The sequence below is a fragment of the Salmo salar genome, unplaced genomic scaffold (assembly GCF_905237065.1).
Source record: "Salmo salar unplaced genomic scaffold, Ssal_v3.1, whole genome shotgun sequence".
NCBI classification, from domain to species: Eukaryota; Metazoa; Chordata; class Actinopteri; order Salmoniformes; family Salmonidae; genus Salmo; species Salmo salar.
The window spans coordinates 95,254-167,342 of NW_025550115.1; the positions used below are offsets into that span (position 1 = coordinate 95,254).

Consider the following 72,089-nt stretch of genomic DNA (forward strand, 5'->3'; position numbering starts at 1 on the left):
GGTTAGTCATGTCACACAAGTCATGACCTTTCTCCTCACCAACTCAGTCTCTTGTGACATTCTCTGGCAGCTGCTCGTGATGAACTCAATCGGCTGCAGATGTAAGCCATCTTCATTTGGAAGTGTGTGGAGCCATCGGCCAGGCACGTAATAGCCTTCACGCATCATGCCAGGCCATTACAAATCATACTGTTACAAGAACGCTTATAACAAGTCATGTAACACTGTGGAGAGACTCGAGACATACTGACACGGCATGACAGCCATTTCCAAAATCAACAAACAACTCTCACGACAGCTCATAACATCTGCAATGTCACGCTTCATACTTTGTAGGCTGTATGACTGGGAGTTCAAATAAAGTTTTCCTGTAAACAGCAGAAAAGGATCCCCTGCCTTTCCTCTGATCGTGTTCCTCATAGTCAGCAGGCGTTGTGATATCATTGTAATCTAAGTACTGCTTAAACTATCATCAAAGGGAACTTCACGCTCCCTGTTCAAACTGCCAAAGGGGATAATCCGCTGTTTTAAGCAGCGGGATTCTTTGGCCATGTTGGAGACATGGGATCCAAATATACAATAGAAACTTGAAGGTGACATTGAAGACATAAATGGGCCTATGAATCAGAGAGTTGGATTTCACATGGGATGTTTGGAGATGCTAGACGGTTAGTATAGGGCTGTAGGGGAAACTTAACTAAACTGAAGTGTATTATATTGTTATCACCTTGGTTGAGATGTATGCAGGATGGAACTTTGAATGTTTGCAGGTATTGTTTCCAGCAAAGTGCATGCACCTGTATAGCTCTCCCTTTCCTGTTGCTATACCCATACAGCCACACCTACACAGACAATGACAAAATACAGACTAAAGTGGTTCTATCAGTAAACAAATAAACAAGTGAACCATTCTGTTGAGAGTGAGCAGTAGAGCTGTAATGAATTGGGTCTTTCATCTCAGAGACTCTGGTAGGTTGTTATTTCTGACTGTCACTCGTAGCCTGCGGCTGACACTTCAAGACGAGGGGGAGAGGAGAGAACTCACACTGATAAAGCCACTCCGATGAGCAGCCAGCAGGGGGTCTGTGAGTCTAGGCCTACTCTGCGAGATGGGGACAGGGACGGGGGACGGGACGGGGTGAGTTTGGGAGGCAGAGCCGAGAAGTAAACAGTATCTCTTAAAAACAACAACAACAGTCCCTTAATCAAGAAAGCTTAGTTAATAAGATGCAAAGACTAGCTTCTCGGTTTCCCTGACGAAAAAAACGAGCCGATTAAAATGAAAATACATTATACGCACCATTACACAAGCTAAATGACATGTTTAAACACCAGCCAAGATTTTGCAACATTATAAAATTAGGCATTATTAGTGTCATCATGAAATATGAGATAAAGCCACTGAAGCTAGGCGGATGAATTATGTGGAAGTGCACTGTACCGATATGAGGTTTAGGCTACTTGACTTTTTGTATTCCAACCCAAGGTTTGAATACATCACTTTTCTGCCTAATCCAAAACATAGACTAAATTTAAAAGACAGCGACTTGAGGGACTAAATGTGTTTTAGCAGTTAAAGGGTAGAATCCTTAATTGCTACATCTATTTACAAATTGTGCACCGATATTGATTTTTAAAAGCCTGTTATATTCAATTCAGGATTTTGACACGTCCCTTCGTGCACCCTCCGTGACTTCCAGGAAGATTTTAACCCACATCCCTACAATTTCTCCAAGATTTCACCATCATTTTAAAGCCCTAGTTATTTCTTTGCCTTTACAAAGTCATTTGTGAAAATGATTGGGTAGCACTTCATTTTAATGGGACATTGTAACTGCATGTGTAAGTATTGTAGTTAACTGTAACAACTCATAGTTAGTGTAATAACATGTAACTGGTAGTAATTGCGGTATGTAATTACAGAGGTGTAACAATGAATGCTATTTGTAACAAATAGGCAGGTTTCCACGACATTCAACAACTTAGTGTTTCACTTCTTCTCGGCTGCGTACAGTAACAACTGTCACACAGGTTGTGATCCCTTGTGGATGCGCTGAGTGTCTGAGAGATTAGAGCCTATGCTCAATAGGCTCTGATTACTTACCCTTGAATGTGCACTGTTCAAACTATATCTCCACTCAGTGTTGTTGCTAGCGCTTGCCCCCAAAATAAACCTTTGTGATAGTTGTTACTGAATTGGAATGCAGCTGAGAACAAACAAAACACTGTTTGTGAATGTGGTGGGAACCTGTCTATATGCAATAAGCATGATAACAAGCATTCATTGATACACCTCTAATTACAGACTGCAATTACTACCAGTTACATGTTGTTATTACTCTGTAACTATTGGTTGTTACCAGAGGTGTAAAGTACTAAAGTAAAAATACTTTAAACTAAAGTACTACTTAAGTCGTTTTTTGGGGGTATCTGTACTATACTATATATATATATTTTTTTTAAACAAGAAAATGGTGCCATATGGTTTGCTTAACATAAGGAATGTGAAATTATTTATACTTTTACTTTTGATACTTAAGTATATTTTTGCAATTACATTTACTTTAGATACTTAAGTAAAAATCACCCAGTAAAATAATACTGTCTAAAAGTATTTGGTTTTAAATATATTTGAGTAATTTTCTTATATGAAATGGTGTACTTTGTTGTAGTTAAATGCAATACTTGCTACACTGTATTTACACACGCAATTACACTAATAAGACCCTTTAAAATGAAGTGTTACCGATTATTATTTACTTAATGTGATTAGTGATTTATTTTAAAGTTATTTCCCCCCCAATTTTGTGGTATCCAATTGGTAGTTACACTCTTGACACAATGCCCACTTAACCCGGAAGCCAGCCGCACTAATGTGTCGGAGGAAACACCGTACACCTGGCGACAGTCTCAGCGTGCACTGCGCCCGGCCCGCCACAGGAGTCGCTAGTGCACAATGGGACAATGACATCCCTGCCGGCCAAACCGTCCCTTAACCCGGACGATGCTGGGCCAATTGTGCGCCACCCCATGGGTCTCCCGGTCGTGAACCCAGAATCTCTAGTGGCACAGCTAGTACTGCGATGCAGTGCCTTAGACCACTGTGCCACTCGGGAGACCCCCCAGTTTAAAGTTAAAAAAAAAACATGTTCTTCATTTTAAGGTGACCCCTGTAACGTGAACTGAACTTGTTTAAATATAGTGAAACTATTCCTTTATAAATATATATATATTTTTTAATCATTCTAATAGTCAAATCATAGAGTAAAAACAGGTGAGCTGGTTCTACTCTTTTTGGCCATTTTCTGGTGTTTTGTGGTGGATAACTGAGTGGGTTGAGCATAACACATCAACCCTGTTACCCATAGATAGACAGGCTAGACCTTCATTTTAAATGTAATTTGTTTTGTAATGCTTGCATTCAATTGCCCCTCCTGCCTTTATAGGGACTAAGTTGAACATGTGCTCTTTATGACAGCATCTTCAAATGATGAGAATTAACCAAGGTTCACATCTCAAAAAGGCACCGAATTGGTGAAACAACCCAGTTGTTTCCCTCGGTTGAGGCTTTTGAAGCGCTACTTCATGGTTGCCATCATGTGTCGATGAGGTCAGAGGGCCCTGGTTCAAGCCCAGGTTAGGGCAACGAGAGGAAGATCATTTGACAAGGAGAGTAGGTAGGCTGTTGTGAATGACTCATCATAAGACATGGGGAAAAAGACAGAATACAGGCCTATATTGTATTCCACAGAGAAAAATATGTTACCATCAAAATACTTATTTACACACAGAATCTTGATTGAAGCCAAGAGATCCATTTCACGAGCTGACTGGTTTTGTTTTTTTACAGCACCACTGATCAACATCGTCTTGGAGAGGAAGCAGCCTATCATTGTAGCTCCTGATCATGATATGGTGTACAGTATTCCGCCATGGAATGTAAAGCTATTTAATCTAAGCAATAAACATGACCCATCGTCATGGATCATTGCGACGTTGGCAATATTACGACGACTACAGCCTTGGGATATTGAGAATTTCCTTAGAGCTTTTTGCGCTTGTAGCAATACATCTATTGGTACATTTGATTGAAATTTTTCTCAAAGACACTTTGTACAGATCATCCAATGCTCTTGAATATTCGAGGCAAGACATTACACACAACTACTCAATTTGATGTGTGTGTCAAATTAGCTTAAAAAGTTGTGTTGTACGCAGTCGTAAGTCATTGTCTTCGAACAGATGGCATTACTCCTCTGCAACATGGATCCTGAACGCAACCCAAGTGTGTTACTGCTGTGTTGGAACAAAACCCTGCATACCCTATAGTTCTTCAGGAACAAGGTTGTGGGCCACTGATTATCAATACACAGGTGTTAAAGTGCATCCTTCCAAACCAAATGGATAGCCTAGAGAAGAAATATACGTAGTTTCCATCTATAACTTTTGAAGATTTCACCACCTTTCATTGGTTGAACGTGACAGCAAGTAAAAGTTGTTGCCCATGACGTGTGAAACACACACGCGCAGCTTAGCCTTTCCTCATCAGTTTTTTTTTTAGCAGGCATTAAACACAGGGCTGTGGTGGAAAGCTCATCTCAGGCAAGGTCATCAATCTCATTAAAGAGGACCCAAAGGGTCTTTGGGGTTTTGGCTCCAATCAAGCACAAAGTCACGCTCTGAAATGGACATCTCTCCACCCGAGACTTCAGCTTCAATTTGGGAGATTTAGTTCATAAACCAGAGCCCTGGGCCTGGACCCAGGAAAAACACACCAAGGTATTTTGTAATACAATGAAATCCAGTTGAAACGAGGCAATCGTAGCAATCAGCAATTAAATCGAAATTATTAACAGAAACACAATTTAATCAGAAATTGGAGAGGTTGAACAGTTAATCAGTGGAGTCTTATTTACTTGGAGACAGAATAACTAACTCAGTCGTTTTGGAGAATAAACTTAGCCTGGGTCAAAAGTTAAAGCCTGTTAGATTAAATCCAATCAAATTTCGTGGTGGTGGGTGTAGTTGGAACAAGGAGAGTTTGTGTAATGTGATAGTTGGTTATCCATTATATCAGATGAAATAAGACAAGAGTACATTAAGTACAAGAAGAAAATCATTCAAAATTCAGGATCATTCAAGTGTTTGGTCCATAGGTTTTCTGTGAAGGGCTACAGAGTTCCTTGAAGCAACATTCATGGCTGCACACCAAACATTTTGGCCTTGGGGCAACAAAGTGAATTGTAATGATACAGGAAACACTGCATTCAGACATTATTAGCAGATAACAGAGTCCAGCCACAACCCAACCACCCAGTCCAACTAATAACAGAGAAACCACATCCTACGTGAGCTTCATATCAAGTTGTTATGTTTCACTATATTGGATCACTCCAATATATTGGTATCACCCAGCGGCGGAGGGATACATCCGAGGTGAGGATTTACAGATTTACTCCCATGTACACCTGTGTCACGGCTGGGGTCCACCCCTATATATAGACCCCATGGCCGCGACACACGTTCTCTTCCATTTTCATGGCAGACGTCCATATGGTTTGAGGTACAAACTTTCTGAAGTTCGCTTGGTAAGTCAATGGTAATTGTAATATCTTACATGGAAGTATACTCACTGGCTGTTTGCAGCCTAAAGCAGCTGGCCTCATGGCCAGCCCCTCCCTTTGAGTGCTCCACTCGCTGAGAGCAGTTGTTCTGTTATCTTCCGCCCGTGGTATGTCGTACTTGTGTTTTGTTAGTGTTACACTACGACTCCGTGTGCATCCATTAGTATGGTGACTCTTGCTGCCACAAACAGTAATTTACTTTACACAACTCGCCCACTGGCTTGTTCTAAGTGTGTGTTGTGAATTGCTTTAACATGAAGCTTCCCGAACCTATATTCTCTGCTAATTATCCTGCAGGGGTTTTTCTTGTTCTTACCCTTGCAGAGTGTAAGAGTATCGTGGTGGACTTCCACTACGTTGAGACATTAACTTTGGAGTTCTTTAATGGAGTTACGCCATCATATGGAGCTGCTTTTACTGCTTGGATATTAAAGGTAATATTGCAGTAAAAAAATAACAAATAAAAAACATAAATCAAATCCATTACCTGGTTGCTGTTTTTTTTGCTGCCTGTTTTTCCCACACGGGTCTTCCCCGGTTTTTGCAGAGTTACTGGGTAATTTATTCCTCACCGGGTTCCTATTCCTCCAAGCGGGTCACGACATAAGCTCTCCCAGGGCGTCGGACCCCTGCTCCGTGGCTTGGTTGGCTTGGCTGAACTTATGGCTTCCCTTTGACAGGTGTGATGGTGTCAACCGTCACCACCATAGGGACGTGCCTGGGGGACCCAGGCGCTCGGGGCGCCAGAGGAGAGGCGGGCCCTGGCAGGACCCATAACACACCCATCCCCGGCCATTTCTCCCGGTCTCAAAGGGCAAAGTGGGAGGAGGGTGTGGAGTCTCATGGGTGTTGTCCACAATGCTCGAGGGGTACCGACTCCAATTCCGGTGCCAGCCACTGTCCTTCAGGGCCCTTCGTGTCACCACGGTGGCCGACCCCCTGAAGAAAACAGGAGTGAGACATCAGAACGGCTAGGTGGATTCTACTCCACTTATTTTGTCATCCCAAAAAGAGACGGAGGGTTTTGACCGATTCTGGACCTCCGCAACCTCAATGGGTACTTGAAGGTACTGAGGTTCCACATGCTGTCCCCAGCCCGCATGTTGCAAGCCATGTCCAGGAACCAGACGTTTGTGACTCTGGACCTGAGGGATGCGTACTTCCATGTTCCTGTTCACCCAGCTCATTTGCAGGACCTCCGATTTGCGTTCGAAGGGATGGCTTACGAATTCATGGTTCTTCCCTTCGGCTTCTCCTTGGCACCCCACACTTTCACAAAGTGCATGGACACTGTCCTGGCACCTTTCACGTCGCAAGGATTGTTGATCCTCAATTACCTGGACAATTGGCTGATTTGTACCTCGTCCAGGACCAAGGTCCTGTCAGACAGAGACATGCTCCTGACCCACATCGGTGGGCTGGGCATTACTGTAAACGACAAGAAGAGTCATCTGATGCCCACCCAGAGGGTGGCCAAACTGGACTCAGTTCTCATGAGAGCACGCCTGCCCACCAGAAGGGTTCAGGCGATCTTATCTTGCCTCAACCACTTTCGGCAGGGGTGGGTGGTATCCGCCCTGACCTGCCAACGCCTTGTTGCAACGACGGCCTCGTTTCCCCTGGGCCTGCTCCATCTCCGGCCTCTTCAGTGGCGGTTCAACTCCCACCGGCTGCACCTGAAGCGCCACCATCACCGCCAGCTGCGGGTGACCGCACAGTGCCTCAGGGCATTGTTGAGGTGGCGCTGTTGCTCCTTTCTCTCAGGTGGGGTGGAGATGCTGAGGATGTGCTGCTGGGAGCTGGTCAGCACAGACGCCTCCCAGATTGGCTGGGAGGGTGTGACCAAGGGCAGGTCGGCCAGCAGCTGTTGGCTCAGGGACATCTAGCGTCTCTACGCGCAGCACACGTACCTGGCATCCTGAATGTGGCAGCGGATATTCTCTCAAGGGAGGGCCCGCCACCTTGGGGCTGGAGCCTACATCCCCAGGTCGTGCAGCACCTGTGGGACAAGTTTGGGAGGGCGCAGGTGGACCTGTTTGCCTCCCTGGGCAATGCACACTGCCCCCTGTGGTACTCCATGTCAGGTCCATCAGGACCTCTGGGCTTGGATGCTCTGGCTCACGATTGGCCAGGGATGGAGCTTTACGCATTCCTCCCTCTTTTTCCCCTGATCCAGCCTGTGCTGGACAGGACCAGGATGGCGGAGCATCGTCTGGTGCTGGTGGCCTTATACTAGCCAAGACGACCCTGGTTCAGCCTTCTCCTGTCCCTATTGTCTGGGACACCTTGGCAACTGCCCGAGACCTGACCTGCCGGGGAAACTCTGTGGCGTCCAAGACCGCACCGCCTTAGTCTGTGGGCTTGGCCGCTGAACGGCACCAATGGTCCATGTTAGGACTACAGGAGGGTGTAATGAACACCATGCAGAGCGCAAGGGCACAGGCTACAACCGCGGCATACCGATTGTTCTGCTCTTGGTGCACTGGTATTGAGGTTGTGCCCGAGTCATGTGGGGTGCAGTATGTCCTCCAATCCCTACAGTCTCGCTTGGATGAGGGCTTGGCATTCTTTACACTGAGGTGGGTATTTGGCCTCTATATATGCCTGCCATGTGGGGTGGATGGACAGGCTGGTGGGGCGCTATCCCTTGTTCTCCAGGTTTATGAAGGGTGTTCGTCACCTGCGTCCAGCTAGGACCCGCTCAATGGCGAGCCGGGATCTGGATGTGGTCTTGGCAGCTTTGGCAAAGCCGTCTTTCAAAATGTTGGAGTCTGCCTCCCTGAAACACCTCTCAATGAAGGTGGGTTACTTGGTAGCGATTACTTCCACGAAGAGGGTGGGTGAGCTCCATGCTTTTGGTAAGTTCTGAGGGCTACCAGATGGACCCCGGTGGGAGGAGTATATCTCTCTGCCCCAACCCTTCATTCATCCCGAAGGTTCTGCTTACGACCCCCAGGCAGTGGCAGGGGAGTCTGGGCCTCCCTCTGGCATGCTGTGCCCTGTGCGGGCACTGGCTGCCTATGTGGAGCAGACACAGTCAATGAGAACAACAGACAAGCTCTTTGTCTGCTATGGTGAGAGAGTCCTGGGGGCTGGGCTAACAAAGCAGAGGCTCCATCACTGGATCGTGGACACGATTACAACAGCATACCGCCTGGCTGGTAGGCCAGTGCTGGGATCTGTGGTGGCACATTCAACACGAGGTGTGGCTGCGTCCTGGGCAATACTGAGATGAGTGCCACTCGCTGATATCTGTTCTGCGGCCAGCTGGGCATCCTCTTGCACCTTTACTAGGTACTGTCGGGTAAATGTGGCCCCTCCCTCTGCGGTTGGTTCAGCGGTCCTGGGCGTTGCCTCCCCTTCCGGAGACTGTACCGGAACCCCCCTTCCACATTGACGGCCCCTGCATCTCGGTCCCGTGTTGGGACTGTGCCGCTGGCTGGCCAGGTCCCTCTAGCACCGACTAATCTGGTACGGGTATACCAATATATTGGAGTGATCCAATATAGTGAAACATAACGAAGGTTACGTATGTAACCTCGGTTATGTGAGCTATATGGATCACTCCAATCCTCTACGGTGCTAGAGGCGCCTCAAAAAATGTTGAGAACGTGTGTTGCGGCCATGGGGTCTATATATAGGGGCGGACCCCAGCCGTAACACAGGTGTACACGGAAGTAAATCTGTAAATCCTCACTTCGGATGTATCCCTCCGCCACAGGGTGATACCAATATATTGGCGTGATCCATATAGCTCACGTAACCTTCATTTTCTATTATACCTTGTCCCTGGCGATGATGTGCAGACACAAGACAACAACTGGCTGCTTTGGTTTCTCTCAGAGACCTTCCAGACTGGTCATTTTAGAGTAAAGGTAAGTGATGTGGTTTGATCGTCATTATGATTTTTGGATATGAGTATTTAGTATAAATTCAGTATAAGCAAAACAGAGATTGAATTATGAATACTCTGAATGGCCTTATCAACATCCCCATCCCACACTCCTCAAGGATTCAAATTGCCAGTGTGTGGTACCCTTAGTCAATACATACACATGATTTACATTCATTACTGTTTTCCAATATCCATGAGGTTTGGCATTTACAGTCCTTTACTGAGCCAGGCATTTACCATCTCATTCCAAACACTCCCATACTAGCTCTCTCCTAATCGAACAAGACAACATTCTCATTCCTCAGTCAGACATTCCAAGTGTGGCTTTTGTTAGGATTGTGCTGTTATCATAAAAATACATTGGTTCTAGAATGCAGTATACTATAACTACTTGACCAGATGAAAAACAGAGCAAATGCCAGTTGTCCTTGTAATAGGTAGTACTATACATACAGACATACACTGAGTGTACAAAACATTAAGAACAACTTCCTAATATTGAGTTGTTTTGTACACTCAGTGTAGATACTGTATTCCATCCTGATCCAACACTGCTCCCTACTGGCAAGTAAAAACTACAGAAGATGTGTCTCTGAGGTAAGGTATAACAAATGTACATACAGGTAACTGTCAAAATAATGGAAACACTTGAGTGAATTAGGGATACAAAGGGGTTTTCTCGTTTAGGCAAAAGACCGTCCTCTGTAAAAGACCGTCCTCTGTTCTCTCTCCTCCGTGACCCAGAAACCGATAAGAAGTCGAGGAGTGTGTCAATTAATTAGTAGCAGAGAGGAAGATCCATCATCTTTGTTAATAGGCAAACGTACCTAAGAATGTCCTCCCCTCGTCGATAGAAACCTTCCATCAAGGATACTCATGTGTATCCTATCACGGAAGAGTTTTGAAATCTGCCACACCTCCTTTGAATTAGCTTTTGTTTTGTCCCATGAGGAAAAACATGCACACGTTTAAAAACCATATGCTACTTATTGTTTTATCTATAAAATGTATTGTACAACTTCATTTATTTTAGGATCCACCCCTGTAAACGTCACTTGCCTAATGACGTACGAGTGGAGAAGGACCGTCTAAAATTTTAGCAAGCGCATTCCATCCACGTTCACTCTCCACGATTAACATTCATTGACCCTTTTTCTGAAGGAGCCGCGATAGGACGAGGTGAGCAAATCAAATTTATAATAGGCCAATGTATATTGAAAGCCGGTGTTTTCACACGTGTGGTCCTTACAAGCCAAAACCTGCTAACCATGTGTATGTGACCAATCATTTTGGGGGGAGTTAATTAACATCCCATCAGGCTTAGGGTCACGTATAAAAATGATGGGCATGCCATTATTTTTGCTACTATGGCCATGTCCCCATAGGATGACAATGCCCCCACCCACATATGCCCTAGTCGTCTGTCACCGGGGCCGTTTTTCAAAAGTTATCGGATAGGATTAAATGCATAGAAATAATGAATAGAATGGACAAATCATTGATCTGTATGGGGACTCTCGTTCTATTCTATTTATATGCATTTAATCCTGTCAAATAGCCAAAATCGGGATAGATAACTTTAGAAAAAGTGGGACTAGATGCAGATCTCAACCTAATAGAACATTTATGGGAGATTCTGTAGTGGCGCCCGAGACAGCGTTTTTCACCAATAAAACAACAAATTATGTAATTTCTGGTGGAAGAATGGTGTCGCATCCCTCCGATAGAGTTCCAGACACATGTAGAATCTACGCCAAGGTAGATTACAGCTGTTCTGTCGGCTCTTGGTGGCCAAATGTCCTATTAAGACACCAAGACACAAATGGCCACCCGGACTATTTACATTGACCCTCCCCTTTGCTTTTACACTGCTGCTACTCGCTGTGTATTAGCTATGCATAGTCACTTTACAAATTACCTCGACTAACCGGTTGATAAGGGATTTATATGTTTAAATGTAATGATTAAATAATTCTTCCCTGAAACTTAACTATTAGTGATTATTAGTTTATGTAGCATGTATAATGAATAATTAAAGTACTAAATGTAAGTCCCATAAGGCTTAGTAGAGACCTATGAGGAAGAGAAATGTATATGTGTAGTAGAGTGATGTTGTTCCCCTAGATTATGCACAAAATTGCGCACAAGGACAGTTCAAGTAGGCCAGGTCAAGAGGGGATGTTAATAAGTTAATAACAATAATAATAATTCAATGTGTTTTCTTTATTTAATTACAGCAGCATAGTTAATGTTATTTTTCGGTGTACAAACATTTTTTTATATCTATATTGTAAATACACCTAATTGTAAAAGTTTGTATATTTTGGTTTGGTCCATCGCGGGTTATCCGTACTTACTTACCCTTTTATCGTTCTCTTTTGCCGGACCTTCAGCTAGCAAGGTGCCCGAGAGCTGTGACTGCACCGAGGGCTAACATATTGTGTGTTGTCTCTTCGTGTGCAGGTCGAATAAAAATGATTCTACCAACAGAATTCCAGTTGTGGCAGTGTCCTAAATAAAAATACACAACGCAGAACGAACCACGCTACAAACTGGTGCCGTGACCTGCCGACTGGTCAGCTCAAGCCGACCCCCGGGAGCTGTGCATGTGGCTGAGGCGCACGACCTGCGCATGCGCATTTGTTGATGGTTTGCTGTAAGCTAATATATACTGTGAACAGTGAATGTGAGTGTAGCATACTCATTAGATACAGGTATTCGTGCTTATTTGTATGTTTTTGATGAATTTGTTTATTGCATTTTTTTTTTGTATTTGAATGCAGTAAATTACATTGTATTTTAGTGCTCTGTTGAGCCATGGAAGACTCTCAAGTCCACAAATTTAGTTATGCTGGGGATTTTAGTGTGGGTAGAGGGAGGGGTGTCCTTGCATTTACACCACTTGTACAGTCAGCTCCTGGGAGTAGAGCGTTTGCTAGTCCTGAGTTTGCAAGCGCTGGGAGGGGTAGGCTGTTTGTTCCACCTGACCAGGGTATCCCACCTCTGTCTTTTGATGTACCGTCATCCACAGTCCTCAGTGATAATGGGACGCCTCCGAGTCAGCTTAGTGACATTATTAAGCAGATTGGTTCAGAGATAGGTGAATCTATCAGAGCGAGTTTACTGCAGTCTGGGGTTTCAAGTCTTGCTCCTGCCTGTCCCCCTCACCAACCCCAGCAGTTTCCCCTGCCTGAGCAGTGTGGGTCAACCTTTATTGATGCGTCCAAGCTGAATCTGGTTGTGAAGTCCGATGTTAGTCTTCCACCTTTCTTTAGGGGTGATGGCTCAGATAAGTACTCTGTCCTGGAGTGGGAGGAGTTAATGGGAGTCTACTTAGAGAAGAGGGGTTACACTGGGTCTGAGAATGTTGGGGAGGTGATGTCTAGGCTCATGGGGAGGGCACGGGATGTGACCAAAGTCTGGATGCGTAACAACCCTGTTGTCACAGATGTTAAGGCGGTGTTCAGTGTTCTCAAGCAACACTTTGGGGATACTGTCTGCTCAGGTATGCCATTAGCTGATTTCTATTCAATCAAACCATATGCTAATGAGGGTCCAATAGATTTCTGGATTAGGCTTAACAAAGCTGCAGAGGCAGCCAAACAGTACCTTGTGAGTGAGGGCAGGACCCTACCCAATGAGTGCTCAGAGTTGGCAGTCATGTTTGTACGCAACTGTCCTGATAAAGAGTTGGCCCAAGTGTTCAAGAGCAAAGCCCTTCGTGACTGGACAGCCAGTGAGGTACAGAATCAGTTGGATGAACTGTTAAGGGAACGTAAAGCATGTAGAACACAACTTTCACAGCAGGTGGCTGCCGTCTTTGACTCCCCCCAGGAGGGAGTGGGTCCTGTGAACAGACCTAAGGTGTCATCCTTTTCTCAATGTGGCCGTGAACCAGACCAGGCACCATCTATATCTGAGGGTGAGACATTAGAGAAGGTTTTGACTTTGTTAGAGAAGGCTCTGGTCAGCAATACTCAGTCTGTGAACAGAGGGCCCCGTAAACAGTTCCACAAACGTCAGCGTGAGTGCGCCGTCTGTGGAAGCACTAATCACTGGACCAAAGCTCACTGTCAGATGCACCAGCTGTGCTTCAAGTGCTTCTCTCTGGGCCACATGAGCTTTGACTGTAGTGAGGCTGGGCAGCGACAGAGCCCTGGATGTGGACAGACTGGCAGGTCTCAGGAAAACTAGAATGCCTCCATTCTGAGGAGGGCAATGTGGGGCAGTCTTGTTTTTCCTCCACTGATGATGATATCGAATCTGTTTATTCTTACTTTTGTGAGTCAGTACCCAAGAACAACACAGTCATTTTTCAGAACACAATGAGAATTACTCAGAATGACAGTTTGTTTTACACCTCTGTGCTAGTACAGGATAAAGTTGAGCTGAAGGGGATGTTAGATAGTGGGTCCATGGCTACTACTCTGCGCGCAGATATTGTACCTCGGTTGAGGGAGGCAGGAGTGGTAGAGGGGAACTTTCTAGCTCCTTCAGATATCATCCTGGTGGGTTGTGGTGGGAAGCAAACTAGCCCAGTGGGCATGTGTGATTTAAAAATTCAGCTTTATGGCTTCAGCTATGTAGTCCCAGTGCTTATTGTAGATGGGCAGGTTGATGAACTCATTGTGGGCACTAATGTGTTGAAGTCTTTGATTAGACAGTTCAAATCAAATGACAGCTACTGGCGGGTGGTGGGTACACCAGGTTCCTCTAGCCAGTGCGATGACAGCCACTTCCTGCGTCTCCTGTCAAATCTGGAGAGGAGACTCCATCCCAGATAAAGTAGGCACCATTAAGTTGAAGAGAGCAGTAACGCTCCAACCCATGAGTGAGCATCTGGTGTGGGGCCGCCTACCCCCAAAGACAAAACTCTCTGTGGGCAGTACTGTTGTTGTCGAGCCCAGCACATCTCGGTGTGTGAATCGACATACTAGTGGGGAGAGTAGTTACGCCTCTGTGGGGGGATGGATGGCTACCTGTGAAGATAGTGAATCCAACAACATCACCAGTTACCCTGAGACGAAATGCTAAAGTGGCGGATGTGTATCCTTGCATTGCATTAGAGGATTTTGATGATGTCAAGCAGCAAGCAGCTTACCAGAACGTGGCTAAAGTTCAATGTGACAGCTCACACGGCAGTCTGACAGCTAAGAGTTCAGTTGATGGCAGTGTAGTTCATGGCAACAGTACACTGAGCAATCTTGGACTTCAAGGCCTGTCTGTTGAGGAGTGTCCAGTTTCACAGTTCTGGAAGGATAAACTTGTCAATTTAATTGGGAAGTATGACACAGTGTTCTCTAGACATAGCCTAGATTGTGGTGAGGCAAAGGGGTTCTGCCATCGCATACGGCTGACTGATGACCGCCCATTTCGATTACCTTATCGTAGGCTTTCTCCAGCTCATTACCAAAAACTCAGGGAAACACTGGATGATATGGAGGAAAAGGAAATCGTCAGTAAATCCAGCAGTGAGTATGCCTCACCTTTGGTGCTGGTATGGAAAAAGAATGGGGACTTGCGCCTATGTACTGACTTTAGGTGGTTAAATGCACGCACTGTAAAGGACGCTCATCCCCTGCCTCATCAGGCTGATGTACTGGCCGCGCTGGGAGGTAATGCCTTCTTCAGCACAATGGACTTGACGTCAGGGTATTATAACGTGCCACTGCATGAAGAGGATAAGAAATACACTGCCTTTTCCTCTCCCTTAGGTCTGCATGAGTACAATCGGTTGCCTCAGGGCCTATGCAACAGCCCGGCTACGTTTATGAGAATGATGCTGACCATCTTTGGTGACCAAAACTTTCTAAGTCTCCTTTGTTATTTGGATGATCTGATGGTTTTTGCTAAGACTGAGGAAGAGAGTCTGCAGAGACTTGAGATGGTTTTTCAGCGGTTGCAGGAGCACAATCTTAAACTGTCTCCGTCTAAGTGCAAGTTTTTGAGGAGGTCTGTTAAGTTTTTGGGTCACATCATTTCTCAGGAGGGTGTAGCCACTGACCCTGCTAAAGTTCAAACTATTTTGAACGTGACTGAGAGCGAGATGATGGAAGCTGATGGTGTCACTCCGTCTCCTAGCAAAATCCATCCTTTTCTTGGTATGGTAGTATACTATCAACACTACATTGAGAATTGTTCCATGGTTGCTAGGCCGTTGTTTCAGCTAACTACAGGTCAGAAGAAGCCTAGGAGAGGCAAGGGTAGGAGGAGGCCTGGTCCCTCTCGCAGGCTCACTGCTGCAGACTGGACTGCCGAATGTCAACTCGCTTTTGAAGCTTTGAAATCAGCACTAGTTGACCAGGCACTGCTGGCTCATCCAGATTGTTCTCAGCCATTTTTACTTTCTGTGGATGCATCTACTAGTGGTTTGGGAGCTGTACTATCCCAAGTGCAAGATGGGACGGCAATAGCCAGGCCAATAGCTTTTGCTAGTAAATCTCTTAATCATGCACAATCCAAGTATCCTGCTCACCGGCTGGAATTTCTAGCCATGAAATGGGCCATTCATGATAAATTCAGCCATTGGCTGCGAGGGCATAAGTTTACTGTGTGGACCGACAACAATCCACTCAAATATATTCTTACAAAGCCGAGACTTGATGCATGCGAGCAGAGATGGGTCGCAAAGCTGGCACCCTTTGACTTTGATATCCAGTACATACCAGGTCCCAAGAATGTCGTTGCTGATGCCTTGAGCAGAGAGCCATTTGTCCGCTCCACAGTTTTGCACCGACTGACAAGAATCCCATATGATGTCCTGCTGGAGGAAGCCAGAGGTCTTCGAGTGGGTGATGTTCAAGACATGTTCCGCCTCTCCTGTGAACAGCCCGAGGCTGGCTGTGGAACGTCTATGGCTCCTGGGAGTGAGTTAAGTAGAGCTGGAGATGTCAGTGGGTTGGTTTCCTGTGAAGAGGTGTCTGCTGTCCTCCATGCTCACCGCCGATGGGATGATGGTGCCACGGTGAGGGCCATTTCACATGCGCAGCACCTTGAGAAGTTGATGTCCATGGGTCAGAGCCCTTTACCTGTCTTTACACACAAGGAGCTGTATGATAACCAGTCACTGGATCCTGTCATCAGCAGAGTCATGTTCTTTGTAGATAGAGGCCGGCGCCCATCTAGGAGAGAGCGAGTCCTTGAAGCTAATGAAACAGTTTATACTCTAAGACAGTGGGGAAAACTCACCACGCGGTTAGGGATTCTGTATCATGTCTCAAAACACCCAGTGAGTAAGAAGAAAATATTCCAGTATGTTGTACCTGTGTCTTTGAGAGGCCTTGTGTTGAAGGGAGTTCATGATGATGCTGGTCATCAGGGTCAGCAGCGCACATTGTGGCTTACGAGACCGCGGTTTTACTGGGACTCTATGGAAAAGGATGTCAAGGAATACGTGGCCCACTGTAAGAGATGCGTGTTGAGTAAAGCACCTGAGCCTGAAGCAAGAGCTCCACTTGTCTCCATTGTGACAACGGCACCTTTGGAACTTGTGTGTATTGCTTTCTGGACTGCAGAAGATTCAAACAACAAGTCTATTGATGTGTTAGTAGTGACTGATCACTTTACTAAGCTGGCATGTGCGTATCCGTGTCCAAACCAGTCTGCCAAGACTGTGGCTCGTGTTCTCTGGAATAATTTCTTCTGCGTTTATGGGTTCGCTGATCGTATCCATTCTGACAGGGGTGCTAACTTTGAAAGTTCACTTATTGCAGAATTACTTCAGTTATCTGGTGTTGGAAAGTCCCACCACACCTTATCATCCCATGGGGAACGGTCAAGCAGAACGTCTAAATCGCACGCTGGGTGGGATGATTAGAGCTCTGCCAGCTAGGTCCAAGGCTAAATGGCCTCAGATGTTGAACACATTGACATTCTCCTATAACTGCACTGTTCACAAGACTACTGGGTTTCCGCCCTTCTTCTTGATGTTTGGACGCACCCCTAGGCTGCCAGTAGATGTTATGTTTGAAAGTGTGCTGTTGGATGGGGACACGGTCGATGTGGATAAGTATGTCCAGTCTTTGGGTGAGGATCTGAGAGAAGCCATGACATTGGCTCAGCAGCATGCAAGTAAGCAACAAAAGAGACAAGCCGAGGTCTACAACAGACGGTCGAAGGGTCATTCGGTAGAGAAGGGAGACAGAGTTCTACTTGCTAACAAGGGAGAGAGGGGCAAGAAGAAACTGGCTGATCGCTGGGACAGTGCGGTGTACATAGTTGTTGCGAAGAACAGCTCATTGAACACATATCGTATACAACACCCTACCACTGGACGCATCAAGACGGTGCATAGGAACCTGATTATGCCAGTCAACTTTCTGCCTTTGCCTTCTTGGGAGGAACCTGAGAGTCACGGATATCTATCGAGTGGTGACGTGTTCTCTGAGATGTCTGCAGCGTCCAGCAAAATGGATGGGAGTGACGCAAGGACTGTCCACTGGGTAGCAAGCCTTCCTGAGTCTTCTGGGAGGATATTCCAAGAGGATGGTGTAGTCCCAGTTGATGGAAGTGAAGTGGAACGGCCATATGACGTCCCCTTGAGTGAGGTGTGCTCAGTAGAAGTGGACCAGAGAGAGATCCCCAAAGCCTACAAGAGTTCTGATGGCGAAACTCCATTCAGTGGGGATGGTGCTGTAACAGATGTTGTTAACTTGGTTGAAGATGCTTTGTCAGTGTGGTCTGTGGCAATCTACCAGGATTCTGATCAGTCGTCTGACACTACTAGTGTTGAGTCTGTAACTAAAAGTGTGCTGGCTCCGGATAGGCCGAGTTGTAGTATTCCCCAACCTGAGGTTAGACCTCTGAGCACGGTTAGTGCTGTCCGTGACATTCCTGCTAGGTTTTTGGGTGAGGGTGTTCGGACTAGACTAGGTAGATTTATTAAGCCAGTGAATAGGTTAATCCAAACTATGTCTACACAGGAAATGAAACCGTTCTTGGTTTCTCAGTGACGGTAGGATATTGCCTACCTTTTCATTTTTTGGGGTGTATATGGTAATCTAACTGGGTCTTAGAGTGATTTGTGGGTTGGTCTAATATTTTTGACAATTCATGTAACTTTGTGTGTAGTTCATCAGCATAAAATGTATTTGGCATTTTTTGTATACGGTTGAATAAGGGATTAGCTACCTCTTATTTTTCCTAATCCTTCGCGGGATAGCTTTCCAGCTGATCGACCATTTGTGGGTCTAGACTTAAGGGACTACACTGGGTTACTCCGTCGCTCTGTGGGTGTGAATTTTTTTTTCTTTCTTTGCTTTGTTACCTTCGAGGTAATGTGTTTTGTTTTGTGCCTATAATCTAGTGTAAAACAGTGGGGGTGAATGTAGTAGAGTGATGTTGTTCCCCTAGATTATGCACAAAATTGCGCACAAGGACAGTTCAAGTAGGCCAGGTCAAGAGGGGATGTTAATAAGTTAATAACAATAATAATAATTCAATGTGTTTTCTTTATTTAATTACAGCAGCATAGTTAATGTTATTTTTCGGTGTACAAACATTTTTTGATATCTATATTGTAAATACACCTAATTGTAAAAGTTTGTATATTTTGGTTTGGTCCATCGCGGGTTATCCGTACTTACGTACCCTTTTATCGTTCTCTTTTGCCGGACCTTCAGCTAGCAAGGTGCCCGAGAGCTGTGACTGCACCGAGGGCTAACATATTGTGTGTTGTCTCTTCGTGTGCAGGTCGAATAAAAATGATTCTACCAACAGAATTCCAGTTGTGGCAGTGTCCTAAATAAAAATACACAACGCAGAACGAACCACGCTACATATGTGTATGTGTGTGCCTAAGAGAACACTGAGAACAATTAAGACTGTGTTTGGCTCGACCTGGCTAGAACTCTGAGAAACCTATGATAGGACAGGGAGTACTTCTCAAGGTTCCTCTAATCTCGGGGGAATGGAACGGACAGCGCTGGGTAGTGATAAACAGTGGGGAGAACTCTGGGGAGGGATACATCTCACCTACTGTTCGTGTGTATGCATGTGCGTAGGATACCTACTGTTCGTGTGTATGTATGTGTGTAGGATACCTACTGTTCGTGTGTATGTATGTGCGTAGGATACCTACTGTTCGTGTGTATGTATGTGCGTAAGGAAGAAGCAAGTTATAAAATGAATGTCTCTGTATTATGGACTTCAGAACGTTCTCTGAATAAACTGTACGGACCTTTTGCATAAGCTGAGTCTTTGCCTAATTATTATTAACCCAGTGTTTTACAAACCTTGGGGATTAGTCAAAGCTTATTGATTGTTAGTTATTATGATTGGGATTGAAAATTCTCATGACACCGGTAACCCCTGTATATAGCCTCGTTATTGTTATGTATATTTCTTGTGTTACTTTTTGATTTGATTTTTAAAAACGAGTTTATTTAGTAAATATTTTATTAACTATTTCTTGAACTGCATTGTTGGTAGGGCTTGTTCACGGTAAGGTTTACACCTGTTGTATTCGGCGCATGTGACAAATAACATTTGATTTGATGTATCGTTTATTTTGTCAGTTACCTGTATATCACATGCATGTTCACACACACTTACACAAATGAGTCTTCTGCGTGCCACAACTGTTAGCTGCTGAGCTAAAGTCTAGGCCTTAGCTTGGGGAGCTAAGTCAAGTCTTTAGTCTCAGACAAGGCTACTCATCACGCTAGCATGGTTTACCCAACCAACCGTGTCGCATTTAGCCTAACACTACTGTGACTAAAATAAAGAGCAGAACACTATCAATCACCTCCATGAGACTTTGGATTTTGCAACAATAAATACACATCTATTCTGTCAAGACAAACATTACCATTTCTAAAACATCTTAAAATTCAACAATAGTTTAAAAAAAGGCCCTTGATAAATCCATATCATATTAGGTATAAAACACTAAAATCTTTATTTCTCTCATCTCATTCATGATTGTCATATCTTAGAGGTTACTTAAAATGGAGGAATGTATATTTAGTGTCATTATAAACAACAATCCAGACCTGCCACTGACCAAGACTAAGTAAAAAATCATATGCCCGATAGAGAAAGTTGAACTGAGGAAGTATATGAAACGTACTGAAAAGAGATCATGTCAAAGGTCATTGATGATCAGGAAGTCAACTCATTATGACACCTCTGTCACTAGGCTGGCTCACCTTGGTTGGTAAGACCATTAAGACAGAGCAACATAAAGCACTTTGTAACAAGCTAAATCAAAAAGCTAGTGAACGCCTTGTGGCCTTCGACTAACTATTCTTGATGAAAACCAAAACGGATAGAGACCGAGTGACATTCTGGGAGTGATGATACACTACAGGCCTGTGGACTAGATAGGCTGAGTGACATTCTGGGAGTGATGATACACTACAGGCCTGTGGACTAGATAGGCTGATTGACATTCTGGGAGTGATGATACACTACCAGCCTGTGGACTAGATAGGGGACTCCAGTCTAGTTCAGCTCTTGCTTCAACTTGCTCTTCTTGACTTTGGGTTTGGCTGCCAGAGGGGGCAGGGTGGTGGAGGGGTCTGACTCCTCTGGCTGAGGGGCTCGGGTGGGGGTGGTCTCCACATCAGGCTCCTCCTCCAAGGCCAGGGAGGGGGGCGTGGGCTGGCTGTGGTGGGACACTCCTGAGAGACAGGTATTAGAAATTGAAAATGTAACGAAGTATACGCGGTGTTCTGTAAAGAGTTAATTTTGTATTGGTGTTCCACTTCAAGGAGCTCTCAGAGTGAGATGTGAGTCAAGGTAACAGTCTACTGACAAGATCATATTATTATGTTAACTTGACACGTCTCCATCTCATCCATATACCCTAGTTAATTACCAGTAGTGTAGTGGAGGGTAAACACTTTATGTTAAGCGAGCGTTTACCCAACTATCACGGAAAATGCATAAAAAAATATAAGGATGGTGTGATGTGTTACCTGTAGGGAGTGTGATGCTCTTGTTGTAGCCTGCGGCGGAGGACATGGCCTGCTCCAGGGCCTGGTTGGTGCCTAGGGGCTGCTGGGAGCTGCCAGGGGTTTTACTGGGGGCCCCAGCCGAGCGCTGCTTAGACTTGGGGTCTTTGACCGGCTTGGTCCACTCCAGGCTCTCTCCCACCTGCAAGGCAGCGGCCATCTTCTGAGCCATGTCCATTAGCTAAGGAAACAAAATGGCTGTATTAGGAAAAGTAAGAAATTGAAGAGGGCATTTATTGTTGTTGTTGATGTTATTATGCCGACGCGAGAATGTGGTACAATATACTGACCATACTGTATTATATTAAATGCATCATATTAACATCACGTTAATGCAACATTGGCAAAACGTTTGTCTCTTTCATCAGTAGTTTGAGCTCACAAGAGGCTGCTGAAGGGAGAACGGCTCATATTAATGGCCGGAAACAAAGCAAATGGAATGGCATCAAACCATGTATTTCATACCATTCCACTTATTCCACTCCAGTCATTACCACAAGCCCGTTCTCCCCGATTAAGATGCCACCAACCTCCTGTGTTTGACCTACACAGTGTGCCATGTCAGACAGAGTATAGAGAGGAAGCTACTGTATTGTACCTCAGGGTCAAACTCAGTGTTGCTGTCATTCAGTATGTTGACCTTCCTTTCCATCTCCTGGTACTGTTGCAGGGCTCCCTTCTTGTCCCCGTGGTTGTACAGCAAAATGGCAAAGTTCAGGTTGACCAGAGGGTTGGACCTGGGAGGAACAAGGAGCCAGTCAAAACAGATGGACTTGATAAGTCATAGATAGATAGATCAGTAATAAAAGGTAGAGTCAGCGATGTACGAAGTAAACAGGAATATTGGGTTGATGTCTGCAACAACTAAGAGCATTAAAGCGTGAGGTACTCTGATCACAGGAGGCTGCTGAGGGGAGGATGGCACATAATAATGTCCAGAACGGCGCAAATGGAATGGCATTAAACACCTGGAAACCGTGTGTTTGATACCATTCCACAGATTCCACTCCTCCCCCTCGGCCTGCGGTGCTGCTCGTGGAAATGTTGTATCTCTGAGTCTCATTTTAAATGAATTACATTCAACACAACTTGAACTACGTGGATTGACTCAGGACATAAGTTCAAACTGTATGGAAGTTCAATTGGGAGGAACTTACTGGTCTAAAGCCACAGCTTGTTCATAGGATCTCCTGGCATTGTCCACATCCTCCAGATTGGTCAGTGCAACTGAAAGAGGAGAGTGGTCAGTTCAGTGGTAACTACAACAACTAAACCTATAAAACTATAGAAACATGTAAACATCCATAAACACATTATAAAACAGATCCCATTACATGAACACTATTCCACGGTAAATATAAGGGAATGCAATGTGGAACCTTGAACCAAGTATTTAAGGTTGCACGTTACATAGTACTCATAATGCCCTAGGCACAGATTTAGCCTGGTCTTGGACTTAAAGGACTAGGCTGGATCTGTATCTGGGGAAAGTGGCACATAAAGCCAATCCAGATGGGAGCAGGCCGGGCCAGGCTAGCATTACCTGCTTGTAGCATGTAGAGTTCTCCCAGGCCAGGCTAGTGTAACCTGCTAGTAGAATGTAGAGTTCTCCCAGGCCAGGCTAGTGTTACCTGTTAGTAGCATGTAGACTAGTGTAACCTGCTAGTAGAACGTAGAGTTCTCCCAGGCCAGGCTAGTGTTACCTGCTAGTAGCATGTAGAGTTCTCCCAGGCCAGGCTAGTGTTACCTGCTAGTAGCATGTAGAGTTCTCCCAGGCCAGGCTAGTGTTACCTGTTAGTAGCATGTAGACTAGTGTAACCTGCTAGTAGAACGTAGAGTTCTCCCAGGCCAGGCTAGTGTTACCTGCTAGTAGCATGTAGAGTTCTCCCAGGCCAGGCGAGTGTTACCTGCTAGTAGCATGTAGAGTTCTCCCAGGCCAGGCTAGTGTTACCTGTTAGTAGCATGTAGACTAGTGTAACCTGCTAGTAGAACGTAGAGTTCTCCCAGGCCAGGCTAGTGTTACCTGCTAGTAGCATGTAGAGTTCTCCCAGGCCAGGCTAGTGTTACCTGCTAGTAGCATGTAGAGTTCTCCCAGGCCAGGCTAGTGTTACCTGCTAGTAGCATGTAGAGTTCTCCCAGGCCAGGCTAGTGTTGCCTGCTAGTAGCACGTAGAGTTCTCCCAGGCCAGGCTAGTGTTACCTGCTAGTAGAACGTAGAGTTCTCCCAGGCCAGGCTAGTGTTACCTGCTAGTAGAACGTAGAGTTCTCCCAGGCCAGGCTAGTGTAACCTGCTAGTAGAACGTAGAGTTCTCCCAGGCCAGGCTAGTGTTACCTGCTAGTAGCACGTAGAGTTCTCCCAGGCCAGGCTAGTGTTACCTGCTAGTAGCATGTAGAGTTCTCCCAGGCCAGGCTAGTGTAACCTGCTAGTAGAACGTAGAGTTCTCCCAGGCCAGGCTAGTGTTACCTGCTAGTAGCATGTAGAGTTCTCCCAGGCCAGGCTAGTGTTGCCTGCTAGTAGCATGTAGAGTTCTCCCAGGCCAGGCTAGTGTAACCTGCTAGTAGAACGTAGAGTTCTCCCAGGCCAGGCTAGTGTTACCTGCTAGTAGCATGTAGAGTTCTCCCAGGCCAGGCTAGTGTTACCTGCTAGTAGCATGTAGAGTTCTCCCAGGCCAGGCTAGTGTTACCTGCTAGTAGCATGTAGAGTTCTCCCAGGCCAGGCTAGTGTTACCTGCTAGTAGCATGTAGAGTTCTCCCAGGCCAGGCTAGTGTTACCTGCTAGTAGCATGTAGAGTTCTCCCAGGCCAGGCGAGTGTTACCTGCTAGTAGCATGTAGAGTTCTCCCAGGCCAGGCTAGTGTTACCTGTTAGTAGCATGTAGACTAGTGTAACCTGCTAGTAGAACGTAGAGTTCTCCCAGGCCAGGCTAGTGTTACCTGCTAGTAGCATGTAGAGTTCTCCCAGGCCAGGCTAGTGTTACCTGCTAGTAGCATGTAGAGTTCTCCCAGGCCAGGCTAGTGTTACCTGCTAGTAGCATGTAGAGTTCTCCCAGGCCAGGCTAGTGTTACCTGCTAGTAGCACGTAGAGTTCTCCCAGGCCAGGCTAGTGTTACCTGCTAGTAGAAGTAGAGTTCTCCCAGGCCAGGCTAGTGTTACCTGCTAGTAGAACGTAGAGTTCTCCCAGGCCAGGCTAGTGTAACCTGCTAGTAGAACGGGAGTTCTCCCAGGCCAGGCTAGTGTTACCTGCTAGTAGCACGTAGAGTTCTCCCAGGCCAGGCTAGTGTTACCTGCTAGTAGCATGTAGAGTTCTCCCAGGCCAGGCTAGTGTAACCTGCTAGTAGAACGTAGAGTTCTCCCAGGCCAGGCTAGTGTTACCTGCTAGTAGCATGTAGAGTTCTCCCAGGCCAGGCTAGTGTTACCTGCTAGTAGCATGTAGAGTTCTCCCAGGCCAGGCTAGTGTAACCTGCTAGTAGCACGTAGAGTTCTCCCAGGCCAGGCTAGTGTTACCTGCTAGTAGCATGTAGAGTTCTCCCAGGCCAGGCTAGTGTTACCTGCTAGTAGCATGTAGAGTTCTCCCAGGCCAGGCTAGTGTTACCTGCTAGTAGCATGTAGAGTTCTCCCAGGCCAGGCTAGTGTTACCTGCTAGTAGCATGTAGAGTTCTCCCAGGCCAGGCTAGTGTTACCTGCTAGTAGCATGTAGAGTTCTCCCAGGCCAGGCTAGTGTTACCTGCTAGTAGCATGTAGAGTTCTCCCAGGCCAGGCTAGTGTTACCTGCTAGTAGCATGTAGAGTTCTCCCAGGCCAGGCTAGTGTTACCTGCTAGTAGCATGTAGAGTTCTCCCAGGCCAGGCTAGTGTTACCTGCTAGTAGCATGTAGAGTTCTCCCAGGCCAGGCTAGTGTTACCTGCTAGTAGCATGTAGAGTTCTCCCAGGCCAGGCTAGTGTTACCTGCTAGTAGCATGTAGAGTTCTCCCAGGCGGGGCTGCAGGTTGGTGGCAGCGCTGAGAAAGTGGAAGGCAGAGGCATATTGCTGCATGGTGAGGTGCACCAGGCCCAGGTTGTACAGCACCTTCCAGTCAAACGGAGACAGGTAGTGGGCCCGCTTCAGACAGCTGATGGCCTGGTTCACACAGAAAGGACACAGGAAAGGAGAGGGGTTTAACATGGCTAGACAACAAAACAACAACTGTCCTTAAAATGGCATTTGAGGTACTGTAGTGTACTGTAGTCTTAGTATGCCCCCTTTGATGCCATGGAAAGATATGACATCTGTCATATTTGATCTATCATATGACATACATCTGTCCTTGACACCATTTTATATGTACAGTACATGAAATATGAGAATACTCACTGCTACATATTTCTTCTTGCCAAAGAAGCACATGCCGATGTTGTTCCAGAGCGGCGGGCTCTCGGGGACCATGCACGCTGCCACGCGGTACTTGTTCATGGCCACATCAAAGTCCCCATGGGTCTGCATCATACTGCCTGCTGCCAGGATGGCCTAGTAGGGACACATACACATAACTGACATATTGTATATCAGGGACCACCAACTAGATTCAGCTGCAGGGATCACCAGCTAGATTCAGCTGCAGGGATCACCAGCTAGATTCAGCTGCAGGGATCACCAGCTAGATTCAGCTGCAGGGATCACCAGCTAGATTCAGCTGCAGGGATCACCAACTAGATTCAGCTGCAGGGATCACCAACTAGATTCAGCTGCAGGGATCACCAACTAGATTCAGCTGCAGGGATCACCAGCTAGATTCAGCTGCAGGGATCACCAGCTAGATTCAGCTGCAGGGATCACCAGCTAGATTCAGCTGCAGGGATCACCAACTAGATTCAGCTGCAGGGATCACCAACTAGATTCAGCTGCAGGGATCACCAACTAGATTCAGCTGCAGGGATCACCAACTAGATTCAGCTGCAGGGATCACCAACTAGATTCAGCTGCAGGGATCACCAACTAGATTCAGCTGCAGGGATCACCAACTAGATTCAGCTGCAGGGATCACCAACTAGATTCAGCTGCAGGGATCACCAACTAGATTCAGCTGCAGGGATCACCAACTAGATTCAGCTGCAGGGATCACCAGCTAGATTCAGCTGCAGGGATCACCAACTAGATTCAGCTGCAGGGATCACCAACTAGATTCAGCTGCAGGGATCACCAGCTAGATTCAGCTGCAGGGATCACCAGCTAGATTCAGCTGCAGGGATCACCAACTAGATTCAGCTGCAGGGATCACCAACTAGATTCAGCTGCAGGGATCACCAACTAGATTCAGCTGCAGGGATCACCAACTAGATTCAGCTGCAGGGATCACCAACTAGATTCAGCTGCAGGGATCACCAGCTAGATTCAGCTGCAGGGATCACCAACTAGATTCAGCTGCAGGGATCACCAACTAGATTCAGCTACAAGGATCATCAACTACAGTACCAGTCAAAAGTTTGGACACAGCTACTCATTCCAGGGTTTTTCTTTATTTTTACGATTTTCTACATTGTAGAATAATAGTGAAGACATCAACACTGTGAAATAACACATATGGAATCATGTAGAAACCAAAAAGTGTTAAACAAATAAACATTTTAGATTCTTCAAAGTAGCCACCCTTTGCTTTGATGACAGCTTTGCACACTCTTGGCATTCTCTCAACCAGCTTCACCTAAATGCTTTTCCAACAGTCTTGAAGGAGTTCCCACATATGCTGAGCACTTGTTGGCTGCTTTTCCTTCACTCTGTGGTCCAACTCATCCTAAACCATCTCAATTGGGATGAGGTCGGGTGATTGCGGAGGCCAGGTCATCTGATGCAGCACTCCATCACTCTTTTCTTGGTCAAATAGCCCATACACAGCCTGGAGGTGTGTTGGGTCATTGTCCTGTTGAAAAACAAATGATAGTCCCACTAAGGGCAAACCAGATGGGATGGCGTATCGCTCCAGAATGCTATGGTAGCCATGCTGGTTAAGTGTGCCTTTGAATTGTAAATAAATCACTGACAGTGTCACCAGCAAAGCACCCCACACATCACACCTCCATGCTTCTCGTGGGAACCACACATGCAGAGATCATCCGTTCACCTACTCTGTGTCTCACAAAGACACGGCAGTTGGAAGCAAAAATCTCATATTTGGACTCAGCAGACCAAAAGACAGATTTCCACCGGTCTAATGTCCATTGCTCGTGTTTCTTGGCCCAAGCAAGTCTCTTCTTCTTATTGGTGTCCTTTAGTAGTGGTTTCTTTGCAGCAATTCGACCATGAAGGCCTGATTCACGCAGTCTCCTCTGAACAGTTGATGTTGAGATGTGTCTGTTACTTGGGGCGGCAGCGTAGCCTAGTGGTTAGAGCGTTGGACTAGTAACCGAAAGGTTGCAAGTTCAAATCCCCGAACTGACAAGGTACAAATCTGTCGTTCTGCCCCTGAACAAGGCCCACTGTTCCTAGGCCGTCATTAAAAATAAGAATTTGTTCTTAACTGACTTGCCTAGTTAAATAAAGGTAAAATAAAAAACTTGAACCCTGTGAAGCATTTATTTGGGCTGCAATTTCTGAGGCTGGTAACTCTACTGAACTTATCCTCTGCAGCAAAGGTAACTCTGGGTCTTCCTTTCCTGTGGCGGACCTCATGAGAGTTTCATCATTGCGTTTGATGGCTTTTGCGACCGCACTTGAATAAATTGTAAAAGTTCTTGAAATTTTCCGGATTGACTTGCCATAATATGGACTTGGTCTTTTACCAAATAGCACTATCTTCTGTATACCACCCCTACCTTGTCAACTGATTGGCCCAAACGGAGTAAGAAGGAAAGAAATTCCACAAATTAACTTTTAACAAGGCACACCTTGTGACTACCTCATGAAGCTGGTTGAGAGAATGCCAAGAGTGTGCAAAGCTGTCATCAAGGCAAAGGGTGGCTACTTTGAAGAATCTCAAATATATTCTGATTTAATACTTTTTGGTTACTACATGATTCCATATGAGTTATTTCATAGTGTTGATGTCTTCACTATTATTCTACAATGTAGAAAATAGTCAAAATAAAGAAAAACCGTGGAATAAACCCTACAGTACCTACTTATTCCAGGATTTTTCCCCCCAAAATGTATTTTATATATATATATATAAAATACATTTTTTTGGGAAAAACATTTTTACTCAGAAAACTTGGGCGGCCAAATATAATTTATTTGGGCCGCCAGTTGGGGAACCCTACAGTACATTATACACATACAGTACATCAGATTCAATGTTGCGGTTATACAGTACATTGGTGTCAGGGGTTTATAAAAAAACCCGAAACAAGCTCATAAAATGGTGGCCACTTACCTTATAGTTATTAGGGTCATAAGTAAGTGCATTCCCGAGATGTTCAAATGCTTTTTGGTATCTTCCCAACTGTGACAGAATATCAACAATCAGTGCGAACAAACATCACCATTCTGGAAAAACTTAATTTACATTTTTTTGGGACACATCATAATATACTGACCAATTTCCTAATAAAAAAAACATTCCACTCTATAAAGAGTGTGTTTAGAGTTGATTACTGACCCACCTGCAGATACAGGAGCCCCAGAGTGGTCAGCAACTCTGCATTCTCTGGAGAGAACCTACACGGAGGGAAAGACACCTCTAATATCACATTCACACATGTAATTACACGTAATAATGTCTATCTAGACTTAGCCTAATGCAAATAGAAGAACGGAGCTTGGAATTTGCTGATTATTTAATGGGATCATTTCAGCATAATTGCAGAGTATTAATTATGACTGGGGGGAAGAAAAGACTTAAAGAAGGAGCCTTGAGAGGAGGGGTGAGGTTGAATTAAGGCTCACAGTGGTTAGTCTAATTAAAAGCAAACCGAGTAGCTGGGCAACTTGATTAATTCATTTACCCAATAGGGAGTAGTAATAATGAACACGGCAAGGCGACCCCATATATACACTGACTTTTGTCATTACCTTATTTCCTCTGCTGCCCTGGATAGGACGATTATTTAATGGATATTTGGGCTTTGGTCCTATATCCATACTAATATCCATACTGACATAACACTTACAGTATGGATGCACACATAAATGTATTGCTTCGTTCTAAGTAATATGCTAGTGAGGATATTGAAACAGATTTGGACTTGTACAGTACGTTGAACAAGGCCATGGGTGGCCTTCAGTCAGAGATGATAAGTGAGCCTGATTCAGTTGTTTAGATGATTGAAATTAACAATTTTAGAGCGGAAAATGTTAAACTAGTGTGATTACAACCAGGAACAGATGCCACTGTTCAAAGCACAGCATGTTTTCTCTGTCTTTAGGGATTTTTTACTCCTCTTTTATTCCATCTTAAATGAACATCATTAATAGCTATGTAGGGAAAATTACCCTTCTGCTGCATAATCATTACTGTGAAAAGGTTGTCTAAAACTCATATATATTATCATTGCTCTATTATTAAAAAACAATTCCCTAATGAAGGCTTTAGTGCTTCCAGTTTTTTGAATAATGTAAGTTCAGTGAAAGTTGTTCCTCTAGTATTAAAAACCTACACGTTTGGGTTTTTAATAACAAAGCAACCTTTCAACAAACCTACATTTTCTTCCATGAGGATGAACTTCTTTTAAACAAAACTTAATTACAGTGAATGTTCTCTGTAAATGTCACCTATTCACAATAAAAAAAATTAAAAAAATGTCACTTAGGATATTTTCTATGGCATATTAGAAGTGGTGCAAAGCTTCCCAACTTTTAGAACAGTTTGTTTTAACAATCTCTACATCCAAACTTACTCCACTGCACTCTTGTACACTTCGATGGCTTTGTTCGTGTCTCCCGCCAACAAGTGGACCTTTCCCAGTGTCATGAATGTCCTGTCGTGTTTTTTCAACTTCAGGGCTGCATTCAACTGCTCTTCAGACTGGAAAACAACAGATACAGTATTTCTACTCTATCATCCACCGTCAAATACTTGTACACTGGCTGAGAGGCCATTTCACATTGAAATTTGAATTAGAAAATAACCCTTTAGTCTAATTACTTCCTTATGAACAGTGTGTCAAAATCCAGCTCATACTTACATTTTGGAAGTCTTTTATGAAGGAATAGCATACACCCAGATTATGGTTGATCTCCTGGAGTGAGAAAAATATCAGAGTGGCTATATGGAGCTACAACACAAATCCAAACGGCTGACTATGCATATAGTTCATTGTTCCACTCTTAAACCCTATAGCCGAGAAGCAGTGCGTAAATCCAGGAAGAGCAATGCTGATGGATAAATCTTACGGTGCCAATGGTTACGGGTACAGGCCAAAGTTAAGCAACTCTACTGAGTAGAGGAAACCACAATCTTTTCTCTTACCCAGTCTTTCTCATTGAGCTTCCCAGCTTCATGATAAACCTCAATGGCTGCCTTGTGTTTCCCCAGCAGAAAACTGAAGGAAAAAAAGATGCATAAACAACTATAAATGGAAGTACAGGCACAGAGTAACCCTAAATTCAACATCTCCTAAATCAGCTAATGCCCGGTGGGTATTCTGCTGCAAAATGGTAGACGTGCATCACCAAGGCGGATGCCGAACAGTTCCCATCCCTCATAACATATAAACTACTTTGATCTTGTAAGGAACCCTGCACTAACACAATCTTATATCATTATTATATTCTGTATGACCTGTTCCTGGCCTGGGCCTGTAGAGTGATCTGATCAACGACAGTGTCTCCCCCAGGCAGGCTCAGGGCTGAGGCAGGGGTACTCTACTCACAGCGATCGGGCCACTTGTTTGAGGTTGTCGGGGCTGGTGGGATTGAGGATGGCACAACTCTGGAACAGCTCCAGGGATGGCTGGATCTGCCCCTCCAGGCGCAAGATTAGCGCTTCATTGCAAGAAGAGATGCTTTTACGTTAGCATGAAAAGGTGTTAAATTGACACATTCAAATCTAAGGCGCAGTAGGGGGTAGAAGCCTTTTTTGGGGGAGGAAATGTTACATCTAAAGCTTGGCTTTGACTGGAATAGACTAGAGCTCTGTTGTGGTTGGGATAAACAGTTTGAACGTGATGAACACATGAGGGATGTGGAACGTTATATAGTATGGCTTCTTACCTTGTACGTATATGGCATATTCACACATTCCCTGGGTCTCCTGTAGCTGCTCTTTGATCATTGCCTTTGGGAAACAACAAACATGATCTCTGCTCCTAGAGCAAACTGATGTTACAAGAATATTGAAAGAACTGAATATGGACAGTATTTCCTAAGTTGGTAGTCTCTTCCCACAGCCGCTATCTCCAACACACTGGGGTGGAGTGCCATGAGTCTGGCAAGGAAGACTAATACATTGGCTACACTCAGTTTTGTGATTGACAGATAAAGCATTCCTATGACAACTAAGACAGACATACAGGTAACTGGCAAAATAATGTAAAAAATACCTTTTAAAAGTGTCTTTGGTCGCTTTGAGTTACCAAAACCTGCTGGCTCTCCTTCACAGCAGCCAACGTGAGTAAAACATTTAAACGTGTTAACCCTCGCAAGGCTGCCGGCCCAGACGGCATCCCTAGCCGCGTCCTCAGAGCATGCGCAGACCAGCTGGCTGGTGTGTTTACGGACATATTCAATCAATCCCTATCCCAGTCTGCTGTTCTCAAATGCTTCAAGAGGGCCACCATTGTTCCTGTTCCCAAGAAAGCTAAGGTAACTGAGCTAAACAGTTGCTAGGGACTCTTTTGGAAGAAGCTAGCTAGCTAACGAAGAACAACAAAGAATATCTAGTTAACAGAAGAAAAGAAAGAGAAAATCAGGACAGAAGAAAAAGGATATCAAAGTGAAACAGTTCTCTAAAGACACAGGAGACAATAATACAAGAGTAATTTAGCAGAGTAATTTAGCAGACGCTCTTATCCAGAGCGACTTACAGTAGCGAATACATACATTTAATTCATTTTCATACATTTTTTCTCCGTACTGGTTCCCCCGTAGGAATCGAACCCACAACCCTGGCGTTGCAAACACCATGCTCTACCAACTGAGCCACACATAGGTCAAGAAACAACACTTCTGTAGCTTGTCAACTATGTGTCTGTCTATCCCTGTTCTCTCCTCTCTGCACAGGCCATACAAACGCTTCACACCGCGTGGCCGCTGCCACTCTAACCTGGTGGTCCCAGCGCGCACGACCCACGTGGAGTTCCAGGTCTCCGGCAGCCTCTGGAACTGCCGGTCTGCAGCCAACAAGGCTGAGTTCATCTCAGCCTATGCTACCCTCCAGTCCCTAGACTTCCTGGCGCTGACGGAAACATGGATTACCACAGATAACACTGCTACTCCTACTGCTCTCTCTTCGTCTGCCCACGTTTTCTCGCATACCCCTAGAGCATCGAGCCAGCGGGGTGGTGGCACTGGAATCCTCATCTCTCCCAAGTGGACATTCTCTCTTTCTCCCCTGACCCATCTGTCTATCTCCTCATTTGAATTCCATGCTGTCACAGTTACCAGCCCTTTCAAGCTTAACATCCTTATCATTTATCGCCCTCCAGGTTCCCTTGGAGAGTTCATCAATGAGCTTGACGCCTTGATAAGTTCCTTTCCTGAGGATGGCTCACCTCTCACAGTTCTGGGTGACTTTAACCTCCCCACGTCTACCTTTGACTCATTCCTCTCTGCCTCCTTCTTTCCACTCCTCTCCTCTTTTGACCTCACCCTCTCACCTTCCCCCCTACTCACAAGGCAGGCAATACGCTTGACCTCATCTTTACTAGATGCTGTTCTTCCACTAATCTCATTGCAACTCCCCTCCAAATCTCCGACCACTACCTTGTATCCTTTTCCCTCTTGCTCTCATCCAACACTTCTCACTCTGCCCCTACTCGGATGGTATTGCGCCGTCCCAACCTTCGCTCTCTCTCTCCCGCTACTCTCTCCTCTTCCATCCTATCATCTCTTCCCTCTGCTCAAACCTTCTCCAACCTATCTCCTGATTCTGCCTCCTCAACCCTCCTCTCCTCCCTTTCTGCATCCTTTGATTTTCTCTGTCCCCTATCCTCCAGGCCGGCTCGGTCCTCCCCTCCTGCTCCGTGGCTCGACGACTCACTACGAGCTCACAGAACAAGGCTCCGGGCAGCCGAGCGGAAATGGAGGAAAACTCGCCTCCCTGCGGACCTGGCATCCTTTCACTCACTCCTCTCTACATTCCCCTCTTCTGTCTCTGCTGCTAAAGCCACTTTCTACCACTCTAAATTCCAAGCATCTGCCTCTAACCCTAGGAAGCTCTTTGCTACCTTCTCCTCCCTCCTGAATCCTCCTCCCCCTCCCCCCCTCCTCCCTCTCTGCGGATGACTTCGTCAACCATTTTGAAAAGAAGGTTGACGATATCCGATCCTCGTTTGCTAAGTCAAACGACACCGCTGGTCCTGCTCACACTGCCCTACCCTGTGCTTTGACCTCTTTCTCCCTCTCTCTCCAGATGAAATCTCGCGTCTTGTGACGGCCGGCCGCCCAACAACCTGCCCACTTGACCCTATCCCCTCCTCTCTTCTCCAGACCATTTCCGGAGACCTTCTCCCCTTCCTCACCTCGCTCATCAACTCATCCTTGACCGCTGGCTACGTCCCTTCCGTCTTCAAGAGAGCGAGAGTTGCACCCCTTCTGAAAAAACCTACACTCGATCCCTCCGATATCAACAACTACAGACCAGTATCCCTTCTTTCTTTTCTCTCCAAAACTCTTGAACGTGCCGTCCTTGGCCAGCTCTCCTGCTATCTCTCTCAGAATGACCTTCTTGATCCTAATCAGTCAGGTTTCAAGACTGGGCATTCAACTGAGACTGCTCTTCTCTGTGTCACGGAGGCTCTCCGCACTGCTAAAGCTAACTCTCTCTCCTCTGCTCTCATCCTTCTAGACCTATCTGCTGCCTTTGATACTGTGAACCATCAGATCCTCCTCTCCACCCTCTCCGAGTTGGGCATCTCCGGCGCGGCCCACGCTTGGATTGCGTCCTACCTGACAGGTCGCTCCTACCAGGTGGCGTGGCGAGAATCTGTCTCCGCACCATGCGCTCTCACCACTGGTGTCCCCCAGGGCTCTGTTCTAGGCCCTCTCCTATTCTCGCTATACACCAAGTCACTTGGCTCTGTCATATCCTCACATGGTCTCTCCTATCATTGCTATGCAGACGACACACAATTAATCTTCTCCTTTCCCCCTTCTGATAACCAGGCGGCGAATCGCATCTCTGCATGTCTGTCAGACATATCAGTGTGGATGACGGATCACCAGCTCAAGCTGAACCTCGGCAAGACGGAGCTGCTCTTCCTCCCGGGGAAGGACTGCCCGTTCCATGATCTCGCCATCACGGTTGACAACTCCCTTGTGTCCTCCTCCCAGAGTGCTAAGAACCTTGGCGTGATCCTGGACAACACCCTGTCGTTCTCCACTAACATCAAGGCGGTGACCCGATCCTGTAGGTTCATGCTCTACAACATTCGCAGAGTACGACCCTGCCTCACACAGGAAGCGGCGCAGGTCCTAATCCAGGCACTTGTCATCTCCCGTCTGGATTACTGCAACTCGCTGTTGGCTGGGCTCCCTGCCTGTGCCATTAAACCCCTACAACTCATCCAGAACGCCGCAGCCCGTCTGGTGTTCAACCTTCCCAAGTTCTCTCACGTCACCCCGCTCCTCCGCTCTCTCCACTGGCTTCCAGTTGAAGCTCGCATCCGCTACAAGACCATGGTGATTGCCTACGGAGCTGTGAAGGGAACGGCACCTCCATACCTTCAGGCTCTGATCAGGCCCTACACCCAAACAAGGGCACTGCGTTCATCCACCACTGGCCTGCTGGCCCCCCTACCTCTGAGGAAGCACAGTTCCCGCTCAGCCCAGTCAAAACTGTTCGCTGCTCTGGCACCCCAATGGTGGAACAAGCTCCCTCATGACGCCAGGACAGCGGAGTCAATCACCACCTTCCGGAGACACCTGAAACCCCACCTCTTTAAGGAATACCTAGGATAGGATAAAGTAATCCTTCTAACCCCCCCCTTAAAAGATTTAGATGCACTATTGTAAAGTGGTTGTTCCACTGGATATCATAAGGTGAATGCACCATTTTGTAAGTCGCTCTGGATAAGAGCGTCTGCTAAATGACTTAAATGTAATGTAATGTAAATGTAAACGACTATCGCCCGTAGCACTCACCTCCGTAATCATGAAGTGCTTTGAGAGACTAGTCAAGGATCATATCACCTCCACCCTACCTGACACCCTAGACCCACTCCAATTTGCTTACCGCCCCAATAGGTTCACAGACGACGCAATTGCTATCACACTGCACTAACCCATCTGGACAAGAGGAATACCTATGTAAGAATGCTGTTCATCGATTACAGCTCAGCATTTAACACCATAGTATCCTCCAAACTGGTCATTAAGCTTGAGACCCTGGGCCTCGACCCCGCCCTGTGCAACTGGGTCCTGGACTTTCTGACGAGCCGCCCCCAGTTGATGAGGGTAGGAAACAACATCTCCACCCCGCTGATACTCAACACTGGGGCCCCACAAGGGTGCGTTCTCAGCCCTCTCCTGTACTCCCTGTTCACCCATGACTGCGTGGCCATGGAATCCTCCAACTCAATCAAATCAATCATGAACAAAACAAAGATGATCGTGGACTTCAGGAAACAGCAGAGGGAGCACCCCCCTATCCACATCGACGGGACAGTAGTGGAGAAGGTGGAAAGTTTTAAGTTCCTCGGCGTAAACATCACGGACAAACTGAAATGGTCCACCCACACAGACAGCGTGGTGAAGAAGGCTCAACAGCACCTCTTCAACCTCAGGAAGCAGAAGAAATTTGGCTTGTCACCAAAAACACTCACAAACTTTTACAGATGCACAATCGAGAGCATCCTTTCGGGCTGTATCACCGCCTGGTACGGCAACTGCTCCGCCCACAACCGTAAGGCTCTCCAGAGGGTAGTGAGGTCTGCACAACGCATCACCGGGTGCAAACTACCTTCCCTCCAGGACACCTACACCACCCGATGTCACAGGAAGGCCAAAAAGATCATCAAGGACAGCAACCACCCGAGCCACTGCCTGTTCACCCCGCTATCATCCAGGAGGCGAGGTCAGTACAGGTGCATCAAAGCTGGGACCGAGAGACTGAAAAACAGCTTCTATCTCAAGGCCATCAGACCGTTAAACAGCCATCACTAACATTGAGTGGCTGCTGCCAACATACTGACTCAAATCTCTAGCCACTTTAATAATTAAAAATTGTATGCAATAAATGTATCACTAGTCACTTTAAACAATGCCACTTTATATAATGTTTACATACCCTACATTACTCATCTCAAATGTATATAGTGTACTCTATACCATCTACTGCATCTTGCCAATGCCGTTCGGCCATCGCTCACCCATATATTTATATGTACATATTCTTATTCATTCCTTTACACTTGTAGTTGTTGTGAAATTGTTAGATTACTTGTTAGATATTACTGCACAGTTGGAACTAGAAGCACAAGCATTTCGCTACACTTGCATTAACATCTGCTAACCATGTGTAAGTGACCAATAAAATTTGATTTGATTTAATAGGGCGTTAGGCCACCACGAGCCAGAACAGCTTCAATGCACCTTGGCATAGATTCTAGAATTGTCTGAAACTCTATTGGAGGGATGCGACACCATTCTTCCACAAGAAATTCCATAATTTGGTGTTTTGTTGATGGTGGTGGAAAACGCTGTCTCTGGCACCGCTCCAGAATCTCCAATAAGTGTAAGTGTTCAACTAGGTTGAGATCTGGTGACTGAGACGGCCATGGTATATGGTTTCCATAGTTTTCATGCTCATCAAACCATTCAGTGACCACTCGTGCCCTGTGGATGGGGCCATTGTCATCCTATGGGGGCATAGCCACGGTAGCCAAAACATTTTATACATGACCCTAAGCATGATGGGATGTTAATTGCTTAATTGACTCAGGAACCACACCTGTATGGAATCACCCATTTCAATATACTTTGTATCTCTCATTTACTTAAGTGTTTCCTTTATTTTGGCAGTTACCTGTAGTAAACCAACATTCTCGGTTCATTCCCATTTTCACCCACAACAAGTGTTATAACAGCTGTTGTTACAAAACTGTACTTCTGAGATTGTGTAGTGGGTTCATTCATTCATTATTGTATTTATTTAACTACGCAGGCAGGATAGGAGAAAAATAGCATGCGCTAGTAGCATTTTCACATTTCCAGACGGAACACAGCTTGAAACAGAAGATTACATCACTATCTTCTCAGCAGAAGACACTAAGACAAAGTGAGGGGGAAGGAGCCCTTGATGCCTTCATTCATTATCTGCATGCTGTCTAGGCTGACAGAAAGGTCAGTGTGACACCAATACACATTAAACAAGCGGGAATGAATGACAGTCAGGGACCGGACCACCGGGAGAGACAGCGTTGCAGGGGGAGCATACCTTGCAGGTCTCATAGTCTTTGCGGATGTAGTGCAGGTGGATGAGCCAGTTCCTCCTCTCCAGAATGGGAAGTTCCGGAGCTGAGGAGGAGAGGCAGAGTAGACATTCAGGGGTGATGAGGAGACGGCATATTGGCCCGATACCAAACAAACCCCTCCACACTTTCTCATTTAAGGCCCTTGTTGACCCGCACTGATAAGAATAGATTTAATAGAACAATCCATGACGTGGTCAGAAATCAAGTACAGCAAAAACGGTCTCATTCTGACCTCTCAGAACTACTGAAGCTGACATTACTGTATATGTGTTGAGTCATGCTGCCAGTGAATGGCCATTTCATGTTAAACTATGTCAAATCAAAGTTTATTGGATTTATTGGATTTGCAGATGTTATCACAGGTGCAGGGAAATGCTTGTGTTGTAATACCTAGCAATACAAAACAATACACAATAATCCAAAAAAGTAAAAAGAAAGGAATGTAGAAATATCAATAAGATATGTAATTAAATTAAGAAATATTTATAGCATTTTCAATGATAAATCAGAAGAGACTCCCTCTTTAAAAGTTATGGACATTTTATTACCTGAAACTACGGTGCTCTGCATCAGTCATTAATAAGACAAGGACCGATGCAACATTTTCCAATAAAAGCCCTTCGGGCTACATTACTCAGACATAATACCTCAGTAAGTTAGATAATAGTTACAGTACTGCTAATTGTTAGTTACAGACAATGATGTTGTTTTATTACGCCTCTGCCATTAAGATATTATCCTTGTTGCCCAGGCAACCACGTCTTTAACGAGCTCAGTGCTCCTGACAGGAATGAGAAGGAGCACATGCTACAGACAGACAGACAGACAATGGGGAACATGAAATTCAATACAGTAGGATATATTTGGTGAGATAAGATGGCCATGCCAACCATGCTTCTGTATAACAGTACTGGAAACCTTTCCTCTAGCAGAACACAATTGTATTCAAGATAGCTGCCTTTCTAATTCCAAATAGAGTGACTTCTTTGATTTCAGTAATCCTTTTATCTTGTACCTACTTGTGAGGCAGCAATAGGACACTGGCTATATGAAATGAAGCTGCCTGAGACTACACTACAGGGTGGATGTTGTTAGGTTAGTGCCTGTGGAAAAACTGTGATTTACACCAAAGCTCCCCTCTGTTTTATCTCGCCAATTGTTAAGTCGGAGCTCCAGTGTCTCACAGCAAGAACCTCGAATGGAACCTCACTCTAACCCCACAGAGAAAGCCTTCCCTTTTCCCCTGTTCGCTGAGTGGTAGACTGCAGTGCATGGAGACTGCATCCCCCTCTCATATTTGCCGCATCAGATTTGGAGTGGCCTTATTTGTGGGCTTAATCCGCTTTGGCTCCTGCCGAGACAGCAATAATATTCTTGTCTCTGGGTTTCAGCTGCGGCCCTGTGGCACTTTAAGTCCACTCTTACTAAAGCTGGGCAGATTTTGAGGAGGGGGGTTCGTCTGTGACGTCTTCATGGGACAATAAATAGAAAAGCAGCAATAGGAAGAGGAACCCAGCATGGAACCGTCCAAATATAGCCAGCGAAAAGGTTTCATCCCCACCAAAAAAATCCTCTCATTGTATGCATGATCTCGGTAATGTGTAGAGAGAGAGGAGACAGATTTGTATTATTCTGTTCGCTATAAAAAAAAGTCCAGCTGAGCAAAGAGGATAAGTTGGAGCAGAATGCTTGAAGAAAAGCCTGCCGAGATCAAAAGACCCCTGAAGCGGATCAAGTTCACTATTCAACTTGTCACCTCTTTGGAAATTGAGGTCAAGTGGAAGAACTGTGCGTTAGTGTTTCTCCTGCAATTGCTTTGTATCAATAACATGACTTCTGTAGTGGGCTGCACAACATTAAGAGTTGGCACACAAAATACAGTGGGTGATGTATGAGGGGGCCTAAGGGTGATATCATGGCTTTTTTTTATTTTTTATTAAAAGGTCAACTTCTGTGGGATGGATGAAAACAATATCTACAAGCTATTCTATACGAATGCTAGGCCTATACATTTGTACTGTGTTCTGGAATATGGTTGTAAGTTTCTGTCAGGTTAATCATTGGAAAAAGGGTAAGGGCGCCCTCTTCAGTCAAATAAAATATTTGTTTAAAGTCTAACACACTGCAGCGAGCATTAATTCAATTCTAACATTTTGACTTAGTCTTGTCCCTATGCAACACTGAGGATCGGGTTTCAACGACGGACTGTTTTGGCAACTACGATAACGGGAAAAAAATTGCTCTGCGGTGGGTCCTCTTCAGACAGATCACGAAGCAGACATGCCAGAATGTCGTGATTCCAAACCAAAGTTTGCATGGAAAACATTTGCAGTGGTTTTAGTTAAAGTAGTTAATACAAACTAGCCACTTGCGAAATGCACTCATAAAAAAATAACCTATGTGATCATCTTGCTAGCTACAATTTTGTATTTTATTCAAGCGGAAAAGGTAGTGACTAGGCAGCAGCGGATGCTGCAGAGGGGAGGACGGCTCATAATAATGGCTGGAATGGAGTTAATGGAATGCTATCAAAGACATCAAACTAGTGGTTTCCATGTGTTTGATGCCATTCCAATGACTGCATTCCAGCCATTATTATGAGCCATCCTCCCTCAGCAGTCTCCACTGGTAGGCAGTGACGTAGTTCCTCTATGTCAAACTGATGTTCTATTACGTACAGACGCTGTTATGCCGGAGCATTTTTTTAATTGCGGGAGGCAACCTGGATGTCAAGAGTAATTTTGACTAGGGTGACGTTAGTAAATGCTGTCAGTTAGCCAAACCATTTCCCCTTAATAAATAGGCCTATAGCATCATATGCATGTTTTTTTCTGTACAACTAATGCCCTCCACTGTCATGTTAAAACACAGGTGTATGTGACATTTCAATGGAAAACTGTAGAGTCTGTTGAAGAGAAGAAGTCACTGTTGTGTAATTAGACATTTACCTTTTGGAGCCTGGCGTTTTCTTCGTCTCAGAGGCCACTGGGAGCTGAAAAGAGGGAGATCTGTGAGGCAACAAATTGGGATGTGGTCAGGGAGTCTCAATTTTGGAGCAACTTCTGGCCTGCATCCTGCCACCTTCTTCACCATTCCCCTCTGGGGATACATTGTACACTACACCTGGACCATCAGACTCTTTTGGTAACAGATAGCCATTATACACTACACCTGGACCATGTGACTCTTTTGGTAACAGACAGCCATTATACACTACACCTGGACCATCAGACTCTTTTGGTCACAGACAGCCATTATACACTACACCTGGACCATCAGACTCTTTTGGTAACAGACAGCCATTATACACTACACCTGGACCATCAGACTCTTTTGGTAACAGACAGCCATTATACACTACACCTGGACCATCAGACTCTTTTGGTAACAGACAGCCATTGTACACTACACCTGGACCATCAGACTCTTTTGGTAACAGACAGCCATTATACACTACACCTGGACCATGTGACTCTTTTGGTAACAGACAGCCATTATACACTACACCTGGACCATCAGACTCTTTTGGTAACAGACAGCCATTATACACTACACCTGGACCATGTGACTCTTTTGGTAACAGACAGCCATTATACACTACACCTGGACCATGTGACTCTTTTGGTAACAGACAGCCATTATACACTACACCTGGACCATGTGACTCTTTTGGTAACAGACAGCCATTATACACTACACCTGGACCATGTGACTCTTTTGGTAACAGACAGCCATTATACACTACACCTGGACCATGTGACTCTTTTGGTAACAGACAGCCATTATACACTACACCTGGACCATGTGACTCTTTTGGTAACAGACAGCCATTATACACTACACCTGGACCATGTGACTCTTTTGGTAACAGACAGCCATTATACACTACACCTGGACCATGTGACTCTTTTGGTAACAGACAGCCATTATACACTACACCTGGACCATGTGACTCTTTTGATAACAGAGCCATTATACACTACACCTGGACCATGTGACTCTTTTGATAACAGAGGCATTATACACTACACCTGGACCATCAGACTCTTTTGGTAACAGACAGCCATTATACACTACACCTGGCCCATGTGACTCTTTTGGTAACAGACAGCCATTATACACTACACCTGGACCATGAGACTCTTTTGGTAACAGACAGCCATTATACACTACACCTGGACCATGTGACTCTTTTGGTAACAGACAGCCATTATACACTACACCTGGACCATGTGACTCTTTTGGTCACAGACAGCCATTATACACTACACCTGGACCATCAGACTCTTTTGGTAACAGACAGCCATTATACACTACACCTGGACCATCAGACTCTTTTGGTAACAGACAGCCATTATACACTACACCTGGACCATCAGACTCTTTTGGTAACAGATAGCCATTATACACTACACCTGGACCATCAGACTCTTTTGGTAACAGATAGCCATTATACACTACACCTGGACCATCAGACTCTTTTGGTAACAGACAGCCATTATACACTACACCTGGACCATCAGACTCTTTTGGTAACAGAGGCATTATACACTACACCTGGACCATCAGACTCTTTTGGTAACAGACAGCCATTATACACTACACCTGGACCATGTGACTCTTTTGGTAACAGACAGCCATTATACACTACACCTGGACCATGTGACTCTTTTGGTAACAGACAGCCATTATACACTACACCTGGACCATCAGACTCTTTTGGTCACAGACAGCCATTATACACTACACCTGGACCATCAGACTCTTTTGGTAACAGAGGCATTATACACTACACCTGGACCATCAGACTCTTTTGGTAACAGACAGCCATTATACACTACACCTGGACCATCAGACTCTTTTGGTAACAGACAGCCATTATACACTACACCTGGACCATGTGACTCTTTTGGTAACAGACAGCCATTATACACTACACCTGGACCATCAGACTCTTTTGGTAACAGACAGCCATTGTACACTACACCTGGACCATGTGACTCTTTTGGTAACAGACAGCCATTATACACTACACCTGGACCATCAGACTCTTTTGGTAACAGACAGCCATTATACACTACACCTGGACCATCAGACTCTTTTGGTAACAGACAGCCATTATACACTACACCTGGACCATGTGACTCTTTTGGTAACAGATAGCCATTATACACTACACCTGGACCATGTGACTCTTTTGGTAACAGACAGCCATTATACACTACACCTGGACCATGTGACTCTTTTGGTAACAGACAGCCATTGTACACTACACCTGGACCATCAGACTCTTTTGGTAACAGACAGCCATTATACACTACACCTGGACCATCAGACTCTTTTGGTAACAGACAGCCATTATACACTACACCTGGACCATCAGACTCTTTTGGTAACAGACAGCCATTATACACTACACCTGGACCATCAGACTCTTTTGGTAACAGAGGCATTATACACTACACCTGGACCATCAGACTCTTTTGGTAACAGACAGCCATTATACACTACACCTGGACCATCAGACTCTTTTGGTAACAGAGGCATTATACACTACACCTGGACCATCAGACTCTTTTGGTAACAGATAGCCATTATACACTACACCTGGACCATCAGACTCTTTTGGTAACAGACAGCCATTATACACTACACCTGGACCATCAGACTCTTTTGGTAACAGACAGCCATTATACACTACACCTGGACCATCAGACTCTTTTGGTAACAGACAGCCATTATACACTACACCTGGACCATCAGACTCTTTTGGTAACAGACAGCCATTATACACTACACCTGGACCATGTGACTCTTTTGGTAACAGACAGCCATTGTACACTACACCTGGACCATCAGACTCTTTTGGTAACAGACAGCCATTATACACTACACCTGGACCATGTGACTCTTTTGGTAACAGACAGCCATTATACACTACACCTGGACCATCAGACTCTTTTGGTAACAGACAGCCATTATACACTACACCTGGACCATGTGACTCTTTTGGTAACAGAGGCATTATACACTACACCTGGACCATGTGACTCTTTTGGTAACAGACAGCCATTGTACACTACACCTGGACCATCAGACTCTTTTGGTAACAGACAGCCATTATACACTACACCTGGACCATGTGACTCTTTTGGTAACAGACAGCCATTATACACTACACCTGGACCATCAGACTCTTTTGGTAACAGACAGCCATTATACACTACACCTGGACCATGTGACTCTTTTGGTAACAGAGGCATTATACACTACACCTGGACCATGTGACTCTTTTGGTAACAGACAGCCATTATACACTACACCTGGACCATGTGACTGTTTTGGTAACAGACAGCCATTATACACTACACCTGGACCATGTGACTCTTTTGGTCACAGACAGCCATTATACACTACACCTGGACCATCAGACTCTTTTGGTAACAGACAGCCATTATACACTACACCTGGACCATCAGACTCTTTTGGTAACAGACAGCCATTATACACTACACCTGGACCATCAGACTCTTTTGGTAACAGATAGCCATTATACACTACACCTGGACCATCAGACTCTTTTGGTAACAGATAGCCATTATACACTACACCTGGACCATCAGACTCTTTTGGTAACAGACAGCCATTATACACTACACCTGGACCATCAGACTCTTTTGGTAACAGAGGCATTATACACTACACCTGGACCATCAGACTCTTTTGGTAACAGACAGCCATTATACACTACACCTGGACCATGTGACTCTTTTGGTAACAGACAGCCATTATACACTACACCTGGACCATGTGACTCTTTTGGTAACAGACAGCCATTATACACTACACCTGGACCATCAGACTCTTTTGGTAACAGACAGCCATTATACACTACACCTGGACCATGAGACTCTTTTGGTAACAGAGGCATTATACACTACACCTGGACCATCAGACTCTTTTGGTAACAGACAGCCATTATACACTACACCTGGACCATGTGACTCTTTTGGTAACAGACAGCCATTATACACTACACCTGGACCATGTGACTCTTTTGGTAACAGACAGCCATTATACACTACACCTGGACCATGAGACTCTTTTGGTAACAGACAGCCATTATACACTACACCTGGACCATGTGACTCTTTTGGTAACAGACAGCCATTATACACTACACCTGGACCATGTGACTCTTTTGGTAACAGACAGCCATTATACACTACACCTGGACCATGTGACTCTTTTGGTAACAGACAGCCATTATACACTACACCTGGACCATGTGACTCTTTTGGTAACAGACAGCCATTATACACTACACCTGGACCATGTGACTCTTTTGGTAACAGACAGCCATTATACACTACACCTGGACCATGAGACTCTTTTGGTAACAGACAGCCATTATACACTACACCTGGACCATCAGACTCTTTTGGTAACAGAGCCATTATACACTACACCTGGACCATGTGACTCTTTTGGTAACAGACAGCCATTATACACTACACCTGGACCATGTGACTCTTTTGGTAACAGAGGCATTATACACTACACCTGGACCATGTGACTCTTTTGGTAACAGACAGCCATTATACACTACACCTGGACCATGAGACTCTTTTGGTAACAGACAGCCATTATACACTACACCTGGACCATCAGACTCTTTTGGTCACAGACAGCCATCTTTGGTAGACTAGAACACTTGAAGTGAGTTTGATGCAGCTAGCAGGCCCTTTACTAGGCATGACATGGATCTAGAGACGGCATGCCTACGTCCTTTTATGTAGGAGCTTTAATACACTCATTACCTCTTTCACCACCTTTTGTTGTGGGGCTTTTGCTTCCCTTATAACTCACTTTACTGTTGATGTATTATTGATTTTGTATTGTCGATATGTTATGTTAGAGTAGTGTGTAACAATGTGTTATTGTATGTAATTGGAGTCCAGGAAGAGTAGCTGTAGCCAATGGGGATCCGGAATAAACACAAATACAAAATACTGTGTTCGGTATTTGTTAAAATGCAAGATTTGTCTGTGCTTTGTTGCCAAGTTTATTTCTACATTTTCTATCACCGATAGGTTTTTTGTGTGGGTTTAAAATATTAAATTACCTCTACAATATGTTATTAATTTCATTGAGTGTTGATTTGGTTAGACTAAATTGCATTGCGATGTCTTTGTTCTACACATGTTCATAAAACACATTTATTGAGGATCTCTTCCAAGAACAAAGCATTCACATAAATCTTAAAAGTACAAAGTAATGTAACATAACGTTCACGTAAAAAAAATCGTACAAATACAAAGTCTAACATAATTCACAAACATCTTGAAAACGTACTGTGCAAAAGTAAATAGCATTCAAGCAAAAAAAAAAAAGTGTTGCACTGCAAATTCACAACGTTGTTACGAAATGTTCTTTGTTGGCATAGCCACAACTTGAGCACCGTGGTATTTAACACTAATCACAAACAACTTGCACCACAAAACTAAAACATCCGTGCACGTTTATGATGGTGTCCTGTAAAGAAGTCATAATGGCATCCCGTACGGTAGCAACACTTTCCACCACTGGCCCTTGTAGTAAACTATGGTCTTGCTCTGTGAGCTAAGCCTCTGTCTGCTGATGATCCAGTTCCATTCAGCCAGAAACGGTTCTTTCTTCAACTGATCTTGGCCAATGTTTCCTTCATGCCAGAAACTGTTCTTTCTTCAGTTCGCACACATTGTGCAGTATGCAACACGCCGTTAGTGTCTGTCGTCAACGTTGATGCACTTCACCAAACATCTCTAGCATCCCTTCAAGCGTCCTAAGACGTCGTCAATAGCCACCCTGGCAGAACTCAGGTGGTCATTCAACTTCTGCTGGTGGTTATTCAGAGATGTGTCCTGGGAAAAGCCTGTCATTAACCACCTCTTCAGTGGGTACGCTGGGTCTCCTACCAGATGAACTGGTATCTCTATACCAATGACAATCGCTGAACTCTGTGGCAGAGGAGAATAATTGTAGATTCAGAAACAATTGTATACATGCAGTAAATAGGTCATTACTATGCTTGCAAAGGTTTTAGTTATGTGCTTATTCTCTATAACTGATGTTTAATCACATACTTCCTGGGGAAAAAAAGACGACCCCCCCCTGCTCCCCTGCCAGTCTGAAATGATCAGAGTTGGCCAATACTCTCATCCCCTCAATGTCAACAAAACAAAAGAGATGATCGTGGATTTCAGGAAACAGCAGAGGGAGCAGCCCCCCATCTACATTGACGGGACAGTAGTGGAGAGGGTGGAGAGTTTTAAGTTCCTCGGCGTAAACATCACAGACAAACTGAAATGGTCCACCCACACAGACAGCGTTGTGAAGAAGGCGCAGCAGTGCCTCTTCAACCTCAGGAGGCTGAAGAAATTCGGCTTGTCACCAAAAACACTCAAACTTTTATAGATGCACAATCGAGAGCATCCTGTCGGGCTGTATCACCGCCTGGTACGGCAGCTGCTCCGCCCATAACCGGAAGGCTCTCCAGAGGGTAGTGAGGTCTGCACAACGCATCATCGGGTGCAAACTACCTGCCCTCCAGGACACCTACACCACCCGATGTCACAGGAAGGCCAAAAAGATCATCAAGGACAGCAACCACCCGAGCCACTGCCTGTTCACCCCGCTAACATCCAGAAGGCGAGGTCAGTACAGGTGCATCAAAGCTGGAACCGAGAGACTGAAAAACAGCTTCTATCTCAAGGACATCAGACTGTTAAACAGCAATCACTAACATTGAGTGGCTGCTGCCAACATACTGACTCAACTCAAGCCACTTTAATAATTAAAAATTGATGTAATGAATTTATCACTTGCCACTTTATATGATTTACATTAGATAATGTTTACACAACCTACATTATTCATCTCATATGTATATATTGTACGCCATACCATCTACTGCATCTTGATGTAATTAGATGTATCACTAGCCACTTTAAACAATGCCACTTTATATAATGTTTTCATAACCTACATTACTAATCTCATATGTATATACTGTACTCTATACCATCTACTGCATCTTGCAATCCTGATGTAATGTATCACTAGCCACCTTAAACAATGCTGCTTTATATGTTTTCATACCCTACAATACTCATCTCATATGTATATACTGTACTCCATACCATCTATTACATCTTGCCTATGCCGTTCGGCCATCACTCATTTATATATTTTTATGTACATATTCGTATTCATTCCTTTACACTTGTCAGTACAAGGTAGTTGCTGTGGAATTGGTAGATTACTTGTTAGATATTACTGCATGGTCGGAACTAGGAACTAGAAGCACAAGCATTTCGCTACACTTGCATTAACACCTGCTAACCATGTGTATGTGACAAATAACATTTGATTTGAATATCTAATCATCCTGTCAAAACACAGCAAACCCTGTGCCATCTAGACACCCCACATAGACGTCAGTGAAGCTAGAAAAAGACAAACTCCTCAAATGTGGCATATCACACCAAGTGGTAACATGGCCTCTATTTGTCAAAACAGAAATTAGACTAGCAGCTGAACACTTACCAGAGGTTGTGGTTGTGATCAGCAACAGACTGCAACACAGGATAATACTGCCCTTTGCTGTTCAAGTAGTCCTTTGGATATTCTTTTGGGGCAGTGATGGGGATGTGTGTCTCGCCGATGTCACCAGCACATTGTGGATACCCAAGCTGCTTAAACCCACAGATGGTGGCTAGGATGCCTTTACCACCAGGTAGCGAAATAAAACGGTTGTACTTGTCTTCACGACAGCTACAGTCACCCGTCTTAGAATGATGCAAACAGTGGAGACACTGACTCCAAATAAACTTGAAATAATGTGGTACTCGCTTGGTGTTGCACACCACGGTATTCAATTGTGTTTCAGACATTGGTGGTCTGTTTAGTTCTCAGACTCTACTAACTGTGCAAGGTGTTCAAACGTGGCCCGAGACATGCGGAAGTGTTTGCGCCATTGATCATCGTCTAAACCATTCAACATCATACTGCAAACATCTTCACCGCGTCCACACACCTCGAAAGCATGTTGCATTCTCGATTGCTGCTTCTTTCGTCAGTACATATAGTGGTTGTAGCGCGTAATCGCAAAAACTGTCGTCGTCTGTGCTGTCGTTCAACGTCATATCGTTGTCTACTCAGGCGTATATCTCGAGTGAGATTATTCTGACTACTAGAAAGTAGACTTAGCATTATTTACCAAATGCATTAACGAAAGTTAATAAGGCTGGCTCCAGCAACACTTTCATCCGCCATGTTTGCTGTCCAACAATAACAACGTGTCGCCGACTAGTAATGACGACTTCACATCTGCTTGTGGCGTCCAGTACTATTGGGCGTCATTAAGAACGCAAGATAAATCTTTGAACTATTTGAATTGAATGTACACTAATTATCGACGGATGGAATAAAGGCATACCCGTTGATTTAAAACAAAATAACGTTATGACATCAATTTCGTGAGTTTAGCTAATTATCTAGCTAAGCAAAACGTATTAATGTAGCAGGTTGTGATAATTAGGTTAAGATTAGGAAAAGGGTTAGTTAAAATGAAAAACCTTCCAACTTTTGACGTTAATTTGACAAAAGCTGGATCCCTTTTAGCCATGGCCCCATACGGAGCTGTAACGACTTTGCTAGCATTAACAAGCTAACGTTAGTCGTTAGCTAGCTGCTATGTTTTCAGCTAGCTAGAGCTGGAGAATGCTCAGCAAAACGTTTCTAGACACATTACACTGCTAACAACAAACATCCCAGCTAGTTATATCCAAGACATTGCAGATTTTATTCGGTTTACCATTGTAATCCCAATTCATAGCAAGTAAATTATCCTCACAGTTAGTGTGTTTTCTTCGTCCGCCATCTTAACAGCACAGGAGCCTGTTGCCATGGTTACGCTAGAACGGGGTACTTTTGAGCTCTGTTTCAAACAGCCTTAGCAGAGATTATGAAGGACTTCTGTTTTTATCGTCTCTGGCACTGGAGGGTTGGGGAAGTTACTCTGAAAATATAGTTTACCAAGCTACCAATTACTAAACACTAAAATACGTTAAACTGCACTAAATCTACCCTTAAGAAAAATATAGTTGACTAAAGGAGTAGTAGTTCACAACATCCAAACTACTTCGTGATAAATTACCATAATTCGACAATCATATGGTCCCCCTGCCTGTGTGGGATTGATTCCCGGCACTCCTGTATCTCCCCTGTTGGTCACACTGTCACAATATTGTAGCGTCCCGCACAGACAGCTGTGTGTTATGTGTTAGGCTATTAGTTGGTTGTGTTGTACTTACCAGTACTCAAACACTTCAAGTACTACCTGGGTGGCCTGCCCTTTACGGTAAGGACTGACCACTCTGCTCTCCAGTGGCTCATGTCTTTCAGAGAGCCAGAGGGGCAGGTGGCACGCTGGTTGGAGGAGCTTCAGCCGTATGACTTCACAGTGGTGCACAGGACAGGGGCACGCCACTCCAACGCTGACGCCATGTCCCGTCGGCCCTGTACTGCAGACGGCTGCCGCCACTGTGAGCGGAGAGAGGGACGGGAGAGAGAGCTGTGTGCAGAGGAGGGGGTCTGTGCCACAGTGTGTCGGGCGAGCGGGGACTGTCGAACGTGGCTGAATGGGGGCAGCAGCAGGGACGGGACACAGACCTACAGCCAGTGCTACAGTGGGTAGAGGCGCAGGTAAGGCCACCATGGGAAGAGGTGACAGCGCTCTCACTCGCAACCAAAGGGTTGTGGACAAAGTTTGAGAGACTGCGGCTGGCTGATGGCGTGCTACAGCGGGCATGGAAGGAGTCAGCTACGGGAGAGGAGTGGTGGCAGGTGGTGGTCCCAAAAGCACTGCGGGAGGCTGTGCTCCAGAGTACTCATGGGGGGGTGGGGACGGGACACTTTGGGGTCACAAAAACCCTCCACCGCCTCCGTCAGGGCTTTTACTGGGGGCAGCACAAGAGGGATGTGGAGGACTTTTGCCGCCGCTGTGACAACTGCACAGCGGGAAAGGGCCCTCCCAGGCCGCTCTTATGCTCAGCTCCAACAGTTCCCAGTGGGGCCTCCCATGGAGAGGGTGGGAGTGGATGTAGTTGGGCCATTCCCCACCACAGACAGTGGAAACTGCTGGGTGCTCACGGCCATTGACTATTTTACAAATAGGCCCGAGGCCTATCCTCTGCCTGACCAGGAGGCAGAGACCATCGTCGACACCCTGACAGCGGGAATGTTCAGCAGGTTTGGAGCTGCAGAGTCCATCCACAGCGACCAAGGCAGAAACTTTGAGTCCCGTGTGTTCGCCACCATGTGTGAGAGGCTGGGTATGCACAAGACCCGCACTACTCCTCTCCATCCTCAAAGTGATGGCCTTGTGGAGCACTTCAACAAAACGCTTGGACAGCAGCTGGCCATCGTCTCTGCCAAACACCAGCGTGACTGGGACAAGCACCTGCCTATGGTCCTCATGGCATGCCGCTCCGCTGTCCAAGACTCCACCTCCTGCACGCCTGCCCTCCTCATGCTGGGGAGAAAGATCCGCACCCCTGCGGAGATGGCGTTTGGTCGGCCCCTGGATAGTCCTCATGTTCCCCCGGGGCCGGAGTATGCCCGGAGACTCCAGGACGGCCTGGAGACAGCCCAGACCTTCGCCAGAGAGCAGCTGGTGAATGCAGGTGTGAGGCAGAAGAGGAACTATGACGTGCACACCCAGGGAAGGCACTTTGTGGCTGGGGAGCTGGTCTGGGTCTACAGCCCCCTAAGGAAAAAAGGCATATGCCCCAAGTTGGACAGTCACTGGGTGAGACCCTGCAGCGTCTTGGAGAGGGTAGGGGAGGTTGTTTACCGGGTGCAGCTTCCTCCCAGGGGAGAAAGGTGGCACTGCACAGGGACAGGTTAGCCCCATACAGAGTGGCCTCTTCACCCCAAACCCCAGGGACCCCCACAATTCCGTTCTCTGGCAATGACATTCTCCCGGCACCCACCCCCAGGTGCCGCAGACAACGCTCCAGACAGCCCAACCCCCTGTCTCCCTCCCTGTGTCACCGCGTGGTTCCTCAGAGCAACGGACTGTATTCCCCATTCCCGCTTCCTTGTCACCCATATCCCTGCCTTCATCCCCTGTGTCCCAGAGGGGCAGCCCCCTGCCACGGATGGAGCCCCCTGTTTCACATCTAGACACACTGCGACCATCACGGCCACGCAGGCAAAGGAGACCTCCGGGTTGCTTCAGAGACTTTGTTTGTTCCCTCGGGACGAGGGACTTTGGCGGGGGGGCTGTGTAGCGACCCACACAGACAGCTGTGTGTTATGTGTTAGGCTATTAGTTGGTTGTGTTGTACTTACCAGTACCCAGTGTTCGCGGGGTCCGACATGCCAATCAACCTGCTATCTGCCAATCACGGGAATGCCTGGAATGTTCTGATGCTGGGCATCCTGGTGGTTGGCGGAGTGGCGTGGAGGGGGGTTAGGCAGGGGGATGGAGCATTGGAAGTTAAGAACGAAGTCCAGCGCGCTATCGACTGCCCCAAAAGCATACTCAAGCGGCAGAGTCGATATCCATGTGAGCATGCTTTTGCGGCACAGTCGATAGCGCGCTGGACTTCGGGAAGATTCGAGACCTGCTCCCTGCATGTTTCATTACAATATATATTTTTTTATCCAACCTTGTTCCCGGAGAGCTTTCCTCCTGCAGGTTTTCGCTCCAACCCCAGCTCTCAGGGAACAGGGTATGAGAGGCCTGACCTAAACCATGCCAGGAAAATATACCCCACACCATAACAGAGCCGCCAGAACCCTCATTTACTCAAGTGTTTGCCTGTATTTAGCAATTTATTTTTCTTAAACCATCTTTGGATTTACTAGAGATTCGTGCAGGCTGGGGTCGTCACTACCTTCCTTCACAAAGTCATATGGCTAAACCCTGACTATTTCTACAATATATATATTTTTACATTTGATTTTAAACCTAACCTTAACCAGACTGCTAACCTTATGCCTATCCCTAACCTTAAATGAAGTCCAAAAAAAATAAAAAATTGCGATATTGCCAATTTTGTTCTTATGGATTGAAGTGCATTACTATGAAATCAGATAAAAATTAAAACGGGCACTTGCCTCCAGTGCGTTAGGTGGCGACATTGCGCTATTTGACTCCAAAAATATAAAGACGAAGAAAGTGTCCAATCAGGAGCGAGAATGACAGTCACAACAAAGATGGATGCTTCCGATCTGGTCACAAATAATAAGCCAATTTTTTCCCCCTCTGTTGGCTAAAGACCGATGACTAGTCTTGATCGTGCCACGCCTTGAAAACAGACGAAGTCTGCACATTTGTTTTGTCCAATTTCAAACAGTCGGAGGCTGAGGGGACTTGCAACGTCAAGGTTGGGCTAGCTAGCTAACTTGTGGGAGCCAGTTACGTTTGTGCTTTTGCAGCATAAACAGCTATCTATTTTATGGACTATAACGTAGTATAATATAAGCTGCTTTGTATGTAGTCAACATACCTTCCATGTATAGGTGTGATCTACAAATTTGGAATGGTAACGTTAGCATATTAGCTAGGACCAAAGAACAAGTCGCTAGTTATCGATCCAATTGGTTTTGGTTTCATTGTTTTAGTCACGTGGTGTCAGCGAAGCGTCGACTGTTGCAGTAACACATACTTTTTCCAATAGTGTTGCGCAAAAATAACATGTTTTTATGGCAACCAGGACTTATTTCGAGGAAAACATGTGAGAACCACACTGCAACAACGTTTTATTTTACATGATCAAAATAGCTTTTGCTCTATTGGACCTCTGCTGCCACTAAAACTCACTTGAATGGTATTGATAAGAAGTGGAACAAGGATTAGGAATGACCAAGTCTACTCCATTTCCTTAGAAATAACCATGTCACCAACTAACGTTATTTAGCCTAGTTTGGAGTGAGATGGATGTGGAACTAAAGCTTGAGGTGGATGAGACGGATATTCCTATATCCCCATCTGTTATTAAGGCTGATCTTTTTGATACACAAGCAGGTTATGGATATGATATACATCCTCATGAAATGACATCACAGCAAATATGTGGTGTTTTGTCAAAAGATAGCAGAGCAAGAGATGTGGAGATTAAAGCAGAATCAATAGGCCTGACTACTATTGTTGCTCAAGACAGGGAGATTACAGATAATGTGCTTGTATCGAGTATCAACTCCGTGTCACAGGCCGTAGGTGTAAAGAGAGTCATTCTGATTACAAATGTTGAAGGTAAACATGTTATTGTCCATACAGAGCAAGATAACCCCAGCACCTCTGTCAAAGATGAATCATGTTTTGAACCCAGTGAAACTCAAATTGGAAACGTATTTGGGCCTACAGTGTCTCAATCACCACTGTCAGCTGCAGAAAGTGCTTGTTCTGGAGGTCAAATCGACCCAACTGCACAGTTAGAGGACTACAATCTAAAGAGTAAAAAAACAAACTGGCAGTTTTTTGTAAATGCCTCAAAACGAATCCATTTGGAGCACTGCAATAAAGTAGGTGTTGATTTCAATGTTGGATCTGGAGAAAAACAGAAACTTGACTTAAAGCTACTCACTAATGGTGTAATGATTGAGATCTCAGATTTAGCCAAATACTTTAGGACCTCTCAGCATGTCATCTGTGATATTCTAGAATACAACTTTGATCTTTGTCTTCAAAGTGATCAACGTCGTGAATTCGCAAGTAGGACTAACCGAAAAGTAACGTACTTAATGACATTGACAAAGTTCAAAGTCTCAAAACCTGGATTGTTAACTCAAGTCTTCGAACTTCCTATGACAATGACAGTATCAAAAACACGCTACTCATGTGTAAAGCACTCAAATGACATTGTGTCAGCTAACCAGAGGTTGAAAAAAGATGTAGAAATACAGCAGTTGGTTATAAAGAAGGAGGAGGAATGTGTCCCTATAATGTCCTTTGAGGAAGATCGGTTGGTTGAGTATGAAAAGGCTGAAGAGGACAACACTGACTCTCTGATGAACTTTGACCTTGATGCCAGCCAGGTATCTCATCATGTCAAAGAGACCATGTCTAATGAAACAGATGTATCACAGAGTGCTGTTGAAACAGCAACACTTGCCCTCAAGAATGGACCTACTAACATCTGTATTAAGGATGAACCCAATCTGGACCTTGTATCAACTCAGCATGTTAAAATGGAGACCATCTCTACTGACACAGATGTATCTCTGTTTGATGACGAAGCAGTACACAGACCTACAAGGGACATATCTTTTATGTCATCTGCAACAGAAGATAAAACGATGGACCTCTACCCCCTCTGTAAGAAAATAGGTTTAGATCTTGATGTGAAATCAATAGGTCAGGCAAAAGAAAAACTTGACTTGTGTTTATTGACCAAAGGTGCAATGATTGAAGTGGGCCATTTTGCCAAAAAAGTGTATGGTACTTACAGGCAGATTATCAGTGATGTCCTCGAGTACAATTTTGATATTGATTTGCAAAAGGATAAAGATCTTATTAAAAATATCATCCTCAATTTACGATTAGTCGAAAAGAAAACAAGGCCAAATTTAAAAGGCATGTCAAGTAAAGAAAAACATGAATTGTTACAAGAAACTTTAACAATTGTGCCTCCCAGAAAAAGGAAATGTGCAGTAATTTCAGGTGACATGGTGGTCACTAGGGCATCAGCTGTGTCAAAAGATCAAAGACTTAAAGAAGTAACAAAAAGAAGACGACTGGATTTAATGAGGAAAAAGGAAGAAACAGAAACTTTCACAGCAAGGAAGATGAAGGCAGACCAATTTGAAAGAGCCAGACAAGTTTCTCAGTGTGTTAAGACAGAGAGCGTCTTTACTGAGACTGATTCAACACAGTTTTCTGATGAGACTGCAATACTTGGCCATGAGAATGGATCTGCTGACATCTGCATAAAGGAAGAGACTGATCTGGACTTCATATCTCTTCAGGATGTTGAGATGGAGACCATCAACACAGAGACCGATGTAATGCAGTGTAATGCTGAAGCAGTGCACAGACGTGTTATGAACCAATCCTTAATGGTCTCCACAGTGAAAAAAACAGCTGCTCTACCTGGGAAATCTGAAAGGCGTAAAAAGTCAGGTCAAGGAAAATTAGTTTCTAACAGGAAACAGAAAGCAAATAACACAAAGGAAGTGAAATATCAGACGATGGCCAACGACATCTGCTCAGTAAATGACTCAAAAATAACTGAATTAAGGCAGCCCTCCGCTGGAGGGAAGGTTGAGGACCCATACCCCAACTGCAAGAAAATAGGTGTAGATTTCCATGTTGGATCTGGAGCAAAACAGAAACTTGACATAGGTCTACTGACTAATGGGGTAATGACTGAGGTTTCACATTTTGCCGAAGAGATGAATCGATCTCACGCACATGTCATCTGTGATATTTTAGATTACAACTTTGATCTTGGTTTGCAAAATGATCAACGCCATGACTTTGCAATTCGGACTATGGCGAAAGTAAAATTCTTGATGGAGAAGCCCAGACTGCAAAGACCTGACTTGATAACAAAAGTCTTCGAACTTCCTGATCCAAGGGCAATTCCAGTATCAAAAACACATGTAAGCTCCAACCTTTTAAATGACATTGTGTCATTTAATCTGAGATTGAATAAAGATGTAGAAATACAGCAGGACAACACTGTCTCTCTGATGAACTTTGACCTTGATGCCAGCCAGGTATCTCCTCATCATGTCAAAGAGACCATGTCTAATGAAACAGATGTTGAAACAGCAACACTTGCCCTCAAGAATGGACCTACTAACGTCTGTATTAAGGATGAACCCAATCTGGACCTCGTATCAACTCAGCATGTTAAGATCTCTACTGACACAGATGTATCACTATCTCATGAGGAAGCAGTACACCGACCTACAAGAGACAAATCTTTTATGACATCTGCAACAGAAGATAAAACAACGGACCTCTACCCCCTTTGTAAGAAAATAGGTTTAGACCTTGACGTGAAATCAAAAGGTGAGGGAAAAGAAAAACTTGACTTCCGTTTATTGACTAGAGGTGTAATGGTCGAAGTTGCAAAGTTTGTGGCCGATGTGTGTGGAACCTACAGGCAGATTGTCTCTGCTGTTCTCGAGTACAATTTTGATCTTGATTTCCCCAAAAATATAGATCTCCTTGAAAATATAATTCATAACTTAACATTAGTCAAGAAGAAAATGAAAATTCAAAGTTGGAGACTGAAAGGCAAAAAAAGGTGAACTTGAATTACTAAAAGAAAAGTTCTCAATGGCGCCTCATTGGAAACGTTCTGGGATTTCAAATGTAACAAAAGAAAGGCCACTGGATTACAGGAGGAAAAATAAAAAAAAGAGAAGCTTTAATAGCAAAGAAGATGCAGGAAGACAAATTTGAAACAGCCAGGCAAGTTCCTCAGAGTATAAAGACCGAGAGGGTCTTTACTGAGACTGATGCAACCCGGTTTGCTGATGAGACGGCAATACTCGGCCGTGAGAATAGATCTGCTGACATCTTCATAAAGGAAGAGTCTGATCGTCAATCTGGGGTCATAGAGCAAGCCTCGGACTCAGAGAACAACCAAGTAAACATTTGCTGGACATATATCCATAAAATCTTAATGTGTAAAAATATACATTGGAGAAGATGGATTTTTTCCAAATTTAAAAACTGTTTTGGTTATCAGATTGGTTCCGAAAATAATTTCAAACCAATCCTTGCTAAATACAGATCAGATGTCCTACCACTCATAGTTGAGAAATATGATGGCTTTAGCCACGCTGAGAAGACAATCATTTCCCTTGTGAATCAGCTCTTTTGTGGCTTACATTTGATTGACGGCTTGGCTCACCAGGCAAAAACAACTCTTCTTCTCTGGGAAAAAATGATTTTAGGAGAAAAGGAAGTAGGAGTCCACAGCTCTCCTAACATTAGAACAGTAGAGTTGGAGTCTGGAACAGTGCGTTTGGGGAATACTGTGAGTGATGCTGTCCAAGAACAACGATGGGGAATGGACAGTTATCTTGTTCAGTTCAAAACCTTTCTGGCCAGCAAAGGAGAATTTGATGAAGTGCCCTTATCTCCATCCAGTGGAAACAGAATTGACAGTCTGTTTCACAATGCTGCTGGGGTGTATAGCATCCATGGTGATATAATTGTGTTTAACAGGGACTATGAAGATGAGAGTAGTATGCTTGCAGCTGTTGCTGCTGGTTTGGAGATTCAGCCATTTAAAGCAGGATGCAGAGCTCTGGGTCTGATTTCTAAGATAATCATTGATCCTCTCTGGAGAGCCTTGACTTTGAATGAAAGTGTGTTGGACATGGAAGTAAGATACCGAACCCTTGTTACCAAGCTCAAGGAATGGCAGGAAGATGGAAGAGACCTTGTTGAAGGAAATGTACGCTTGTTTGATGACATTGAGGTACCCAAGGACCTTGTGTTTGACAGGCTTACCATGTGGACAGACACAGACTTTTTTCAATTGACCGTTCAGATTGTTGAGTTACTCCTAGCTAGTTTTCTGAGGGTATGTTGTAAGATGCTGCCGGTCGACCTACAGCAAATGTCAAAGATAAATGATCAATGCAGAAAGGATTTGGAAATCTCAGAACAATTGCTAAAGGCAAAAGCCAATTCAATCAGTATTGCTGTTGAAGCCATGGGCATGTGCAAGAAGAATCACACTTGGGAATGGCTGTCCTTTTTGGATGCACCAAAAATAGTGTCAGTGTTGAAGGCTCTCCAGATAGTGTAGCTGAAGGAAGAAGGAAAGCCATTGAGGATTCATATAATTGTAGGCTTAATATTGACATGAACAATGAGTTGGAACAGAGGGTCTTTTGATGAAAAGATATTCAGCAGTTCCAACTCCTGTTTTCTACATTTGTTCTAGAAGTAGATCTTTTTGTTGTTGAGATGTCTTGAACTCCAAGAGGACTTCAGTAACCTAACTGCCACAGCTGCAGAGAAAGGGAAATGGTTAGGGTTCAGTTCCGGGCATTAAAAAGTTAGTTTTCCCGAATACTTCACTGTGGGAGAGTCATGTGGTATGGCAGGAAGCACAATGGCAAGTTTAATGGTTTTTTACATTGCACGACAGTGTAGGGCCATAACTTTGTATTAGTCACTTTCTGATCACCAATGAAACAGTACTGTAGCTGTGTAACCTAAACTGTACAGACATTTTAATGGTTGATGGGTTATACAATTGTCTTGACAGCCCATTCTAAAACGGGTGTCTTTTTGGTCTACTACCTTATAGCCTTTGTATTCCGAATGATGATTGAACAATACAGCAAAGCAATATTTGAATGGTTATTGATCATTTAGGTTATCTGAACTGTAGCTAATGTGCTTGTGACACATAGGCCAAGAGTCAATCAGATCAAGCGTTGACACCCGTGTAGCTGATGTTTTGATGGTGTACGAGGTGTAACTGCGTTGGTTAGCAGCTGGTCTTGATCATTGTCACAAAGAAAGTGAAGGTGTAGGCTATATAGAAATAATGACGCTCAAATTGAAAATAATTAAACAAAATAATGAGGATTTCTATCAGTCTAATGGAGGTGTAGATTACATCTCACATTCCAGCATTCGAACTTATAAACAAGGCTGCATTAGATTTCTCTTAATGTGACTCCGTGCAGCCAATGGCAATGTCCACTTTAGGTACTATGCCGGGAGCTGCTGGTGGATTTGACAGCTCTAACGCAGTTCCACCTCAGACACCGTGAAAACGGATGTCGGCTAAAGCAGATTTGATTGAATTGGGCCCATAGTTACACTATAGTTACACTACTTACACTATAGTTACACTATAGCATAATGAGTAGTATCAGTTATTCACTAGTTACACTATAGCATAATGAGTAGTATCAGTTATACACTAGTTACACTATAGCATAATGAGTAGTATCAGTTATACACTAGTTACACTATAGCATAATGAGTAGTATCAGTTATACACTAGTTACACTATAGCATAATGAGTAGTATCAGTTATACACTAGTTACACTATAGCATAATGAGTAGTATCAGTTATACACTAGTTACACTATAGCATAATGAGTAGTATCAGTTATACACTAGTTACACTATAGCATAATGAGTAGTATCAGTTATACACTAGTTACACTATAGCATAATGAGTAGTATCAGTTATACACTAGTTACACTATAGCATAATGAGTAGTATCAGTTATACACTAGTTACACTATAGCATAATGAGTAGTATCAGTTATACACTAGTTACACTATAGCATAATGAGTAGTATCAGTTATACACTAGTTACACTATAGCATAATGAGTAGTATCAGTTATACACTAGTTACACTATAGCATAATGAGTAGTATCAGTTATACACTAGTTACACTATAGCATAATGAGTAGTATCAGTTATACACTAGTTACACTATAGCATAATGAGTAGTATCAGTTATACACTAGTTACACTATAGCATAATGAGTAGTATCAGTTATACACTAGTTACACTATAGCATAATGAGTAGTATCAGTTATACACTAGTTACACTATAGCATAATGAGTAGTATCAGTTGTTTTGAAGTTTAGGCTTTTTCCAAAGTGTTCCGATAACATTGACATGTCCATGTTTTTGAACAATGCAGAAATATCTAGCAATACAATAATAACAATACAAACATAATAACTATATATAAGAGGGAAATGAAGAAATCATAAAGAGTAATATCAGAGTCCGGCAGTCATGTGGGGCCCCCGTGTTGAGGATCAGCACGGTGGAGAGTTTGTTATATATTAGTATGATGCCTCCAGTTTATCTTCGTCATGCCGTTCCATTAATACAGAGGCTTAGTCTGAATAGTCTTTGTGGATTCCCTTGGCCTCCCTTTCACTTGCCTGGTCCTGACTTTGAAACCTGAAGACTGAAAACAACAAAAGAACAAAGCCATTTAAAAGGTTATTGTTTTATTTTATTATTGCTTTTTACTGGACTGGGACAGGCTGTTTTATCTTTTCATATTTTTGTTAGAGGGACCAATAAATGATCAAGTTTTCATCAAGTCTATATTCATCAATTTTTGACCTAAGGAAGTACACTGCTTTAATCCACGATTTGAAAGTAGAAAATAAGATATTGTTGAAAAGGATGAGTTTCACTGGATCAAAAGGTAATGCAGTGTGTTCATGACCCATCTGTGTGCTTTTAGTTATTGTAGCTAATAATGTTAATCAAATTCATGTCAATTTATACAGTAATCTTTTATTTATTCATGTCCTATTCAGACTGAAGTTCCAATAACATCAACTTAAACTTGTAATTAATGTAGGCTAATTGTAATTGCTTGTTCTGATAACGTCATACATGTGTTTTCACAGGTGATGCTAATGTATGTTTCCAGCAGCAGTGTCCCTAATGCTGCAGGGTCTCATCGTTCCTTCTCTATGTTGGACTGAACTGTTTCATCTCTTCACAAGTGAATTCCCCAAAGCCCTAAAGGTGTGTTATCAATCTTTTTAGTCACAGATTAGTCAAATAATTGATTAAATACTTATTGTTTTGCTCTTTTCTTCCCTGCTTATATTACTGTAATTCCCATCTACAGTATGACAGGAGCAGAGGTGTTCACCCAGAGGAGACCATCTACAGTATGACAGGAGCAGAGTTGTTCACCCAGAGAAGGAGACCATCTACAGTATGACAGGAGCAGAGGTGTTCACTTGAGGAGTCTTCTCGGTCAAGATAAGGTGAGCTCATCATTTTGGAACAGAATATATTTCATATACTCTTTGGGTGGACATCATGACATGAGTAGAGAGTAATATAACCAGGTAGATTAACCTCAACAGATACTGTAAATATCTCTTTTTTTGTGTTAACATTGAACAGACAATAGCTTGTAGGTTATTGACAAGTATAACTAATTATTCCAGTTTTTGTAGGAACATGTTTGTCACTGATCAAATCTTTAGTTTTGCAACTTTTTTCATTAACAGATTTCCTGCTTGCCATACTAGAGGGAGATACTGGTTATCTTTCAACTCCACACCATGGGATGATTGACCTGGATCTTAACCAGAACAGACTTCACCAGACACAGTAGAAGTGAGGTCACAGGAAACAGACTGATTTGTGAAGAGGGACTACATCACCCAGAAAGCATTGTCCCTGGAGGCCAGAGCTTTGTTGGATGTAATGCCTTGTTCTCAACCTCTGATTGTTCGGAAATAAGACTTGTAAACTCGGTGCGTCAAGTTGTGTGCATTCACGTACCTTGAACCAAGGTCAACCAAAGTACCGAGGTCAACCATAAACTAACAGTACAGCTATCATGCTGGTATGAAACCGCAGTTGAAAATAGGTTTTCTAGATCAGTCCAAACATTCCTCCTGACTGTTATAATCAACATGTTTGAATGCTAAAATGATATGGGATGTTTTTCTATTGCAACGCTTGAATCACGTTCATATTTTTGGTTATAACCTGCACAACTTTTCAGCTCTTGGTTGTTTGCTTTTAAAAATACTTTTTAGTACTAACTTTTGTTTGTTTACATTAAACTACTAGTTTTTGTTGTTTCCACCAAGACTGTAATGTCATTGTAATTGGCAACAGTGTGGTGTTTTTGGGGTGATTTTAACTCACATCTCTAAAGATAAACCACTCCAGTTCTTAGTCCATGAAAAGAGGTTGATTTAATAGTTAATGGTAACTTGATATAGCTCCTTGTGGTTTGACATTCATATGGTCCCCCTGCCTGTGTGGGATCGAATCCCGGCCTCTGTATCTCCACTTTATTCATATCTGTCACAATAAACAAAACGTTTCTTAAAACAAAAATCTGATTAGATAAAATCTAATTTAATAACCCATAGTCAATTTCTCAAATGGTCTGTATTTTAGAGTTCGCTGTCATATTTATTTTTCCCTGCGTTGTGCTGTCAGATAACTAATTATCTGGGACTGGATGGGTCAGCTAGTTTAGGTACAATAGGCTGCATGTTGCTGTAAAACCCCTAAGAAGATACAAATGGTTGAATCAGGACCCAAGTGCCATCCGTCCCCAAATCGTGCGAGAGAGGAAAGCGGGGAGACATCGTCCCCCTACGACATGTAGGGCTGTTGGCACATTCATAACAAGTCGGAAACTAGGAACCGCCGGCTCAGTTAAAATTAACGTATGTTATTTACGTAGAGCTTCCTATTGGTTGATTCTGATACTTTCCAAGTGGAAAAGTTGGGTAGCATCTTTCTACAATGACTTTCCTAGTTCCAACAGCACTTGAATGCCCCAGATGCAGACAGAAAGCCTGGGCATGTGCCTTTTTTGTAGTTATAAAAAAAACATTTGACGTTCAAGACAGAGCAAAGAAATGCATCCATTTATTGAATAATAGCGGTAACAATAGATCTATAAATGACTTTAGAGATAAGTCGTAAAAATCCCTCAGACAAAATAACAGCTTTGTAACATGTCAGACATATGTACAGTGACAAACATATTTGACCCTTGACCTCCAGAAGACAGCCATCCTGGAGAGCTACTGGGTGTGCACTGTGCAGGCTTCCATTCCATCCCTACTTAATTCGACCAAATCAGAAGCTATCAGCTAATCATGCAAGGCCCTGATGAGCAGTTGAGTAGTTGAATTAGGTGTTAGAGCAGGGCTAAAACAAAAGCCTGCACACCCAGTAGCTCTCCAGAAGAAGGGTTGGACACCCCTGTGCTAGATAACACCCAGTAACGGGTCACTACCCAATAGAAGGATCAGATAAATACAGAAGTATCTGGACAAACATTCAGAACACGTATGGATCATAATGGTAGTTAATAGGCAGAAGGTGAGGCTCATTTAAAGTCATGTCTCAGTGAGTTTTAGGCTCAAAAAGAAATCCCAGTAAACCAGTGTCAACTACATAACATCTGAGAGTTGACATATCAGGAACCAACAGCGGTAGTGTAGCAAGACTGCAAATGTCCAGTAGACAGCATAGTGACATTTCAGAGTAACCATACATAAAAAATTATTTATAATAATATGCCCAGTGTTGTAACTACTACCCAACAACTAAAATCAAGAATGTAAATCTATTTTTTGATCGTTGCTGTATTAGAAGTCGTGACTTGGTTTACTGCAATCTTTAGGGTTATTGTACTGAACTTTACTTTAGGCACATATCCACAATCAATAACTAACTATTCATTAATACATTTAGATTATCATGTAATTAGTCAAATCATTCATTCATTTGTCCATCCACTCATTCTCATTCTCACATTGCTGTACCTATATTACATTCACCTGTTCATTCAATCTTCCAGAAATGTCTATGAGCATGCCACATTAGCCACATTGACTGGTCTATATCTCATTCATAGAGAAAGAAGACCTAAGTGTTAATTTAAGACTAACTAGAGTCCTTTGTCTGATTTGTAAGAAAAGATCCCACCTGTCCTGACGTCATAACACCCAGAAGCCACAAACTCCAAAAAGTAGTGGTGACAGCACAAAAGTGGTTCTATGTTCATTAAAGTAACTGTCCCGTGTTTCAATATTTCTATGAAATATGACCTATAATTATTCACAATATGACAAATAGTTTTCCTTACAATTAAAATAAATAATGAAGTACAATAAAAAAACAGCTATTCTGTGTTGGAATGGTGTGGGCGTATACCGGTTATTAAAAATATTACTGCGAGTAGACCACTGATTGGCCAGCTCATCCTCCTCTGAGGAAATAGCAAGCATTTTTTAAACTCAGATATACGTTTCAGGTGGGTTTTGAAGTGTTTTTTCTCCAATTTATGCTTTTGACAAAGATATGCGTATAGGATGAGTCAACAACATTGTTTGGGTAGCAGTTAACAGAATATGAACTTTTAAAAGTAAGATTTTCACTGGACAGTTACTTTAAAGTACAGTAGGAGGGATACAGGGGGTGGTGCACTAACATCTGAGTATACATTAAATCCCATTTAGTTAAACCGTCACCCAATATCTTCATTATCGTATCTACAAAAACACAGCAGTTGCCTTATCATACTTCAGCAAGTCCAACCCTACTGAGGGATTGAAGAACAGTAAAATATGAAATCACACAAAAAAACGAAGGAAAATAAAACCATTCATCCCTTCAATATATTATCATCAGAGCAAAAATAAACCTCAACAACAATGTAAACTTCACAAAATAAAATGGAATTCCTTCAGTAGACATTTCAGTGTTTTTACCTCAGATGCCCACTTCAGTAACGGTTTTGTACCCAAACCCTTTTAATACAAGGATCTTCAACTTCAGTCTTGGACAGCCACTGGGTACGCAGGCATTGTTCCAGTCTAGCACCAACACACCGGATTTAAATAATCAAGGTTGAAGACCATGATCAGCTGAGTATTTTAAACGTGTGTGTTAGTGTTAGGAAAGAACAGAATCCTGCACTAACAGTGGCTTTCCACAACTAGAGTTGGAGATCTCTGCGTTAAAGGTACAGTATGTCATGAGAAGAGGACCTGAGTGTCTGGATAGGGCAATACAGTGAGGAAGAAGAGAACATAACAAGGTAAAGACTAAACTATGGGACTGTTGAACAGAGCGCAATTGATATACTGAATAAAAATACAACTTAATTTGAGATTGTGTTTTTATGATAAGTGCCATGCTGGTACCAAACTATTTCATTCTAGTGAGGATTAAAATGACAATGTAAAGTATTCTAGGGAGAGCATTCCTCATTCGCTAGGAGCATAGTGTAATAGCATTAAAACCTACAGGAGACGAGCAAGACAGATTACGCATTCGCTTTCTTAACGTATCACATTCCACTTAGAATGAAAATGTACATTATTGTCATGGAATGTTTGGTACCAACATGGAGGAAACTTTGCCGAACTCTGGTGCCCAATCCCAAACCAACCCTAGCCCCCTACCAGTTAGACACCCCAATCCCAAACCAAACCCCCTTACCAGCTAGACACCCCAATCCCAAACCAAACCCCCTTACCAGCTAGACACCCCATTCCCAAACCAAACCCCCTACCAGCTAGACACCCCATTCCCAAACCAAACCCCCTACCAGCTAGACACCCCATTCCCAAACCAAACCCCCTACCAGTTAGACACCCCATTCCCAAACCAAACCCCCTACCAGCTAGACACCCCATTCCCAAACCAAACCCCCTACCAGTTAGACACCCCATTCCCAAACCAACCCCCCTACCAGCTAGACACCCCATTCCCAAACCAACCCCCCTACCAGCTAGACACCCCATTCCCAAACCAACCCCCCTACCAGCTAGACACCCCATTCCCAAACCAACCCCCCTACCAGCTAGACACCCCATTCCCAAACCAACCCCCCTACCAGCTAGACACCCCATTCCCAAACCAACCCCCCTACCAGCTAGACACCCCATTCCCAAACCAAACCCCCAGACACTTGGATAAGTCCAATCAACATGGTAATAGCTCCATTTATACCCTCTGATCAGCTCAGCAGAGTTTCCATCACATTGAATACACGGGGCTAGAGGTTGAATTGGGTTTATGTATCAATGGCTGTGGTTAGAGAATGTCCATGATACAGCAGTAAATTGTAATGTTCCTGTATACCAGTCTAGTTTCTGTCCTGTCAGCCATTTCTGTTGCCTCTGCAGAGACACTGAGGCCATGGGACAAAACAGAGCTTGGAGTGAGTGAGAGGTGACTAGGAAGGTTAGGAGGAACCTGGCCCTGTGGCTTTAGGATCGCTAGCGTCCTTGGAAGGCCCCCTGGGCGGCTGAGGAGGCGGCGCTGGCTGCGGCGCTCTGAAAGGTCTGGTTAGTGAGGACCCCTGAAGAGAACTCCTGCTGGGCCTTGGCGAAGTTGGCCCCCGTCCGACGATACTTGGAGTGGACCTGACAAGGGGGAGAAGGCAGGGGTCAGGCACGATAGATAAGGGATTATTGAAGGGAATGGAGTTGCCTTCTGAATCCTTTCAGGCTGTATTGACCTTGGTGGGTGGATGTATTATCCATAATGACCTCAACACTTTGCATTAAAGTTTGAATCAGTTCTGAAGGATTGAAATAGCCCAAAAAGTACCATTTTGAGTAGGATGATGGCAAGGACAGCGTTCACAGTGAAGCAGCCGGCCACAACCATCATGACCACAGCTACAGTCATGTTGCTTCTTATCATGGTGATGGACGAAATCCATCCACTGGAAAACAAGACAAATAACACATCCTCATTTACACCTTCAGAAAATAAATCCATAGCACCATAACATCAATGAGGCTTACAAAACCCTTTGTCGACAGAATTTATTTTAGCAAACCCACACCATGACCAACAGACAGGCAAAGTTTATTAGAATGATGACACAGGACAGTGAAGCCTACTTCACAAAAGAAGCAAGACCAAAGGTTTGAGGAGCCAGAAGGGCTTTTCCCACTACTAAGCCGAACCAAACTGTACTGAGCTGGCCTGGTTACTGGAATCATGTTGAAAATGACAATGTGAAAATAAAATATCTGCACCAACACAATTTGGTTTGGGTCAACACGACAGTGTGAAATAAGGTAAGAGAGATGAGCCGAGTGTCACACACTTACAAAGCAGCCCCCAGGACAAAGAGCACAGCAACAGACTAGCCAGCAGGAGATCTGTCAAAGAGATGCAAGAGAGAAGATGCAGGACCGGATGCGCACACACACACGTACACAAAGATGTGAAGGGAGACCTACACCCACCCAAACACAGTACATATTACACACCCAAACACACAGTACATATTACACACACACCTGTACTTGTGTGCGCAAATACATACACAAACATACCGCACTCACACACTTTATCTCACACACAAAGATTCCCTGAGGTGCCATCTAGTGTTATCATATTGTTTCACTGACCTGTTCCCCCACTTGGGGATCCCCACACACTGGATGATGTAGACAGACACTTGGAAGAAGAAAACAAAGAAGAAGAAGAAGAAGCTGAAGGAACTGTCCGACCTGAAGAAGACAGAAACCAGGACAAAGGGTTAACAATCACCCGCACATATCATATGGACTTCACAACAAAACTAATTAGGTCATGTGGAATTAAGACATTCTACAGTGTTAAGTAGGTTCCAGTCTGTTTTGACTTTAGCAACTCCTTCGTCGTCGTCATCACAAGGGACTTTACTTATACAAACACTTTTATTCAAAAGAAAAGTAGAAGAATATTTGAGCAAAGTACTTGCCTGAAGGCTTTGTACACTGGCCTGTACCAACAGACGAAAGAGACGGGGGTGAAGAGGATGAACCAGAGGATGGACAGACCAAAGTCCACCCCCGCGTTTGGATCGGCCGTGAAGTAGGCCAGGCAGGCCAGAAGGTTCAGGAAGAGTGTGATACTGTGAACTGGAGAGACAAAACAAATGAATGTGAGACTAGAAGAAACTGGTGCCGTGTTGGAGAGGAGCTTGGGGACTAATATCTTATGACTAGTACTTTGGGATTGTTGACTGTTGTCACAGACAAGCATGTAATATCATAAACTTGTACAAAGTCTTACTCAATTAAAGGTGCAATATGCAGAAATCACTAAAACAATCCCTGGTTGCAAAAATGTGAATAGTTCGCCTAATTTCAGTTTATGTGACAAAACATGTATAGTGTAGAGAATCATTGTACCATCTAAACCACAGTTTTATATCTTTTCCATAACCAAAAATATTGTATTTTGAGCTGTTTGAAGCTGGTGTGGAAAACCTCAAAGTAAAAGAGGCAAAAACAAAACTTAAGAACCGGGAACATAGAAATAGCACACAGAACAGATCTACCGCTTCTTAGACTTTCTTGAATGAGAATAGGAGATCTATAACTCACATTTCTATGTGAATTTGGTGGGTTGCTCAAAAAGTTACATAGTGCAGCTTTAAGATGCAAGGTGTACGTACACATCCAAAGGTAGTACATCCTCTTGCATATCTTCTGGTACTCTTCAGGGATGTCTTCATTGAAGTCCTGGTAGAAACAAGGCTTTATGGGGGAAAACTTGGGAAGTGGCGGCCAGTTGTTTTCTTTCGCTGTCAAATAAAGAGTCATACTTGTTTACTGCCACGAAGAGTTACATGGGTACATAATCAGATGAAGCAATACAAGTACAACGTAACTTAGAAAGATAAAACACTACAGTAGGGAGTCAATTTAAAAGGCAGTGATGGATTCTGTTTGAATGTGACATGTTTCAAGTTAAACTGTAGTTTGTTTGTATCCCGTTTAGTGAATTAATACTCACAGTAATCATGGAGTTCAGGCCATGAAACTGTGTGTATGCTCATTTAGAAAGGTTGACCTAATTAGATAAGAGGAAATTGCCTAGGATCAGAGAGCAGGGTCAGGCCCAGGATGAAGATGGTCGGGGTCTGATTCTGACATCTAGGTAAACAAGAGGGAATCATGGACATTCCCCAGAAAGGAGGGAACCCCATTGGGTCATAACATGTATAGCTGGGGAGGTGACACCTACAAGGGAAGAGCATAAGATGTGTTGTGAGCTTTCTAAATGGATGCACTCAGCTGACTGTATCCTTGGTAAAAAAAACACTCGAAACTTCTCTTGAGCTTTTGGTCTCAAATCCTTATTGCAAAAAGGTTGCAATAGCATTTTTCTTTTTACAGAAGCTTAATCAACTTTTGTATTTATAATTTGGTCAAGACAGATTTCAATTGAACATAATCAAGTGACAATCTATAACTTACTAATGTGGCCTCCAGGCCTGTTCTGGAGCTCCTGCTCTTTCCGATCCAGTTCAGCAGCTTTCTTCTCCAGCTCCTCCTGTTGCCTGAGCAGGTTAGCCTGGGCAGCAGCCGCAGTCGCCTGGTGGACAATGGGAAAGAGCTGTGTTACAAAGCATCTTGAACCAAGATGGAGTGTTCTGGCACAAAATGGTGGCAATGCATCAAGTGGGTGGGTACAATGCATTGGCATTTAATAAGAAGTTCCTTCTCTGCCCATTTGCAGAGAAAATTCATACCAACTCGTGCAATTTGTTTATTACACGGTTGCATTTTCATATGCATTCGATTAAACAAACTAAATCTCCCATAACCCTAGGTCAATTGTTTTTTCATCTCTATATTGTGAGGTAACTTGGAAATGGTACATGTGAAGTCTCAAACAACAATTGGAAGAATGTGTATCTAAACGACACTGTCATTACACTGTACTGGCTTATGTAAATACTACTTTGTCCACTTAAGGTAAAGTAGGACCAAAACCAGGGCCCTTGCAAAAAAACCTTGAACAGTATGACCAAGTAAGGATACTTTTCCAGTTCTCTCTGACCTTTGCTTTAATGTGCCTATTCAGATCAATGCATAGATGGGTTGGTTATTTAGCAACAAAACCGAGGTACAACTATGGGGCGAAACAGAAGGTGTTGGTTTAGATTGTTGACAACATGTCAACTATATTTAATCTCCAATGTGTATTGAAAGTATAAATATATTTGCACAATGACTACTTTTCTCTCAAATACATCGTTATAGTTGTTGGTTAGCTAACTAGCAAATTTTTGCCATATTAGCATCAGCATGAAATCAGTCAAAACAAGACATAGTATTAAGAACAAGATGAAAGAAGCTGAAATGATTTGCCTTCATGTGGCCTCGCTTAGCCACTTAGTCATCACAAACAACTCAGGAGTTCAGTGAATTCGAGAGTGTGTTGTACTCAGCTTTGAGCAATAGCTAGTCAAAAGGATGTTCTTGTTGTGTCTAAAATTGTCAGTGTACCACGCTGCCAACCTCCCTCCTCCTCATTCAGGTCTCTGTTACTCACTTGTGGGGTGGGTTCCACAGCAGAAGCCTGTAGGACAGCTGGTTGGGAGGAGGCAGCAGAGATAGGGATGGTGGTCCCAGTGTGGGTGCTCTGAAACAAACACACACACAGTCAAAATCACAAATAAAAAGACATCTATATACAAAACCACATGTACATATACTCTTGTCTGAAATGAAATGTAGCCTCATTCACATCATAAGACTCTTCCCAAATCAACATTCTTTAACAACATTTTTCCTCTGGATGTTTGTCAGATGCATTTTCTTCTTTTCAGGAAGATGATTACATCACTGTGCCCACATTAAATGAATATACATTGAAAGTAAATGTAATTGCTAAAATATACTTAGTATAAATCATTTAACATTCCTTATATTAAGCAAACCAGGCAGCACAATTTTCTTGTTTATTTTTTTAATTCACGGGTAGCCAGCAGCACACTCTAACACGGACATAATTTACAAACAAAGCATTTGTGTTTAGTGTGTCTGCCAGATCAGAGGCAGTAGGGATGACCACGGATGCTCTCTTGATAAGTGTGTTAATTGGACCATTTTTCTGTCCTGCTAAGCATTCGAAATAGTCCTATTGGGTGTCAGGGAAAATGTATGGAGTAAAAATGTATGGAGTAAAAAGTACAATTATTTTCTTAAGGAATGTGATGGAGTAAAAGTTGTACTAAATATGAATATACAGATACCCCCAAAAACGACTTATGTAGTACTTTAAAGTATTTTTACACCACTTCTCCTGGCTCATCTTACCATAGCACTGGCTGAGAATGGGTTGAACTCCTCAACGGTTTCAATCCCACCGCTGGTGATTTGTGTGACTGAGGCATCCTGTATTAGAGACAACAATATTTTTTCTTACAGTAAAAACACGAAATAACAACTTCCCTCAGGTTATTTGACTGATAGTTGGTTCTTTCAGGTGTAAAGTCCCACGCAAACCTATAGGGGGTAATTCATTAGGCTAGAATGACAATATGTGAAAACAGAGAATAGCAGGGGGCTGTCTTCGTTGGCAGAGTTGCTGTCATTGACAGATGCACTTGCTACGGGTGCATAACAATCATTATCGGTAGGAAATTAGTCCTGACCTTCTTACATGCGTAGGCCAATAAATGACATACACGCGTCTATTAAAACAACTTGCTCTCAGTAGTCGTTTTAATTGAGGGGATGAAAGGACAGGTTGTTGAT

General features: G+C 44.0%; 2 protein-coding genes and 1 long non-coding RNA gene across 6 annotated transcripts in view; 1 reads left to right on the forward strand and 2 right to left on the reverse strand.

Moving 5' to 3' along the window:
* Nucleotides 1-20,003: 20,003 nt before the first annotated feature.
* On the reverse strand, nt 20,004-49,959 carry LOC106595576 (Bardet-Biedl syndrome 4 protein). 4 transcript variants are annotated; one of them, XM_045713657.1, is made up of 17 exons: nt 49,905-49,959; nt 48,596-48,773; nt 40,957-41,000; nt 37,972-38,051; nt 31,590-31,653; nt 31,250-31,361; nt 30,847-30,919; nt 30,563-30,616; nt 30,275-30,402; nt 29,042-29,096; nt 28,813-28,881; nt 25,821-25,973; nt 25,415-25,586; nt 22,631-22,700; nt 22,072-22,210; nt 21,438-21,654; nt 20,004-21,140 (listed from the first exon to the last, which is right to left on the reverse strand). In XM_045713657.1, the coding sequence occupies exons 5-17, from the start codon at nt 31,648-31,650 to the stop codon at nt 20,962-20,964; spliced, it is 1,482 nt and encodes a 493-aa protein (XP_045569613.1). In that variant the 5' UTR covers nt 31,651-31,653; nt 37,972-38,051; nt 40,957-41,000; nt 48,596-48,773; nt 49,905-49,959; the 3' UTR covers nt 20,004-20,961. The 4 variants fall into 4 exon arrangements, with proteins under 4 accessions (XP_045569613.1, XP_045569612.1, XP_045569611.1 ...); XM_045713656.1 differs by lacking the exon at nt 48,596-48,773 and having other exon boundaries at nt 49,866-49,956; XM_045713655.1 differs by having other exon boundaries at nt 48,596-49,953.
* A 10,494-nt stretch (nt 49,960-60,453) lies between these two features.
* LOC106562778 (uncharacterized) lies at nt 60,454-62,643 on the forward strand. Its single transcript, XR_006767632.1, has 4 exons — nt 60,454-61,231; nt 61,440-61,560; nt 61,667-61,808; nt 62,058-62,643. It is a non-coding gene; the product is annotated as an uncharacterized lncRNA (long non-coding RNA).
* A 772-nt stretch (nt 62,644-63,415) lies between these two features.
* Nucleotides 63,416-72,089, reverse strand: part of LOC106562779 (secretory carrier-associated membrane protein 2) — a 9,138-nt gene continuing 464 nt past the window's right edge. Inside the window, exons 2-9 of the mRNA XM_014127790.2 lie at nt 71,649-71,726; nt 70,882-70,971; nt 69,801-69,918; nt 68,996-69,124; nt 68,297-68,456; nt 67,962-68,063; nt 67,147-67,264; nt 63,416-66,959 (exon numbers count right to left, since the gene is read on the reverse strand). Of these exons, the coding sequence (XP_013983265.2) occupies nt 66,813-66,959; nt 67,147-67,264; nt 67,962-68,063; nt 68,297-68,456; nt 68,996-69,124; nt 69,801-69,918; nt 70,882-70,971; nt 71,649-71,726 (942 nt within the window). The 3' untranslated portion in view covers nt 63,416-66,812. The remainder of the gene's footprint in view (nt 66,960-67,146; nt 67,265-67,961; nt 68,064-68,296; nt 68,457-68,995; nt 69,125-69,800; nt 69,919-70,881; nt 70,972-71,648; nt 71,727-72,089) is intronic.

Coding starts and splice junctions, on each gene's coding strand:
- LOC106595576 (XM_045713655.1), bottom strand. CDS start 48,942: ATGTCTGAAACACAATTGAATACCGTGGTGTGCAACACCAAGCGAGTA. Junction 30,617..30,846: donor AGCTCAATGAGAAAGACTGG/GTAAGAGAAAAG, acceptor TTCTCACTCCAG/GAGATCAACCATAATCTGGG. Junction 22,701..25,414: donor ACTCTACATGCTACTAGCAG/GTAACACTAGCC, acceptor CTCCTCTTTCAG/TTGCACTGACCAATCTGGAG.